This window comes from Sceloporus occidentalis, unplaced genomic scaffold (genome assembly GCF_023333645.1).
Source record: "Sceloporus occidentalis isolate IW3139 unplaced genomic scaffold, rSceOcc1.0.p SCAF_3, whole genome shotgun sequence".
Taxonomy (NCBI): Eukaryota; Metazoa; Chordata; class Lepidosauria; order Squamata; family Phrynosomatidae; genus Sceloporus; species Sceloporus occidentalis.
The window spans coordinates 12355562-12416509 of NW_028316983.1; the positions used below are offsets into that span (position 1 = coordinate 12355562).

The following is a 60948-nucleotide window of genomic DNA, read 5'->3' on the forward strand; positions in this document are numbered from 1 at the left end:
TGCAACTCCCTCCTGTGGAATCCCGGGATTTGTATTTTTACAAGGTTTTTAATCCTTCTGTCAGAGAGCTCTGGTGCCACAACACACTACAAATCCCAGGATTCCATAGCAATGAGCTGTGGCAGCTAAAGTAATGTCAAACTGCATTATTTCTACAGCTCAGATGCAGCCTTGGGTCCAATCCATGGTGCAGTGGTTTGAGTGTTAGACTATGGAGTTTATCACACAGGAGGGATTTCTCTTAATTTCGAATGAAGAGAAAGTGGGGCCAGAACGCATTCACGTGAATTTGCTAGTTCAGCGAATTTACGTGAATTCGAATTGCGTTTGAACTGACTTCCTATTGCCCAAAAATAGCTTGCTTTTGTCCGAAATTGCGTGTGGTAGTCTATCACGCAATAATGTTAAACCCCTTGATTGCATTCGAACTGGCTCCCCATTGCCTGAAAATAGCTTGCCATTGCCCGAAATTGCATGTGGTGTTCTATCATGCTATAACGCGAAACCCCATGATTGCGTTCGGATTGCCATTGGATTATACTTCCAATTTCCCTTGTCTGAGAAACTCCTATGACTCTGGAGACCAGGGTTTGGATCCTGGCTCAGTCATATAAACCCACTGGGTGACCCTGGGCACATCACACTTTCTCAGCTTTAGAGGATGGCAATGGCAAAACTCCTCTGAAGAAACTTGCCAAGAGAGTCATAGAATCATACAATCATACAATCATAGAATTGGAAGAGACCACAAGGGCCATCCAGTCCAAGCCCCTGCCATGCAGGAAATCTAAATCAAAGCATCATGATAGGGTTACCACAAGTCAGAAATGACTTGAAGGCACACAACAACATCTCCCTGTATGGGAAAGACCGGCCTCTGAGATCTTCAGGAGAAGCCCTTCTCTTCAAAAGCACAGTTGGTGGGGACACAAGAGAGGGCCTTCTTGGTGGCTGCCCCTACACCAAGGGTTTCCAAACCTTGGTCCTCCAGATGTTTTGGCCCTTGGCTCCCAGAACTCCTGACTGTTGGTCAAGCTAGCTGGGGCTAATGGGAGATGAAGTCCAAAACACTTGGAGACCCAAACTTTGGGAATCATTACTCTAGACCTGAAGGCACACACACACAAAAACAAATAATAATAATAATAATAAATATTGTCCTAATAATAAACATAATAATAATAATATTATAAATGTATAAATATTATAATAAATATTATTATTATAAATATATAAGTAGAAATGCATATATAAATATTATTATAAATGTATAGATATAAAGAAATATATAATTACATATATAGATATCATATAAACATTATTATAAATATATTGATATAAATAAATACATAAATATTATGACTATTATAAATATAAAGATATAAATATAAATAAATACTATATATAAATACTGTATATAAAACATTTTAACTGTTTTATTGGAAAATAGCTCTAGAAGTGTATATTTGTGAGCTGCGTTGGGTCCCCTCCAGGAAGAAAGATGAGATATAAATCAAACAAATAAATAAATATTACTATTATAAATATTAATATATAAATATAACTAAATATATTATTATTATTACATTTTTATTAATGTTATAATAACAATAAATATAATAATAATAGATAAATAAATAAATAGTATTATGAATATAAATATATAAATATAAATAAATATATTGTTATTATTTCATTGTTAGTAATGTTATAACAACAATAAATTTATTAATAATAGATAATAGATAAATAAATCAATAATATTAAATATTAATGCTAGAATAATGATAAATATAATAATAATAGATAAATAAATAAATAATATTACTATTATAAATATAAATATATAAATATATAAATATAACTAAACATATTATTTTGTTACATTCTTATTAATGTTATAATAACATTAATGTAGTAATAATAATAGTAATAATAATAGGCGTTTTCCTCCCTTTCTTTGTGTTTTCATTCCCTTTGTGTTCACCAGGGTGGTCTAATCCGGCAGCCATTAGGACCCAGCGGGCACCTTGCAGAGGGGGAGAGAAAAGAGGAAGAAAGGGAAGAAAAGGGCCCGAATACAAACCTGGAGGAGGAGGAGGAGGAGGCGGGGTTTAACACCCAAGCCTTGACAATAGCCTGGTCCGGGGAGCCAATGAACGTCGCCGCTGGGCGTTCCATCATTTACATACCGCCGCGACGCAACCAATGGCTCGCCGCCGCTTTTCCGGGAGGACATCCTCTCGCTGAGCAGCAGAGCGGGACAGAGAGGAGAGGAGGAAGAAGAGGAGGAGTCCCTGCGGGCGGCGGGTGCTGCCCAGCCGAGGATGGCTGCAGAGGCGGCAGCGGCGGCCAAGGAGCCCCAGTCGGAGCCTCCTCCGTCGGAGCCGGCGCTGGCTCCTCCGAGGAAGCGGGGCGGGGACCCTCGGCGGAGGCAGGCGGCCCTCTTCTTCCTCAACAACATCTCCCTGGACGGGCGGCCGCCCCAGCAGCAGCCTCCAGGCTCCGGAGAGGAGGACGCGCCCCGGAGGGTCAACGCCGAGGAGCCCGGGCGCCCCTCCGCCGCCGCCCTCCTGCCTCAGCTGCTCCTGGGGACTAGCCCCCTCTGCCCGGCCCCCGCCGCCGCCGCCGCCGCCGCCGCCTCCTCCGTTGCCGCCTCCGCCGCTCCCCCGGCGCCCCTGGGAGCCCCCTCGGCCCTGGCAGGGATGATGCTCCTGGGAGCCACCGCCGCCACCGGCCTGGCAGCCCCCGCCACCGCAGCCCTGCTCAGCCCCGGCCCCAACAGCGCAGCCCCGGCCCCCGGAGCAGCAGCGGCGGCGGCGGCGGCAGCAGCAGGGATCCCCTGCTTGGAGGGACAGAGGCCCAGGTCAGCAAGGGGGGCTCCAGGGAGACTATTGTTATTGTTATTGTTATTATTATTATTTGGTTTTCTTACCCGCCTCTCCCCTTGGATCAAGGCGGAGCACAATAAGACACTTTAAGCAGGCACAAACATGGATCAAGGCCCCTGAATTCAGACACAGTTTGAAAGGACAAATAGACACGTTTATTATTATTATTATTATTATTTAGCTTCTCCAATGGATTGAGATGAGGGACATCAACAAGGTAAAGACCTTAATTAAAGCACCTGAACTGAGACACGCCACGATTTGAAAGGACTAATAGACACTATTATTATTATTATTATCATCATTATTACTACTTTCTTACCCATTTCTTTCCTTGGATCAAGGAGGGGAACAATAACAGATCAACAAGGCATAAACAATGATCAAAGCACCTGAATTTTGAAAAGACAGATAGACACATTTACTATTACTATTATTGTTATTGTTATTTACCTATTCTTACCTGCCTCTCTTTATGGATCGAGGTGGGAAACACCAGAACATCAAGACACAACACCAACAAGGCACATTAAAAATGTACAATATCGATTAAAGCACATGACATGCTTCAGACATGCAACAATTTTAAAAGGACAAACAAGACAGGCCTCTCCTCTTGGATTAAGGCAGGAAAGAATCAGCATGGCACAACGTCAGTTCATTGAAGCGCATGAATTTGGGCATAAAATAGTTTGAAAGCACAAATAAGACGTACACATTTTGTTGTTGTTTCTTACCTGTCCCTCCCGCGGATGGAGGCAGGCATCAACAATGGCCAACATCACTTTAAAAAAGCACATGAATTCAGACATGCAACATTTTTAAAAGCATCAATAAGACAGACACATTTTATTGTTATTTCTTGCCCAGTTCTGCTCATGGATCGAGGCAGGAAATGACAACACACCAACAATGCTCACCAACAATAACAATGCACACCATCAATTAAAGCACATTAATTCAGACATGCAACAGTTGGAAAGGACAAATAAGACAGACACATGTTGTTATCACTTTCTTCCCCTTCCCTTGGATCAAGGCGGGGAAGAATCAGCAAGGCACAACATCAATAAAAGCTCAGGAATTCAGACATACAACAGTTTTAAAAGGAAGACAGACACTTTTAAAACAACCTACCTTTAAATACTGTCTCAGGGGGCAAGATGAGGTTGCTTTCTTACTTCCAGCATTCTTTGTTTTGTAGCCAATTGATTCCCTTTCTTCCTCCTCTTGAGTAGCTCTTCTGGGCCGCCTTCTCACACCCACCACCTGAGTCTATTATTATTATTTGATTGTTGGGCTAACAACTCATTCCTACCTTGCTTTCCTCAAAATCCTCTTTCTGTGTGTGTCTGGTTTATATATTGATATGTATTAAATGTTTGTTCTGCTTTATAGACCCAGGCTTTCAAAGTGGCTGTGGCAGATGGGGGGGGGGGGGGGAGAGTACCCTAAAGTTGTTGTGTCTTTCTGCATGGCGGGGGCTTGACTGGATGGTCCTTGGGGTCTCTTCCAACTCTAGGTTTCTATTCTGTGAAGTTTATTTTGGAGAAATGAAAGTTGTGCAAAACCTCACCCATTGCAGGTTGGCTGATCTGGAAGGAATGAGCCACTGGATCCAGCGGGGTAGTTTTCTAAGCAAACACTCCCAGGGTTGCATTGCAAAGGGATCTTGTAGCACCTTTGAGTCTAACTGGAAGAGAAAAGTTGGTTGCATGAGCTTTTGTAGACTTGCACCCACTTCCTCAGATGCATGTGGCCTCTTAAGATGCATGTTTTTCTCTTCCACTTAGGGCCTGAACAGACAAGCCAAAATAAAGCTGCTTCAGGTCACTTTGGAGCAGGGGTAGGCAACCTGCGGCCCAGCGAGGCCTTGGGACCAGCCCCAGCCCAGTCCTGCCACCGATTGCCACTGGGGCCTTTGGGGGGCAATTGTCTATAGAAGCCTCAGAAACATGCATTTATATTAACATTCTTTAAAAAATCAGCAAATTTTTTCGCGTGTCCTCCATTTTTTTTAAAAAGTGTCTTTCATTTGAAAATTTTGTCCTACATTTGTCCTGGTTTATTTATATATTTAATTTTTTTAAAAAATTATTTAATTATTTATTTTTTGGCTTCGGCCCCCCAGTTGTCTGAGGGACAGCAACCCAGCCCCCGGCTCAAAAAGATTGCCTACCCCTGCTTTCGAGGTATGCTGTTTAAATGACACATGCATCTTAAGAGGCCAGAAGCTACACCAAAGCAGTAGGACTGGAGTGTGGCTTTGGCGTGCCTTCTGGCCTCTTAGGAGGCATGCATCATTTAAACAGCATACCTCCAAAGTGACCCAAAACAGCTTTATTTTGGCCTATTTGTTCAGGCCCATAGTCTCAAAATTGCTGCAAGATCCCTTTATATACTGACTTTCCAGACTAGCATGCTTATGTCTTTGAATTGCAAAGGATGTTTGCTCTCAGTAAGTGTGCCTAGGATGGCCTCTTTAAGAAAGCAGTTAGAAAGCACCTGAAATAAGAAAGTATCTGGAATACTGTGTCCTGGGCAGCATGAGTCAAAGGGGATGTTGAGAAGGTGGAGCATGTCCAAAGGAGAGTGACTGAAATGGTGAAGGGCCTGGAAACCATGCCCTATGAGGAACAACTTAGGGAACTGGGGATGTTTAGCCTGGAGAAGAGAAGGTTAAGAGGTGATATGATAGCCCTGTTTAAATATTTGAAGGGATGTCATATTGAGGAGGGAGCAAGCTTGTTTTCTGCTGCTCCAGATACTAGGACCCGGAGCAGTGGATGCAAGCTCCAGGAAAAGAGATTCCACCTCAACATTAGGAGGAACGTCCTGACAGTAAGGGCTGTTCAACTGTGGAACACACTCCCTCAGAGTGTGGTGGCGTCTCCTCCTTTGGAGGTCTTTAAGCAGAGGCTGGATGGCCATCTGTCAGGGATGCTTTGATTTAGATTTCCTGCATGGCAGGGGGGTTGGACTGGATGATCCTTGCGGTCTCTTCCAACTCTATAATTCTGTAATTCCATAATGATTGTTGGTGGGCCCTCAACTTAGAAGAAATGTGATGGAGGAGAACATCTCCTCCTTCAGCTGGGATCTCTATTGTAGATCCCTGCTCTCATCAGAAAAGTGGGCAGCACCTGCTCATGTTGCCACAAAAGCCTTCTGAACTTACACTGTTCTTGTTGCTGTGTGCGTTCAAGTCATTTTTGACTTACAGCAACCATAAGGCGAACCTATCACGTGCTTTTCTTAGCAAGTTTCTTCAGAGAGGGGTTGCCGTTGCCATCCTTTAAGGCTGAGAGAGTGTGACTTACTCAAAGTCAGCCAGTGAGTTTTTATGCTCAAGCTGGGGATCAATTCCTGATCTCCAGAGTCGTCAACCAGTGCTCAAACCACGGTCGCTCTAGGAACTTAAACTGTGTCCCCTCTGGACATTCCTGTTACAAAATTGCAGGAGTTAAAAGTTTGAAGAAATGTAACTTAACCGAAGCTGCAGTGTATCACTCTTAGCTTTGCTTCTTTTAATTCTGGAAAGAGGACAGATTGTTTCATTCTTCTTCCCTTTTCCTATGGGGTTTTCTGTGCCCTCTATAGAAGATAAGTGTTGAGCTGCAGGCTGAATTCACACCCTCCTTTCTCGCATTATTCCTCCCAAATATTATGGGGAAATCTTGATGATGCCTATTTATTTTGGAAAATTCTTACTTAGCCGTGCTCTTCAAGTTGCAACTGAAGTCAATGGTAGAAATTCTGTTGTTATACTTGCAGTGCTTCACAGAAGTCAGGATGATGGGCCGTGTCATTTAGTCTAGATGAACTCATGTACTGTTATTGTTGTTTGTATTCAAGTCATTTCCATCTTATGGTGACTCTAAGGCAAACCTTAGTTTTCTTGACAAGATTTGTTCAGAAGAGGTTTGTCATTGTCTTTCCCTGAAGCTGAGAGAGTGTGGCATGGCCAAGCTGGGAATTGAACTCTAGAGTCGTAGCCCAACACTCAAACTACTACACCACTGTAGCTCTGGGGTTTTTTTGTCTTTTTCTTTTAAAAAAACTTAGGTGTTAGGAGAAAAGCAGAGTTCCTCAAAAGGCAATTTGTGTCATGTCTGACTGCAAGGAACATTGTGCACTTGTGAACTAAAAGTGCTTTTTTGTGTATAGAAACCTGCCAAGTTGTTGGAGTTGTGTCTGTTTTCTGGATGCTGTGTTAATAACAAGCTTGCACTCATGTTCATGGCAGGCTGGGACCCTTTGGGGAGGTTTGGATGGACTCCTTTCCAGAAGTCCAGGTGTCCTTTCACACTCCACAATTATAGTGCTGTTGAGCATCCTATAGGATCTTGGGATTTCCAGTTTATGAAGGGATAGTTACAATTCTCAGCCAGAGAGCTCTAGTGCCTCCTCTAACTACAAACCCCAGGATTCCATAGGATGTTGCCATGGTAGTTAATGTGGAATCGTGGCACTATAATTGTGGAGTGTGAAAATAGGAGCAGGCTTCCTTTGTGGTCCATTCTTACTTCAGATTTTCTCTTGTGTGTTTTCTAGGCCCCAAAATACCATACTAATCAACTGATTGTTTGTTCATAGCTACCTGTGGGATTCTCAGATGTGTTCAGACACCAAGCTGGCAGCTGCATTGTAGTTGGGAGGAGCAGATGAAGAGGGTAAAAGAAGGTAGCCCAGAGCATGAGAACTGGAGTATTTATTCACAGGAGAAAGCTTTTATTTGTAAAATAAAATGCAAAAATCCACCTTAGCATAGTACTGGCTTCTAAGTGTGGTTTTGACCTACAGAGCCCTGAATTGTTGGGCCAGGATAGCAGAATGGTTGTCTTCTCTTCAGTGGAAATTTGAAATCGTCAGCGGAGGTTCTTGTTGTGTTTCTGAACACTTGGAAAAGCTAGGTTCATGAGTGCCCAAGCCAGGATTTTTTGTGTTGTGGGTAGAATTCCCTCTCAAGGCAAGTGTGGTAGACTCCATCCTTCCTCAGCAGTCAATGGGGCAACCAAGACTGTGGCGGTATCCAGACCGGTGCAAAGCGCCGGCCTGGATACTTGCTAGGCTTGCCTCAGGGCATCCTTTACAGACGCCCCACAACCCTAGCACGTACCTGCGGCATTGTAATGGTGGCGCACTGTCTACATGGGTGCTGCTATTACGATGTCATGGCCATGCCACCTCCAACTTTGGTCCTTTATACCGGCTTTCGTCCTTTATACCAGTTATTACATGTTTGGAGCGCCTTTCGCCATTTGTGTCGCTGGCACAGCCTTTACACAGCTGCGCCAGTGACACAAAAGAGAAAGGGGCCGAATGGCCCCTTTCTCTGCTTCCCCGCCACTGTTGGGGTGTCTTTGGGGCATGAAGCCCCAAGGATATCCCTTTCCAGGCCGCGGGGAAGTGGCATTCTGCTGCTTCCCTGAGGCCAGGAAAAGCAGCGGATTGGAGTCTCTGGGGCTGCCGCTGTGGCTCAGGCCCCAATCCATCGGGGAAAGGGGCAGGTGCACCTGTATTGCTTCATGCACATTTTGGTCCTTTATACTGGCTTTGGTCCTTTATACCAGTTGTTACATGTCATGCAGGCTTCACCAGATGAAATTCCCTCTTCTACAAAACCAGAACTAGCATGGTAAAGTGGTTTGTGCATTGGACTGTGAATCTAGAGACCAGAGTTCAAATGCCAGCTCTGCCATGTAAGCCCATTGAGTGACCTTGGGCAAATCACACTGTCTCAGCCTCAGAGGATGGCAAGGGCAAACCCCTTCTAAACATATCTTGCCAAGAAAGCCTCATGAGAGCATCACCTTAGGGTCGCCATATGTCCAAAACAACTTGAAGGCAAACAACAACAACAAACGCAACCATTTTTTCCCCAGCAACCCTCCCATGAGGGCATGATGCTCCATAAAGCTGGATTAAGTCCATTCTCTGAAATCTTTTAGAATATCATTTCTGTGGTAGTTCTCATGGTTCTCTCATTCCTTCTGATTTATGAGTTCTTGCTAGAAATAATTAACTGGTCAGATGACGAGGTTTTTTTTGTTGTTGGGTTACTCTGTCAAATGCCAACCCTGGGAGAGTAGATAACTTTTTTATTTGGGCATAAAACATTGGCAGTAAATATGTGCTTGGTAGCACTGTAATTTAACCTGTCCAGGCAAAATTTATATCCCTTGTGTGTTTGTTTTTACTTTACTTGCTTTGTTCTGTTTGTTTGCCCTGGTTGCTCAAGAATCCCTAGGAGCAATAGGCACCTTGCATGTTATGATAGGACTTAGAATGTAAATGTCTAGTACCTTTTTCAGGGAAGAGATAAGACAGAGTGGGGCTTTTAAAAATAGTTTTATGATTTTCAAACCTTTGGAAATGGTTTCAGTTTGCCCTGCTTGTGCATAATTTTGAATCTGTTTCTGTATGGAAGTTTAGATTTTGGACGCATGTCCATAGAACTTAAAGTGCTAATGGCATAGTGGTTGAAGATAATGGTTTGGTTCTGTGTGATGTAGTAATTCACTGGTAGTACTATTGATGCAGTAGAACAAGAGTACATCCTTTACATGCCATGGACATTTTGCCATGCATTCTCAGTCCCCTTGCCATGTCATTTCAGTCCTGGCATCAATGGGGTTATAGTTCCACTCTTCCTGGACTGACCCTGTTTTAGGTTTTCTCTAAGTGTGATTGAGTGCAAAATCTCTGAGAGCCACCATTGGCTTGTCAAACTTAGTTATCCTTTTTCGCAGGTCTAAAACAGTGTTGCCCTCAAGGCGACAGGTTGTGACATATCCAAGCTGTGCTTGCGTCACACCATCTCACTTTCTTCTTGTGCCAAGATTCATTCAAAAGAAGCTGTCACAGTGTAGTTGTGACACAGTGTCCTCCTTGTGACCTCTTGAGTATGCAAGCTTCCTTCCTTTGACAGGTCTCTTTCTTCTTTGTCAGACCCAGTTAACTGGTATACCCTTAAAGCTGAGAGCTTGTTGTAATGCACTGTTGTTGTTTGCCATCAAGTTTCAGTTTTGATTTATGGCAACCCTATGAATGAGAGATCTCCAAGATCATCAGGTCATCACCTCCCCTGACTTGCAAACTCAGGGCCCTGGCTTTCCTGAATGAATGCATCCACTGCTTTACGAAGTATTATTGGCCAGAATCTTTTCAGAGCCCTGGTGGCGCAGTGGTTAAATGCCTGTACTGCAGCCATTCACTCAAAACCACAAGGTTGCGAGTTCAAGACCAGCAAAAGGGCCCAAGCTCGACTCAGGCTTGCATCCTTCCGAGGTCGCTAAAATGAGTACCCAGACTGTTGGGGGCAAATTAGCTTACTTGCTGTTCACCGCTATGATCTTTGAAATAGCGGTATATAAATAAAACAAATTATTATTATTATTAATATCTTTTTCAATTGATTTATGTCTTAGGAATTAGAATTGGGCGGTTCCATAATGTCCATATCCAGTAAAGGACTGCTGTTATGTTACTATGTAGGGGATTCAGAAAAATGACTGATGCACATTGGGATCGATGCTCATTGGGACTGATACAAATCAGGACTGCATTATGACACTCTTACTGGTTCCCCATTACACATTTTTGCAATTCACTAACAGGCTTTCTTATTCTGAAAGTCCTGCTACATGGCTAAGTATACATAAAATATGTGATTTGGCCTTAGTATTTTCTAGGGAGTCATGCTGTCCCATGATATGTGCAAAGTACAACAGGGTCAGTTTAGTAATCCTGGCTTCTAGTGAGAGTGCAGACTTGATTTGCCCTAGGACTCATTTATTAGTCTTTTTAGCAGTTCATAATATCCATAGAACTCTTCTCCAGCACTGCATTTCAAATGAGTTGATTTTCTTCCTGTCAGCTTTCTTAACTGTCCAGTTTTTGCAACCATATATAGAAATCAGAAATGCTATGACCTGGATTATCCTGTCTTTGGTATGGGTCTTGAAACTTGCCAGATCTTAGGGGCTCTTCAGGCCATCACTTTGGGGTGGCCTGGGGTGGGGTCAGGGCGTAGTGTCTCCAGGATGCCGTGCACCACCTCACATGGCATGCAGCATCATGGCACTCCTTCAGCTCTGCGTCCACATGATGCACTGCTGAAGGAGCACCGTATAGCTGTGATGCAATGGCTACCATGCCCTTTCCAGGGACCAAAAAGGAGTCACTTTTTGCAACTCCTTTTCACACCCTGGAAAGGACAGATCAGGGCTGCAGCATGCAATTGCTGCAGCACTGATCCGACGAAAATGGAGGTGCCTGGAGGCCGCCCCTTAGGGGTGGTCTGTAGATCCCCTTAATTGTCTTCTGAGTTCTTGACTACATTTTGAAACTGAGCCAAGGTATAGTTAATTTTTAACTTTTTCAACTTCTTCATTACTCACATTGCAACTGTGTAAATCATCTGAGATCATTACAACTGTTGTAATGCTGGCAAGTACCACCTGTGTATGTTCCGCTACATGGTTCTGTGACCTTGCTCAAATTTATTTAGTTATGAGATGTCGCAATAGGACTGGCCAATTATAATTCTCTCTTCACTGAGTGTTCTTGCTTTTCTAAAGACTAGGCTCCTTCCATTTGGGGGATACATTTTTCTGTGGAGTATATTCCTTTATATGGGTCGTGTTTTTCCAAACCAGAGGTATGCAAAGTGTTGGGCTCCAGGTAATATTGGAGTGCATCTCCTAGCATTCCTCACCACTGTCTGGGGCTGATGTGAGGTGTAGCTCATTTTTGTTTCTATTATATTTGGTACCTACATGGTTTTCCCGTAGTTTGTTAGGCATAGTTCTCTTTTTGAGACCCTCCTGTGTTTCTTAGTGTGTAGCTCAACAACATCTGGTCAACTGACCAACTGGTCATCCATAGTCTACTGCCAATGTCCCCCCCCTCCATCACCTGCCCTCTTCCATACTTTCTATGCCCAGTGGCTGACACAAGAAGGAACAGCTGTCACTGTAATCTTCAACATATATGCTTACCCTCAATGTTGGCCTGTTCTATGAGGAGAGCAAAGAGGAAAAATAGATTGTGGGTGCATCTACACTGTAGAAATAATGCAGTTTGATACAACTTTAACTTCCTTGTCTCCATCCTACAGAATGCTGGGATTTGTGGTTTTGTGAGGCACCAGCATTTTTTGGCAGAGAAGGCTAAAGACCTTGTAAAACTATGAATTCCAGAGGATGGAGCTACAACACTTCAAGTGGTGTCAAACTCCATTTTTTTCTACAGCATAGATGCACCCTGTCACTGATATGGTTTGTTGTCTCCTATCTCATGGGAGAGAACACTGGTAAGCAATCCATAGTTAAACTTCAATGAATTTTTTTCTTATTTTCCAAAGCTTTTGGAATTTTCCTTGGCCACTGTGTGGTCCAAGGATCCCGTCAGCTTTTCAACTTCTGTCAACTGGGTGGTGGTGGTGGAGACAAATCCTTCTCGGATCAGTGGTTTGACCTATATGGGGTACAGTGATGAGTGTGTATAGTGGTCAGAGCACTCGATGAGGATTTGAAAGATCCAGGTCCTAGTCCCCACTGAGTGACCCTGAGCCAAGTTACTCATTTTCCCCCTCCACCTGACCTACCTCACAGGGTAGGGGGAAATCGGGGAGATGAAGAGCCACATACTCTGACTTCAGCACATTGGAGGAAAGGGGGGATATTAATGTAACTAGTAAGTAATTGCTAGTAAACCATCCCATATGTTTTCCTGACCTCAATAATGAGAAGAGCGGAAGGAGAGACTATAAAAACGTTTCTCTCCTACACAGTCTAAATATCACCGGATGAAACATGGAAATGGGAACAACATGAGAAATGTGGAGGTAGAGGGAATTGTCTGCCAGCCCCTGTTTGTGATTCATTGCTAGAAGCCTAGCTTCTGATTTATTTTCCTATATGGTATCGCATAAGAAAATTGTCCCACCGCATTCAGTCTCAGTAATTGAAGTGTTTCAGATACCTGGCAGGCTTCAATGAGATAGACGAGAGGGGTTAATTTGTACCTCATCCATGAGATGCTGTTAGCAAGGATATTGGAGGTGATTTAATCCCAACCAGCTAAGCGTGCAAAGATGTAACTTTGCCCCTTTGGGCTTAATATAGATTGTAGGTTCTTTGGGGCAGGGGAAATTCTACAAGGTTGTTGCTGACTTTGTGATGCCGATGACGAATCTCTAGAATTGCAGAGCAGAAGCAAAGTGTGGCATGGGAAGCAACTTCAAAAAGAGTACATCATTCATATCTGAGTTCCTTTGGGAGAGATGAGCGCTTAGTAGTTATCTTTGCTCAGCATCAAATAAAGAAAAGCACGTTGAAATCTTGTCCCCACAGGGTTCAGAATTAATGACTTGCAAGGTTGACACGATACTGACTCAGGATGCTCTTGCATAAGAGGTCAGAGTAGATTTATTTAATGTGCAATGTTCTGAGTTTTTCTTTTCTCTTGAGAACAAACAGTCAGGCCTCCAACAGAATGTTGATATTTCCAAATGAATCAATTAGACAATTACAAAAAGGTTATGGCTAAGCAGTAACTAGGAACTACAATTTTCAAAAAAATAATAATTTAAGAACAGTTTCTAATGAACAATAGATTATTGGATTTCAGTGTTCATCAAGAAGTTATTGTCAACCATTTGTTGTTGTTTGCCCTAAAGTCAACTTTGACTTATGGTGAGCCTGCCTACACATGACAGATCTCCAAGATCCCTGGTCAGCAGCTGCCTTGCTCAGGTCTTGCAGATGAAGAGCTGTGGCTTCCTTGATTTACTCAATCCACTTGTAATGTGGTCTTCCTCTTTTCCTACTGACTTCCACTTTTCCCAGCATTTCATCTTTTCCAATGGATCATGTCATGATACGTCCAAAGTATGAAAGCCTCAGTCTTGGTTTCTAATTAAAGTTCAGGTTTGCTTTACTCTTAGATTCAGTTGGCTTTTTAGCAATCCATGGTGTCTGTAGAATTCTTCTCCCAAACTGGCAGTATCTTTTCCTGAGAGACTGGGATACCTTGATTTGACTACAAGAGATGAACTCCTACTTATTGCCAAAGGGGAACAGAAGAACTAGGAAATCAATAGATAGTTTGTAACATTGGGTAGATAGTTTGTAGCATTCTAAATACTGAAAATTTGGGTCATTTGTTTTACACTTATATTTCATGTATATCCAAATGTATGTTTTGTAAGCTTTCTGGGACAAAAACTGTGTCTCTGAAGTCTAACTTGGCTGTGTCTCTGAATTCTACTAACATGTCTTTTGCTAATGTATACATGTAGCCTATTCTGTATATATCACTAAAAAAAGGTCAAGAGTGAATGTGATATATGTAGGCTGCAGTCTTCTTAGTTAGTCTCCACTAGAGTAGAGCCATTGACTCAATTGTTGAATGTTGATTCAACCCATCAGTAAATGCCATTGATTCAGTGGGTCTACACTAGTCAGGAATAACAACAGAATTTAGGCCATAGTGTGTCGATGCTATCCATGCTAGAGAGGCTTAACAGTACGTGTGCTTGCAGTGGCTAGCATGTGTAAAATGACCTTCACAGAGGAATCCCACAGTGTTCCAACTAAAATAAGCATACACATATTCTTATTGTACTCTCCTTGGATGGAGGATGTTTAACTGCTGCCTGTACCCATGACCTCAAAACTGGAAACCTGAAATTGGAAAACATGTGGGACAGATATATTTGTTTCTATCATTTTACTGTGAAATTTTGTTGGAATGCATACTGCTTTTTCTGCGCTTTTCACCTGGGAAAAAATAGACTAGAAATCAACCAAGTTGAAAACATGGAATTCTGGCATGAATTATGGTTGTGTACAGTGATATCCACTTTAAGAGCAAAAGGTTTGCAGGGAGAGTTACTTTTTGGACTAAAACTCCTAGAATTTCCTAGCCAGCAAGTCTACTAAGAGAACTATTGAAGCGTGCCAGGAATGGTCACCTCCTTTCTTCAGAGCATGGGAAGCTCTGAACAGTGTTTCTCATCTCTCCATCTTGTTTCATTTATTTCAATGGAACTAAAGTGTGTCTAACTTCTTTTGGATCCCCTATTCATTTAAGATTGCTCTTTAAGTGTTTAGTTTCATAGGACTAGGACAGTCCTATAACTAAATGAGTAGTCTTCACATTTGGACTGTAGTAAGGGTGATCAGCCACTGGATTTTGGCTTAATTTCAAAAGCTGTCTGCAAGTAATAAATTCAAGATCTCTTGCAAGATCATCTTGCCCCCCCCCCCCTCAATTAGATCACTGGGCTGGCAGGGGGAGAAACAGGCAACCATTTCTAGCTTTGACACCACTCATCACTGGCTATTAACAACCTAGGATGTGTAGATGACACAGTACTACTAGCAGAAACAAAGACCTGGAGCAGTTATTGAAGAAGATCAAGGAAGAAAGTGCCAAGGTAGGCTTAATGTTGAACATTAAGAAAACAAAAACAATAACCACAACACATATACAAGTAATTACCACAAAATATATACAAGATTTTTTCATAGATAGAAAATTAAAATAATCAAAGAGTTTCTGTACTTGGATCAAATATCTATTAGAACAGAGACTGCTGTCAGGAATTCAGAAATAGACTAGGATTGGAAAAGGCAGTTGTGAAACAACTGGAGAAGATCATAAAGTGTAAAGACATAATTCTGAACACTAAAATGAAGATCATCCAAACCATTGTATCCCCTCTCACCATGTACGGTTGTGAGAGCTGGATAGTGAAGAAAGCCAATAGAAAAAAAAATCAACTCATTTGAGATGTGGTGCTGAAAAAGTGTACTGAAATGACTGTGGATGGCCAAGGAGACAAACCATTGGGTTGGTTCTAGAGTAGATTATGCCAGAACTCTCAGTGGAAGCCAAGATGACTAAATTTAGGCTGTCCTAATTTGGCCACATCATGAGAATAAATGAATAATTAGAAAATAGGGTTGCTAGGAAAGATGGAAGGCAGTGGAAAGAGAGAAGACCGCATGCCAGATGGTTAGATTTGATCAGAGAGGTCTTGGGGCTAAGCCTGCAGGACCTAAGCAGAGGGGTTGAGGATGGGGGGTCTTAGAGTTGTCTCATTCACAGGGTCACTATGGCTTGAGTCTGACTCGAGGGCAGTTAATAACAGCCACTGGCTATAAGTTTGACAGATTGCCACATGTAGAAATGCTGTCCCATGTCATGTAAATAGAACCTTTGAAAGGTACTGTTCAAAACACATTCCCATGGTCATGCTGGGGATTTATAGTAAAAAAAAGATAACTTTCCGCAAAGTTCTGCACTCAAACTGCAGTAAACAAATCTGTATCTTCAAAATTTTGCAATGAACAAGTGGCATTTAATAAAAATGTCCTAATAGAATGAACTCCTTTTATAAATCTTGTTAGATGCCTCATCCTAGCTATATAATAAATTCCACCATCTACTCAGACAATCTTCAATATGCAGGCCTTTTTCTTTTAATTGCCACATCTATCCAGGCTGCAGTAATTAGATTCCTGGATACTACACAGAATTACATTGTCAGTCTGTCTCAGGAGAAGTCCAGGACATATTGTAAGAGAGAGAAAATGACATAAGAAATAAGACACACAGCCTGGTCTCTAAAGATCCTCTGAGTATTCATATCCAGCACCACAGTCATTACTAGGTTACTTTGGCCTGTTACAGACAGGCCAAAATAAAGCTGCTTCGAGTCACTTTGGAGGTATGGTATTTCAATGATGCATGAGTCCTAAGAGTCCAAAAGCCACACCAAAGCTGCACTCCAGTCCTTAGGACTGGAGTGTGGCTTTGGTGTGGCTTTTGGACTCTTAGGGTGCATGCATCATTGAAATACCATACCTCCAAAGTGACTTGAAGCAGCTTTATTTTGGCCTGTCTGTAACAGGCCATGGTTCCTTACAAAAGATCTAATTTTGTGAAATGAAGGACTGATGAATTTCAAATTGCAGTTAACAACAACAACAACAAATGAATTGCACAGGTAGTTCAGATGTTGCCAAGGAGTACTGGTGACTCTGCTTAGTCATTATTGGCTCATTGAAGTCTTTGCATAGGATCTAATGAGAAAATAATAAGGAAAGCACAGGTAATTCAGGTGGTGGCAGGAGGAGAGGAGGAGGAGATTCCCCCCCCCCCCCCATAGCTGGAAGGCTCAAGACAAGTGGATGTGAACAAAAGGCAAGTGGAGAATGCCAGTTTTGGCTTGGCCCAATGAAACCATTTAGAAATAAACAATCCAGAGCTGTGAACCATGTCCCCTAATGTGATTTTCATCTGTAATCAAATGGTGCCCCAGTGAACATCAAAACTATGGGTTGGTTTTTCTGTGGATTCTCATAAGCAACGGATTGGATGAGAACTCTGCTCTTTTTGTTCCCTCCTCTCTTTTCCCCAGCTGATTTTTCTTTCCTCTTTCATCTCTTTGTGCTCTCAAAAGAATAAGGCGAACAAGAAGGAATGTACAGAGAGGTGGTGAACTGTGCTGGTGCTCCACAGTGTTGCCAGATTTTAATGAATGTCTGTGCCTGGGCCAAAAGGAGCTGGCAGGATTCACAGCGGTGGCCGTGAGACCTGAAAGCTTTGAAAATTGGCAGGTTATGAAAGCATGAAAAAAGGGAGAAGGCAAAAGTTTCTGTCTGCCTGGGAAGCTTTTGATTTGTATCGCTGTAAAGCCCTGGCAGAAGCCCCCAACAGGAGGGGAAATCTAGGAGACAGGTACCCCTGTGCTTGGAAAACAAATAATTGATGGATCTGGCCCTCTCCAATGCAGCTGACAATATTTATTTATTCAAAAATATTTGTAGCCCCATACCCTGTCATGCAGCCATGACAGTTAAAGTGTAATCCTAATGCTATACTTGGGTGGTGTGCCCAATTTTATTTTATTTTATTTGAAGCCCCATTGTATTAAAAGCCAACAAACAAAATCTCAACTTTAAAACTGGTTTTTGGGAAACAAGTGCCTCTTTGGAACAATATATCCTGGCCACCTGACAGAAGCTGAGTAAGGATGGAGAGAGACTAGCTCTCCTTAGGAGACAACTAAGGCCCTGCCTCACATTCTTGCCAAGGTAGCCACTTGGGATGGTTGGACGCTTGACAGGCCTCTCCATTGAGGATATCAAATTTGAAGCAGGTTGGTAAATTATTGTTCTTGTTGCGTGCTTTCAAGTTGTTTTCAACTCATAGCAACCCACAAGGATTTCTTGGCAAATTTCTTTAGAGAGGGGTTTGTCATTGCCATTCTCTGAGGCTGAGAGAGTGTGAGTTGCCCAAGGGTCACCCAGTGGGTTTCATGGCTCAGTGGGGATGCAAACCCTGGCATCCAGAGTCTTAGTCCTACACTCAAGCCATCAAGGCAACCTCTTAAACTATCCTCACCCCATAAGAGTTTTTCAGGTGAAAACAACCAAGAATCATATGATACCTAAAAGATTAATCAATTTTATTCAGCATAAGCTTCTGTGAACTCCAGCCCCTTTCACTAAACTGGCACAAGACTCTGTTATTGATTTGGTTCATCAGCCTAGCAGTTATATTCCTGGAATATTTCCACTGAAGATAATTTGTTTAAAAGGCATTATCTTTTCTTTGGCATATTTGAAATGGCTAGATTGGGTTGGGGCATTTCTGGGATACTACTTTATTCTTTAAGATAGAAAGGGTGGGGATGAGTTGTTGGAGCCAGGGCAGATGATGATGCAGAAGGCAGGTTGAAATCTATGTTTCCTGATAGATTTCTGGGTCATTTGCAAGGGTTTCTGACTCTTTAATGTTTAACAATAGAAGGGAGAAAAAACATTACCCCCAACCCAAATTTAAGCTACTAAAATGGAGAAAATTGAGGGGTAGGGGATATCAGATGTTCACATGAAAAGATTGTGAGTTAATTCTGATGCAGAAAAGAAAACGTACTCCAAAAGCTGAGTATGTACCATGCTAGGTGGGGGTGGGGGGGTTTCAAAATAGTAACTCTCCCAAGCTTTGGCTCAAAGGCATGGTATTCTTTAATGGTAAGTGTTTTCTCACTCCAGCCTTTGCATTGCACTGGACTCACCAGAAAAAGCCAAAGCCTGTGGTCTTTCCTTCCCTGTTCTACAGCATCCACCAAGGTTGTATCCAAGACTGGCATAACCATAGTGGAATTATTTTCTTCCCCTTGACTCCTGCTTGGGGAACAATTCAGCAGGAGATTTTCCTTTGTGATATCCTGTTGATTTCCATGGGGCATGTACAGGAGAATTTCCAAGCGGACTGCACACCATGGTTCAGATATTTCAGCCACCCACTCTTTGCTGTACTTTTAGCAGCACCTAGCATTTCCACTCACCTTACTGTGAAATAATAGGAATAAAATCCTAGTGGCTGCTATCATCTTCTGCATTTCTCTTATTTCAGTGCAGGAAACACCGGGAGGAGGCATCTGATAATCTGTTTAATCTGCACTGACTGCAGGTGCGCTCTCTCTCTTTTTCTCTCTCTCCTGTTGCCCTTTAAATTGTATATCTACTGTTACCACCTGCTATTCCTTGTAAAATTAAACAGGCTGTGGAAGCCAAAGTGGAGTGGAATTCAAGTTTTCATTGCATTTGCAACTTTAAAACAGATTTCCCCAATCTGATGTCTTCCAATTGTGCTTAGCTATGACTTCCATCATCCCCAGCTGGCATAGCCAGTTACTGTGCTGGCTGGGGATGATAAATGTTACACCCCAACACATGTAGAGGGCACCAGGTTGAGGTAAGATTCCCAGGGATCAGAATGTCAGTGCAACCATAAAGCATGAGCAAGAAACAGAAGATAACCTGTGTTCAGTAACAGGCCTTATCTGATAAGGGAAATACCCTTGTGGTTGTTACAATGAATACATGGTTGTAATTTGGAATACAGTAATTCTTGGGGCAGTAGGAAGCTCCCCTAGCTATGAAAGACGTAGGCTGTGAAGGAGTAACATTCCAGCCCATCTGGAGGTCATCACTTCTGGAAAGTTGCCCTAGAGGTCCAATAGAGTCCAAACTAGTATATTCTCCAGCAGAGTTGCAAAAGATTTGTCTCAGAGGTGGCATTAAATTGCAAGGATTCAGCCATGGATGTGGCTCTTCATTTAATTGGACAATTGTACACTCCTAACTAACTGATTATATGAATTTTATTTGGCTTGCATTTACATATGAATTCACCAATAGTAATGAAGCAAAAGACCTTGTTTTGGAAGATAAAAATGTGTGTTGCATTTTTTCTTTAGCAAGTGGTGGTATTTTTAAAAAAATAGGGCTGCTGCCAATTAATCAATGGCCATAGAGCCTTTATTACTGTGTAAATCCTGTGCCTTTGTGACCTACTCCTTAGTCCTGGGAATTTGGATGGGACCGAAATTGGAAACATTGAATAAATGTTTGTTTTGACCTTACTTAATGTTTTGACTGCCATTCTATGGATTTAAACTGACAGAGAACCAAGTTCTGTTACATGCCTTCTAATTTATGATTCTGCATCATCGAGAGCCAGTGTGGTGCAGTGGTTTGAGCATTTGACTAGGACTCTGGAGATCAGGGTTCAGATCCCCGCTCAGCCATGTAAACCCACTGGGTGACCTTGGGTGAGTCCCACAATCTCAGCCCCAGAAAAGCCCCATGATAGATTTGCCATACGGTCACTGTAAATCAGAAATGATTTGAAGGCACACAGCAAAAAAGAAATCTTTGTTTTACTGTATTTGAAATATACAGAACTTTTTCAAATATACAGATATAGCTCATTTAAAAAAGTAGATTTGTTCCTTGACATTACTTCTTTCATAGAAAATATAGAGAATACATACCAAAGGCAAAAATAACATGATCAGAACCTTTCATACACCACAAAAACAAAAGCAGTTCAATATGTTTCAGCAAACTTTTTATTCAAAACTAACAATATGCTCCTATGAAAAGAAACAACTAGTAAGTCAGAAAAGCCTTGCATAAGTAAACAAAAACACATTGGGCCTACTAGAGACTACTTGAAAGCTCCTTCCAAAATGCATCCAGGGATGATATTTTTTTTCCTTTATGCAATCTCCTCTTTCCTTACGACTTCTATTTTGGTGGCCAAGCTTACGTTGTTGTTATGTTGTTGTTCTTTGTAACATGTTGGGGGTAGGCTTATCTACTTTCCCCATTTCTTTCTGTTTTGCTGTTCACACATCCTCAGCAAGGGATTTGGTAACAGCTACAGTACTGTAGAATCAACTGTAGATTCTTTCCTAGTTCAAGCTGGATTGCATTATTTATTGCAGACACACTGCTGCAACATGATAGCCTGGGATTTGTTTTGTTTTGTGTTTGCAAACCTCTTTCCCCATCTTCCCCATGCCAATGCTGCTAAAAATTAATCTAGATAGAGGACTAGGAAGAAAAGGGTGGCTGTGCACAAATAATTTTTTTTTCATAAAAAGGAGTTTCTCAGGATCTTTGTTAATAACTGTGGTATGCCTGCATGTTTATTGTTATTATTTGATACCTTTCAATGAAGGGTGATTTATAAATATCCTGAGAAATAAATGGAATGGCCAATGATGGATGGGACAAACTCTGTCCAATTCAGAATTGCCTTTAATGAACAGAGTAGTAGTTTCCACACTAAAGTGCTGTGGTTACTTGGTTAGGTCACATACCAGTGGTACACCACATTTTGAACAACTGCAGTGTTATAAACTGATACATTTTTAGTATTTTTCTTCTAGTACCACAATTGGAATTTGCAGCCTCTTAAATTAGGGTAAAATAATGTTAATCCTTTGTATGTCACCTGTATGTTTTTGTCATTGAAGCTCAATGAATTCCCTCTTCTGAAACAGAGGGAGTTGGTAAGTCAATAAAGGTTAGCTGTGAAGTTGACTATATTTCTGAGATTTCAGATGGATAACAACCTTTCCCAAGAATGTTTGCAGCCCACATCTTATACTGTAGAAAGTATTGAAGATTGCAACTTCTTTGACATTTTGTGAGAAAATGAAATATTTTTAGCCGTCATGCTTTTTAAAGGAACACCTTAAGAACACAACAGCAGGATTCAAACCAGAAGGCTAATGAAAATCAACCCACTTTGTCACTTGCCAGATCCCAAGACTTATTTAGATCAGCTCACCCCTTTGGGATGATGTCTTTTCCACCACTGTTACTCCTTAAGAACTCCAAGAGTGAAATGTGATTGTTTTAAAGTATGTGTGTGTGAGCCTTCAACTCATCTAAATAGGATTTTGTTAGGCAAATAATACTCAAAGGTGATTTGCCGATGCCTTCCTCTAAAATACAGCCTGCAGCACCTGGCATTGCTTGATACCCCTTCCCATCTGTGCACATATACTAATAACTAAGGAAGGATATAAGGAGTGGTGGGTACCATTTGAACTTCCAGATGTTTGGATTACATCTCCCACAACTCCTTATCATTCTCCATGCTGGGTGGGGCAATGAAGGAGACTCCAGCACACTCCAAGGCAGCATATCCCACTGTTAAATAGCTCTTACTGTCAAGATGTTTTTCCTAATCTCTTTTCCTGTAACTTGAATCCATTGCTTCGGATACTATTCTCTGGAGCATCAGAAAACAAACTTGCTCCATCCTCAGTATGACATCCTTCCAAATATTTAAACAACACTATTATATCACCTCTTAACCTTTTCTTCTCCAGGCTAAACATGCCCAACTCCCTAAGCCAGTCCTCCTAGGGCAAGGTTTCCAAACCTTTCACCATTTTGGTCGCCCTCCTCTGGACACACTCCAGCTTCTCAACATCTTTTTTAATTGCAGTGCCCAGAACTGGACACAGTGTTCCAAGTGAGGTCTGACCAAAGTCTGATGTGATATTAGAAATAAAATCTTAATGGTAAGAGCTGTTCAACAGTAGAATGTGCTGCCTCAGAGTGTAGAAGATTCTCCTTCCCTGGAGGGTTTTAAAGAGGCTCGATGGCCATCTGTTGAGAATGCTTTAAGTATTCCGGTATGGCAAGGTCTCTTCCAACTCTATAATTCTATGATTCTAAGACTATTTTCTGTGTACTTCTGTGATTAACTCACTAGTTGGTCTCTACTACATCATCTCAGCCTTTTCATCTGCAATATAGTCCATTACATGGTGGCATAGGCACCCTGTGGTAGCAGGAGCCCCATTACAACCATGCTGGTGGACATCTTTATCAACAGTCTTTGCACATTTTCTATAGAAGGTGGTGATGATTGCCAGCTGATTAAAGGAAAGTCAGGAAGCATCTGTTGATCAGGTTCAAGTCCCTTGCATGAGCCTTGGCAGCTCTTTGGATTCCTGCTGTGCTGTCCAGTCTTAAATCACAGTCTTATGATCATATGGTTGAGAGGGGATGGGATTTTGCCAGTAATCTGTAATAAGGGAGGACTGAGATAAAAATAACTCCTGTTTAATTGAGTGGTGACATTGACAGAGTGACTGAGCTATCAAGGAAGTTTTGAGAAGGGGAGCAACGTACAAGTGCAGCTGTGTGTGTTTGCATCTATTGAGGCATAGTATCAAATTTCCAAAAAGAACCCATATGTTTCAGTGAATGTTCAATATAGGCACACCTCCATTAATAAAAGCTTTGCCAAAAAAACTCTTTTTCACAAAGCCTTCTTATACTTACCCATCCACCCTTTCCTCTTTGCCCTATGTCTACATGGACTTGTTTAGTAGTATTGGCATTGGAATGATGGCAAAGTAGGGCTGGGGAAACACAGACTTAATGGTGTCATTTGCAGCAGCCAGTCTGCAGTCACTAACTGGGCTGTCACCCAGTGCAGAGGATGTCACCCGGGAAGGATGTGCGTTCACTCCTCCTACTCTGGAGGGGGAGGAGGTCCCAACTGGATGTTACTCCTCCTCTGGGGTATCACCTGGTGCAGTCTGCACCTCCTGCATCCACCTAGTGATGCCACTGAGCAATTCAATAAATCTTAAGCTGGGAAAGAATGGCTGGTGCTACTGTGCTTTCCTACAACAGACAGGGTAAATAGCAGCTGCCTCCAGAATCCCTAACTGAGTGTACATGAACAACAAAACACAGAAAATGGGGGTTAAAGTGGTCTCATAGTAGACTGTGAGTAGATTGGCTTGCCTCAACAGCTATCTCCAGCATGTTAAAAAATAAGCATAGTTCTATATTAAGCTTGGGCACCAAAATGGAAGTCAGAAACGTGAAGATGAATGAAGGAAAAAAACATCCCTAGATACATATTGGGAGAAGACTTCAAGTGAGCTCTAGCAGGTTCAGTTTTTGTTTTACAGCTTCCCTGAACTGGTTGGGTCCCCCCCCCCCCCCCAGATGCGCTTATTGTTACTTGTAGACAAAATGTTTGCTGAAACATGTTGATTTGCTCTAGGGATAGAAACCTGTCCCTAGTCTTTCTATGTCATTCCTGCCACTAGTACCAAATTTTCAGTTAAAGAAGCAATGTCTAAGAACACATTTACTTCATGTGCATGTATTTTCCTTCTCTAGAGTTTGTATAACAGGAGTGGACAAAAGATCAACCATGGTGGACCAGTGCCTGTTGTTTGCTAACATTGTTGTAAAGAATGCAGAAGTAGGGAGTTTGTGGTCTGATCCTACAAAGCATTCCCCATATTCTCAAGCAAGAATGCATTGTCAGTAAGATTCAGTGTGAATTATTTATGCCTTAGCTGTTCAGTGTATATTTTTATTAACATGTTGGTGGGCTACAGGCCATGAAATCCCCCCTCCCAACACATCTGCTGTGTTATGGCATAATTGTTATATCTGTTAGCCATAGCAGAGGCCTTGCTGCTTAAATTTACCCCTACATCAATAACATACGGTATACTTGATTTTACTATTGGCACCACTAGAAAAGAAAAACAAACAGATAAAATGGTCGATAGTACAGATGCCTGCAAGATATTTTACTGGAAATATCCATTTTAGGAAAAGAAGACAGATGATGGAATGAAAAGGATTGTGTCCTCAGGAAAGAACTGCCCGTTCCAAGCTCTGAAGCCAAGGCCTTCTCTAACCTTCTGCGCTGTTTTATCCATATGACTGCCTCCTCCTCCTGCTAACAATATAGCCAGGAGGTTTCCATGACCCATTTGGGATCAGGCTTTGGCATTTCAGTCTCCTACATAAAATGTTGGAAATATCCTCTCTAGATGCATGCATGTGTTTTAATATCCCTATGTCACCCATCTCTTATGGTCTTTGGAAAATGGAGCTGAAGATGCAGTGTAGGGGAAATGCACCACAGAATAAATGAAGAGGTAGTTTAGGAATACCTGGTTAATCCAAATGAATTCAAGTCTCAAGGTTAAATGAATTTCGGTCTCAGGGTTAAAAACACCAGAGGAATTTAAGAATGAAGGATTACATTGTAATTGGTTTTTATACAGACAGTTACAAGAAAGATATATAATGGACAATAAGCAGAGTAGTATGCATTGGGGGAGACTTACAAACATAAAAGAGTGGTTTGATCCTCACCCCTGAGATCATGTTATGTGACTCCAGATGACCTTGGATTGCTGCATGTCCAGTATTGCCAGCATATCCATTGGCTGAGGAATGCTCAGAGTTACAATCCCTTAACATCTGGACATGATCCTATGCTTGCATCAACCATTGTTGTTATGGGCCCTGAAGTTGACTCCAGCTTATCACAGCCCTATCCTAGAGATTTCTTAGCAAGGTTTATTCAGAGGAGGTTTCCCGTTGCCTTCTCTGAGGCTGAGAGAGTGTGATTTGCCCAAGGTCACCCAGTGAATTTCCATGTCTGAGTAGGGGTTTGAATCCTGGTCTCCCAAAGTTCAAGCCCAGTACTCAAACCACTACAACAGGCTTGGTTCTATGTTTCCTAGATCATACTTAAATCCCATTGATTCCTGTGGCTTTATTCTAAGTATAACTAAATCTGGGTCCATTCGATGTATTACAGTATTTTAAAATCTACAAAAATAATCCTGCGTGGTTAGATCACTATTACATTTCATGCTGCAAAATAAATTGTCACATCCTGTTTCTAAAAGTGTATAACTTGGCAACTAATCTTAAATTTTCATTGTCTCCTGTGAGCTTTGACTCTTTAGCCATATAATTTTATTGCTGGGATTCTTGTAGCATTCTTGTCTCTCTTTCTTTGCTGCTCTTGTTCCCATTGATAAATTTTAAAGTGATAGACAGTTATGCTTCATCTTAGTCCAGTGGCTTGTGAAAACTTCTGGCACCATCCCCTAATTACAGGATCCAGTGAACCAACTAGCTTCTGCTGGTATTCATCTGCTCCTGAAGGCTTATTCTTCATGAAGCCTGACATTTATATCTCATGTACAATATGCCATTAAATTTGACGATCCAAGGCTTCATTTACAGATACGGCTTTCCGTGTATTGAAATAAAATCCCTGTTGCTTTTAATGCTTCACTTGCCTGAACTACAGAGCCATAACGGTGATATATTGGCACTATCACTTGGTATTTAATTAATATATGCCTCTCTCTATCGGCCCTTTTCTTCCCTCCTCATCCCTTTGCTATGTGATTGTACAGACTAGATGGGCTATAACAACATAACCAGATTTTTCTGGTTTCAAATTGACTTTTCTTATTCTTGCAATAAGACACATAGCCCTATTCTGCTTTCTCGAGTGAGGTGGGGAGGATGTTTTTGTAGTATATCTTAATTCTTACTTGATAGTAATGGATATCTTTGTTCCAGACACAGCAGTTCCTAAGTATTGACTGTTTTATAATGTCGTTCACAATGTTTTCCTCTTGGAAATTTCCTCCATTGGAAATCAATGCATCACCCGATCAAGAGGGGGCATAGGGTTTTGATGATCATTGCTTGTGGGCTACTCTAGATCGGTGCTTCTTGAACCTTAGCCTAATCCTTTTCACATCCATGTATCCATCGAGGCGCGCTACATGCCTTCCATTGGCCTCCAGGCATTACAGAGGATATTGGGCATTACAGTATCCCAAGTGTTACAGAGGATACTAGGCATTACAGTATTCCAGGCATTACAGAGGATATTTGGATGCATTCTGGGGTGCACACCATCTGTTTTTGTGACTCATGCCTCTCCTGGCTTGTTAGCCCTCTGGTAAATGTGATCTGGGTCCAAAATATACTGCAGAAATAATCCAGTGTGAGACCGCTTTAACTGCTCTGACTCAATACTAAGGAATTCTGGGAACTGTAGTTTTGTGAAACATTTACCCTTCTCTGGCAGAGACCTCTGGTGCCACAATAAACAAAAATTCCCAGGATTCCCTAGCACTGAGCTAGGGCAGTTAAAGCAGTCTCAAACTGGATTGTTTCTGCAGTGTGTTTTGGACCCTAGTTATGCAGACAAAAAATGTGGTCACAAGGACCTATTCTTGTGTGCCTTCAAGTCATTTCTGACATAAGGTGACCCTAAGGCAAACCTGTCAATGGATCTTCTTGACAGGATTTGTCAGAGGCAGGTTTGCCATTGCCTTTTCTGAGTATCACTTGTTCAACATTAGCCAGTGGATTTCCGTGGTCAGGTGAGGATTTGAACCCTGGTCTCCTGGAGTCCTCTCCCAAAGGGAAGGAATCATGTATCAATGACACCAGGGAAAATAAAAAATATATGTATAGAGTGAAGGGGAGAGTTGTACTGTGTGGTGTAGTGGTTTGAATGCTGGACCACGACTGTGGAGATCAGAGTTTGATTCCCTGCTCATCCATGATATCCACTGGGTGACCTTGGGCATGTCACAATCTCTCCACCTCAGGGAAGGGCAATGGCAAACTTCCCCTAACAAATTTGCCAAGAAAACCTCATGATAGGGTTGCCGTAGTTGGAAGGAACTTAAAGGCACACAACAACAGCAACAACTCCATAGAGTTGCATTGAGATGACAGGACAGCACAGCAGCAAGACTTATATTGTTTTCTAATAATTAATAATAATCAGGAATTTGTGATACTTGGAGAATAAGGCAAAAACTGGGAAACTTACAGAAAATGTGGCCGGGTTTGGAAGAGACTGATATATCACATCTCACCCTACTGGGCTCAGTTTCAATTTTGGGGCTTAGTTTTGTTTTATTTTATGGTTTTCTAAACCTCCTCATGCCACTTAGAGCTGTTAGGCCTGCAGATATTTTAAAAACCTGTTAAAAGTCAAGTAGGGAATGGGGATTTAGCATATGTTGAAAAGGGTTACACTCCTTCTGAAATCTCAGGTTCATAGTTTACAGCTACTTCTAGACTCAGATTTGAGTTTGGATTCCCAGGGTTCCAGCAGTGGCCAGGGGTGTATTGGCACAGCTAAACCTAGCGCACCAGCTGTACTTGTTTCTTGAAATGTCAGATCTGGGTATCGTGACTCATGCCTAGATTATGTCCTGTTTGGATTCATACTCTGTATGGGGCTGCCTTTGGAAACTATTTGGAAATTTTTGTGGGGCCTAAAGGTCAGGCTGCTGGTGAGGGCTGGTTGCAAGAAACATTACTCCTTCTGTTGAAACAGCTTCAATGGCTACCAGGCCATTTCTGGGCTGACTTCAGAGTGCTGGTCTTGACCTTTACATACTTGGTTGGATCCAAATTGTATGAAAGACATTATCTCCCTAAATAAGTGTACTTGACTTTTAAGATCTTCAGGGGAAGGGTTTTCTTTTGGTCTCACCACCATCATAGGCATGTTTGGTGAAGTTGGGAGAGAGCCAGTCTTTGTGGCTGCTCACAGATTATTAACTGTCATAATTTCATCCTGTGGAATCCTGGGATTTAAAGTCTGGTGAAGCACTAGAAATCTCTCGCTATGAATTCTAAATATCCTCCCCTAAACTTCAGATGCCCTAATTCCATAAGATGGAACCATTGATGATGGTGATGATGATGAATTTTATTTCTTTCCCACCTTTCCTCAAAGCACATTAAAATACAAAACACAACAAAGTTCATAAAACTGACTGTTAAAATACAGTACTCTAAAACTGTTAAAATACACACATAAAGAGCACAATCTATTAAATATGTGTGACATCATACTGCTATAACTGGGTGGTGCACATGAGCCTTTGGTTAATTTGAAAGTGGTTCTTTAGACCACTAAGCCACCCCCACCCCATTTGCTGCATTTGTGAATGCAGAATGAATATTAACATCTGGATACCTGGAACTTCATCTGCTGAACATGTAGTGTTCAAATCAAAAATGTTACCTGATTTCTTGTATATGCTGCAATTGGAGGAAATCTTGGGATTCATGTGGAAACAAGGAATGGTGTCTCTCAGATCTTCCTTTTGCAGGATACTGATGCTATCTTGCCCTAGCTAAACACAGTGGAATAGAAATGGGGACAGTTGATATAAGTAACATGTATAATGAAACCAAAGGCATAGCCGTGTTATTCTGGAAAAATCAGTAAGCCAGGGGATCTTGCAGCACTGTTGAGACTAACTAAAAGAAAGAAGCTAGAAGCATGAGAGTTTGTAGACTTGAACCTACTTCCTCAGATGCAAGTTTGGAAAAGTATGTTTATTGTTTGGTAATCCCAGTTCAGGGCAGTGTGGTGCTTTCTTCAACTATAGTGAGTGAAATGCATCTGTTAGTGTGGGCTGTAGCTTATTATTATCTATTTATTTATAGAGCACCATTGCTGTGCATTGCTTTTTACAAGTAAAAAGAGCAACAAAATAGCTCCCTTCCCTCAGGCTTACAATTAGGATATTTTAAGCCATAATAAAATCTGTTATTCTTTAAGAGGCCAGAAGGCTTTGCTATAATATAGTCACCAACCCTCTTATTAAGCCAAATATAAATACCCTTGGCTACTTCTTTTTTAAAAAATGTTTGCCTGATCCAACAGAGCAGCGTTCCTGGTTGCTTTTCTCCCAATTCCCAGCTTCTAGCTCATCCTTTCTCATAAAACGTTCTTATCTTCCTGAGCAGAAGTCTTCCTATTCCACTTCTCTTTCACCCCGACTGCCTTCCTCCTGTTCCTGCTAGACAGACTCTTGATTATTTCTCTGGCTGTGTTTCTAGATACGCCTGCCAGTATCTCAGAGTAACTTTATTCAGCAGCCTTCTCAATTGAAAGACTGTGAGAGGTATCCCATGTTTTATAATACTGAAGTGTTGGCGAATACATTCCTACACACTGCTGGGCACCTGAAATTTGGCATTCCTCTAGAACAGGAGTGGGCAATTTTTTCCTCTTAGCAGCATTCCCACCAGAGGTAATCTGAAATGGGGTTTACATGCCAGAAGTGGATCAGACTGAAATCAGTAGTGGATAGAGCTGGAACCAAAAATATAAAGGTCCTTATTGTCTGTTTCTCCCCTGCCTCTGTGTTTCTCTGTGTGTCTTCCATCCAGCTGCTGAGTGTAGGACAGAGTATCCTTGCTGAAACTCTGATCACTAGCAAAGAGATTTGGAAATTAGGCCAATGACCACATACAGTTTGGCTGAGGTTGCCAGGTTGCCCAATTTCGAATGGCCAACTCTTCTTTCTTTCTTACTTTAAATGTATATTTATCACAGAATGCAAACCTCAACCACAGTTATTGTCTTTATAACAGTCAGTCATATAAAATTGTATGCTTATTCACAAATCCATCCCCCCTCCCCACATTATAGGCAGTATAATACAACTCTCATTGGGTTCATCCTTATAATATGAACTACACTATTTCATTTATTTTAATATCATATTACATTTATAGTACATTCCACTTCTTTACAATAGATTTGAGTCCCTTTATACATGTTCAACTAAGTGGCATTTATGTGTTTGTAGTTCTTGGTCTTTCACTTCGTAGCAATCTAATCCTTCTACCACTTAGCTTTGAGCAACTATATGTCATTGTTCTCTAAGACCTTGATTCATATATTATGTCTTAAATTTCACTTTTTCATACTCAATTATTTCTCTGCTTTGAATCTTTTGGTTAATTAATTTCTATGTATAATAGTTACAGTATCACCCCATTTTTCTGCCCAAAATTTTAGCATACAACTCCAGTTTTCTTCAGATAGCTAGCTCTTCTAAAGAAATTATTCAACCTTTTGGGGTGTTGGAAAGTATTTGTTTTTTAAGGTGTCAAGCAAATAATGCTTTGCTTGATCTATTGCAATTTGCATGCTTTATTATTTTTTTGTCTGTATACTTACAGACAACACAGGAAACTAATTTTAGCCAGATGTATACATTTGGAGGTCTGTCTGGGTGTGAGTACTGTGGCACCCGTCCTCTGTAGTCAAAGTGAACTAGAAAACATCTCCTGTGGAAGCTATCAGTATTTTTTCTCTCTGTCTGTCTGAGAACATAATGATTGACAGCTGTGAAATTCTGGCCCCTGAATTATCTGTGTTGCATTGCAAAAGAGATCACCTTCCCACAGGCTGTTTACAACCTCCAGTGAGCTTGACAAAGCAAGCTCTTTGGTTTGCTGTCCACCGTTGATTGCATTCAAGCCTATATTTTATTACATGTAAAAACTGGCATGAAGTGAGATCCAGGCATTCTGAGATTCTAGATTTTCATTTATGACAATTTAAATGGCATGAAGATAGGGTTTCCAGGTCAGGATTATTGCAAACCATGAGACTTGGAGGGCCAAAACCTGAGACTTGGAGATCTCTAGGCAATGGGGGGCAGGAGGGGAGGCCCTGTGTATGTTACAGGAAGCAGCCTCTGATGATGATGATGATGATGATGATGATGATGATGATGATGATGATGATATTGTGAAACCTTAAGCACCAATTAAAGCTGGACCGAATATGGTATTGAAATAAAAATTGGCAGATCTAACAAATAAGATACACACACCTTTCAAGTCAATGCCCTCAGATTCCTTCCACTTGCAAAGGGGACTGAAGAAGAGGCCCCGAACCGTGAGACTCAGGCCCAGGCTATGAGATTTGGCAACTTTACTTGCAAATGTGGTGACCATGCCCAGTGAGGGAACAGGACTGAGAGAGACTATCCTATGACTTTCAGCTCCTAGTTTTTCCGTGATTACAAGAATGACAGGCTGAAGATCCATATCAATAATTTGCAAATCTGAGAGGTGACATATCATAGTGGTTTGAGTGTTGGACCATGACTCTGGAGACCAGAGTTTGATTCCCAGCTCAGCCATGAAACCCACCAGGTGACCTTAGGCAAATCTCATCCTCAGAGGGAGGCAATGGCAAATCTCATCTGAACAAATCTTGCCAAAGAAAACACCATGATACATTCATCTTAAAGTTGCCATATGTTGGAAACAACTTGTGAAGGCACACAATAATGACAACAATAATCATATTGGCGGGTTACAGACCGCCAAAAAGCGGCGGCCTGTACCCGCCCCTTTCCCCGGTGTATTGGGGCCTCAGCGGCCAGAGCGGCAGCTGCTGAGGTCCCGATCCGCCACTTTACGGACCGCGGGGAAGCGGCAAAAGGCCCCTTCTCCGCAGCCTGGAAAGGGGTGTCCTTGGGGCTTCAAGCCCCAAGGACACCCCACAGCGGCGGGGAGGAGGAGAAAGGGGCCGCTTGGCCCCTTTCTCCTCTGCGTCGCTGGCGCAGCCATCTGAAGGCTGCGCCCAGTGACACAAAGCCAAGAAGGAGCTCTGAAACGGAGCTCCTTCTTGCGCTGCGTAAAGGACGCTCTAAGCGCCCTCGTGCAGCACGATGGCGTCACGTCTGCGCCGCCTCATTTGGAGGCGGCATGTTCGTGACGCCATCATGGCAGCCCCCATGTAGATGGGGCACCGCCATCTTGTACGTCCTCAGGACGTATTAGGCTTGGGGGCGTCAAGAAGTGACGCCCCTTTTTAAAACTAGGACGTCCTGAGGACGTCCCTTATGGCCGTTTGTAACGCGCCATAGATTATCACTGGGGATGACATTTCATGGTGCAGAAGGTTTATCTAAGTGAAAAGTTCTTGAATACATTGTCAGTCCTAGGGGGATATTTCACACACACCCCAAAATGATTTCTTTTGTGTTGATAAGCATTGGGTTTGGCATTTGCTTCCAGCCAGCAGGTTTGCCCTTTATGGTAGGAATAGCATTGTGGTGATCTGTGCACATCCTTTCTCCAACAGTTAGCAACTGAGAACATCCTCGTTTCTGTTTTTTCCATTCTCATATGCACCATAGATAATAGAAAGCATGGAATATGTATGATGAGGTTCGTGTTGTAATTGCCTCCACCCTCACTCCCGGTCTCTTTGAAGGTATGTTTTCTGTTTAATGTACAAACAGAAAATCAAGAACAGCAAACAAAAGAAATTTGCTGAAATACTCTCATGTATTCAGAGTAGAAAGCTACCACCAGCTAGGTACTGTTCTGATCTTTGGCTTTGCAACTAGTATTGCAAGAGGACCTAGGAAATTTTTGTGGTAATAATAACTGTATGGAATGGCAAAACTTGTAAGAGCATTTGAACTACTTGGAAAACAAATATTGGGTATGCCCAAAGCTTGGAAATGCTACTTTGTTGGATCACAATTCCCAGAATTCCCCAGCCTTGAGAAGGTTTCTGGAACTTGTAGTCCAACAAGTAACTTTTGGGTTAGGCTTTGTGCATATCTATTTGTATGGGAACAAATGTCCAGTATCACTAAACTAGTCTTCTTGTCTTTCCTTTATGGGTATTTGGTCTCTGCTTTTTCTCTTTCAGCAGTTCTAGTGATGTAGGGGCAAAGTTTTATCTTCTCTTTGGTTTGTGTTATAAATCCATCGGATGTTGAAGAGAAATTGGCAGAAATAAGCCGACTTGATCTAATGAACTGTAAACCAAAAGCTAATCTCATGCCACTGACCTCCTGTGGCCTATTCTTGGGATAATTCCATTAGTCAATAAAGTGAGGATTATGATTACTTCCCAGGAAGCTGGAATGATGGCAGATAATACTGTGTGTCATAATATACTCTTTAAAAATAAATAGTTGGCTTAAGTAAGTCCTCCAATGCTGAACAAAACCAAGCACTTTTTAAAAATTCCTTTAAAATTTCCCAGCAATAAAGTGTTACAATTGCTTAAAAGCAGAGGGGATGGGTTGTTTTATTTTATTTTGCTTTGTTTTAAAATCCTATTGTGATATGGAGTTGTCATAGTACATGTGCTTAATCCTGACTACATCAACTAAAAATGTTTTAGTTGGTTTAATTGCCTTTTTACAATCATTTTTGGTGAACTGATAGGAGAGCTTCGCTTCATCCATCAATTAATTTTGAACATTGCACAGTGTGAGAGTCATGTAGCTTTTAGGATGTCAAGAAGAGAGGTTTTGTTTGATGGTTGCTTTCTTTTAGGGCACATGAAAAAAACCCACTATATATACTCGACTATAAGTTGACTATAAATCGAGGGCAGATTTTAGGGCCAAAATTATGGATTTTTATATGATCCATGGATAAGTCAAGGGTAAAACTTACAGGCATGTAACAAAGGATCTAAAGGATGGAACAAGGAAAACAATGCCAAAGAATTTACAAGATTCCAGCAACTTTAACTGTTTGTTCTCACACTAAAGCCTGAATGGATGAGAGAGCAGAGGAGGGCCAGTGCTTTCAAGACAGATTTCACTCTTGCCTTTCACCAGAGGATAGTTCATTTTTTAATAAGAGTTAAAGTGCAGTGTTTACATTGGCCCATAGATAGGTCAACTCAGGATTCATGGGTCAATTTTTTACTAAGATTTCTAGATTTATACATGAGTATATACAGTAAGCTTTTTTTTAAGTACAGCTCATTGATTTATAGTCTGTGATGCTTCAGGAGGCTGTCAAATGACAGTGGATGAAGAGCTGGTGATCTGGGAAACAGAATGGCTGAAAATATCTCCATCTATCCCTGAACTCCATCTACTTTTATTCTTCCAATGGAGATAAAAGACATCTTTGCCAGCGACCCATTCACACTACAGAATTATAGCTGTATTATTTCGCTAATTGCCATGGTTCTGTCCTATGGAATTCTGGGATTGGTACTTTAGGAAGAGGCATTTAGAATTTCCAGCTCTAGTACCTCTCCATACTACAGATCCCAGGATTCCATAGGACAGAGCCATGCCAGTTAAAGTGGAATAATAATAATAGTGTGAATGGGCTCCAGGATCGCAAGGCCTTAAAGAACTAGAGAGGGAATAGAACAATAAACAGCAGATATTATCGTCCAATTAGTCTGATATCAATACCAGGAAAGATTCTAGAGCAGATCATTAAACAAAGAGTCTGTGAACATCTAGAAGGCAATTCCATAATCACAAAAAATCAACACGGGTTTCAGAGAAAGAAGTCATGCCAGACAAATCTGATATCTTTCTTTGATAAAATTACCAGTTTGGTGGATGAAGGGAATGCTGTGGATATAGTATATCTTGATTTCAGTAAGGCCTTTGACAAGGTTCCCCATGACATTCTTGCAAACAAGCTTGTAAAATGTGGGTTAGACAAGGTAACTGTTACATGGATCTGTAATTGGTTGACTGGCAGAACCCAAAGGGTGCTCAACAATGGCTCCATTTCATCCTAGAAAGAAGTGACCAGTGTGGTCCCACAGGGTTCTGTCCTGGGCCTAGTGCTATTCAACATCTTTATCAATGACTTGGATGACAGAATTGGGAGCATACTTATCAAATTTGCAGATGACACCAAATTAGGAAGAGTAGCTAATACTCCAGAGGACAGGATTAAAATTCAAAATGATCTGAATAAACTAGAAAGCTGGGCCAAAGCTAACAAAATGAACTTCAACAGGGAGAAATGTAAGGTACTGCACTTAGGACAGAAAAATGAAATGCACAGACGTAGGATGAGGGACACCTGGCTGAATGAAACTACATGTGAAAGGGTTCTAGGAATCCAAGTAGACCACAAGTTGGACATGAGTCAACAGTGAATGCGGCAGCTAGCAAGGCCAATGCGATTTTATCCTGCATCAATAGAAGTATAGTGTATAGATCAAGAGAAGTAATAGTGCCACTCTATTCTGTTCTGGTCAGGCCCCACCTGATGTATTGTGTCCAGTTCTGGGCACCACAATTCAAAAAGGACATTGAGAAACTGGAGCGTGTCCAAAGGTGGGCGACTAAAATGGAGAAGGGTCTGGAAACCATGCCCTATGAGTAGGGTTGCCATAACCCGGCTGCAACCGGGTTTTTCCCGGTTTTGGCGGCACCTGCCCGCTCCCGTCACAGGTGCCACCAAAAACCGGGAAAAGCCCAGTTGCAGCGGGGTTGCTCCGCAACCCGCGGGGCCTCGCTGGCCTCCTCTTCCTCCACCTCGCATGGCCGCTCAGAGGAAGAGGAGGACAGCAAGGCCTGGGGCGGAGGAGGCGAAGGGGGAGGCGGCGCCTCCTGCGCGCAGCCGTGCCAACCTCCCTGCCTCCCTGCAGCCTCCTCCCTCCTTTCTGGTCTCCGCGGAGGCCAAGAAGGAGGAGAGGCCCCGGCGATCGCCGGCAGCCCCGCACCTTCCTTCCAGGCCTCCGAGGAGACTGAGGCCTCCGCAGAGGCCGGGAAGGAGGGCGCTGGGCCGCCAGCGATTTAATTCTGAAATGTAGGACACTTTTTAGTTTCCTACATTTCAGAATTTTGTTCTGCATTTTTACCGGTTTCGAGGTCCTCATTTAGGGCAACCCTACCTATGAGGAAAGACTTAAGGAGCTGGGGATGTTTAGTCCAGAGAAGAGAAGGTTAAGAGGTGATACAATAGCCCTGTTTAAATATTTGAAGGGATGTCATATTGAGGAGGGAGCAAGATTGTTTTCTGCTGCTCCAGAGACTAAGACCTGGAGCAATGGATGCAAGCTACAGGAAAAGAGATTCCACGTCAACATTAGGAGGAACTTCCTGACAGTAAGGGCTGTTCGACAGTGGAACACACTCCCTCGGAGAGTGGTGGAGTCTCTCTCCTTTGAGGTCTTTAAGCAGAGGCTGGATGGCCATCTGTCGGGGATGCTTTGATGTCGATTTCCTGAATGGCAGGGGGTTGGACTGGATGGCCCTTGTGGTCTCTTCCACCTCTATGATTCTATGAATGGGTCAGTTAGAAATAACCAATTGATGCTTTGCACAGCTAAGGTAAATTGATGTATTGAAGCAGTGTTTGATTGATGGAAGAGTATTCAGACTGTTGTATTATTGTTGTTAGGTGCCCTCAAGTTGCCTCCAACCCATTGTGACCCTGTGAATGAAACATCTCCAAGAACCCCTATCCTCCACTGCCTTGCCGAGATCTTGCAAGCCCTTGCCCATAACCCCCCTGATCAAGTCTATCCATCTGATTTGTGGTCTTCCTCTCTTTCTTCTACCCTCTACCTTTCCTAGCATTATTGTTTTTTCAAGTGATCCGTGCCTTCTCATTATGTGGCCAAAGTACAATAGCCTCAACTTGATCATCTTAGCTTCCAAGGAGAGCTGTGGTCTGATCTGTTCAAGAACCCATTTATTTGTCTTCTTGGCTGTCCATGGTATCCTAAGTACTCTTTTCCAGCACGACATTTCAAATGAGTTGATTTTCTTTCTGTCTGCTTCCTTTACTGTCCCAACTCTCGCATCCATACATGGTAATTTTGGATACAGAAGTCTGAACAATTCTGAATTTAGTGTTCAATTGTATGTCTTTGCTCTTCAGTATCTTTTCCAGTTCTTTCATAGCTGCCCTTCCCCTTCCTAGTCTGCAGTCTCCATTCTGGTCAATGTTTGGTCCTAGATATGGAAATTCTTCAACTATTTCAATTTCCTTGTTGTTTAGATTGAATTTGTGTATTTCTTCTGTGGTCATTATTTTTGTTTTCTTTACAGTATATTCAGCATCAGATCTGCCTTTGCACTTTCAACTTTGATCTTTGTTATTAACTGTTCCAATTCCTGTTGTATTATACAGAACCCCCATGCTTGTAATTTATTTTTATAGTGTTTTGTGCCTTAATAAAACTCTAGCTCTGTGCTTGGATTTCCTGGGAACAGAATTTTATTTGTTTAGCACAGTCGACATTCCTATACATCGTTGTCTTTTCTTTTGTGCACAGACTTTATGTTTGTCAAGAACATTTTTGGCAATAAATCTAAGGCAAGCTTTTGTGTACAAAAATGGCTCTCCTCCACCCTTGAAGGTTGTGGCTCACCATTGTTATGAGCAAATTTAAGTGGCAGCTTCTATAAGAACCTGTTCCTAACCGTGATGGTCATTAGTAATCCAAATTCACTGAAGTAATGGGCATATTTCAGTTGACATTAAAAATAGAATGAAGAGCTGAGAAACATCTTAGAGAAAACAGTGCTCCTTATCAATGGAAAGAGACTACTTTTAGACCTGTGATTTTCCAACTGTTTTTTGGGACAACCAGAAGGTACGCTAAGGAGGAGACAGGCAGCAGGAGAGATAAATCCTTGAAATATGTTTTTTAAAATTATTATTACTATTATTATAGATGTTTCCCTGACCTGGGTAGCTGCAAGAAAGTGATAAGGCTGTGTTAGGGTGCATTCTCAGTTCCAGTGAGGTGTCTGGAAGGCCCAACATGCCTGGCTAGCACTCGGGTAAATAATGTATACTGTAGAACATGGGTGGGCAGAGTGTGACTCTTGGGCCAATTTATGCCCAGGAGATACCTTTTTTGACTTCTGCTCACCTTCTGTTGTTAAGAAAAGGCCTCTCCTAGACCTAAAATGTCAAGGAAGGTCCCAAAACATGCTGAGAATGACTCTCATGTCATGTCTCCTAGAAGGCATTTTGGGGGGGGGGGGGGAATAATTGATTTTATTTTATGGGAGGAGGTGTAGGGTGGTGAGGTCCTCCAAGGGCAAGGGTTAGTGCACTCCCCTACCCTTCCACAGTTGCCCAACCCTGCTCTAGAACATATTTCAGAAAACTGTACTTTGCAATGAGCAAATTTTCCTTGAGTGACGCTTGGAAGTTTCTCCGTAGAAGCAAATTGTTATCAACAGTGTTCCTGCAGAAAGTTTGAGGAAGCTTGTGGGGGAAACAGACATAAGCGTATACGGATGCTGTTATATTGACAGCTTGTTCATCTCGGAGACCATGAACTAATATTGTTCGCTCTTCGTGGTGTTGTGCATTTTTGCAGAAGGCGTTTTATCTCCCAGCGCTGCTCTCTAGAGTTTTTAGAAGACATAGTGGAATGTGCCAGTGTCCGAAGGTACTTGTTCAAAAGCAGCATTAACCTTCTCTCGTTGCATGCTTGGCAAATCCTTTTTCTCCCTTTCACCCTCTTCCAAGCCAAATACCTAAGGCCCTGCATGCATGTTCATTCCGACTGTAACATCTGCATCCTTTTTATTCTACCTTTTTCTCCCTCATCCAGAATGCTTACCTCTGTCTTTCTTTCTGTAGAACCAAGCACATATCTGGATCTCCAAGACACAAGGGCTTGAAGAAGATGCATTTCATTAAGAACATGAGGCAGTATGACACAAGGAACAGCAGGTAAACTTTCCTTTGACTAGTTCCAGAAGGATTGTCATGTTAGCTTTCTACAGCAAAGCCAAGAGTCCTGTGGTACCTGAAAGAAATTGTGAGCCTTCATGACCTGTGTTCCATTATTAATACTGTCAGTTGACCAAGGAGTTTATCACATAAGGTTAGTATATCACAATTACAGTAGGAGAATAGCATCTTTGGCAGATCATTAAAAAGAGAGTCTGTGAACATCTAGAAGGCAATGCCATAATCACAAAAAGTCAGCATGGGCTTCAGAGAAAGAAGTCATGCCAGACAAATCTAATCCCTTTCTTTGATAAAATTACTAGCTTGGTAAATGAAGGGAATGCTATGGATATCATATATCTTGATTTCAGTAAGGCTTTTGACAGGGTTCCCCATGACATTCTTGTAAACAAGCTTATAAAATGTGGGATAGACAAGGCAACTGTTACATGGATTTGTAATTGGTTGACTTACCGAACGCAACGGGTGCTGAACAATGGCTCCTTTTCATCCTGGAGAGAAGTGACCAGTGTGGTCCCACAGGGCTCTGTCCTGGGCCCAGTGCTATTCAACATCTATATCAATGACTTGGATGACAGAATTGGAAGCATTCTTATCAAATTTGCAGATGACACCAAATTAGGAGGAATAGCTAATAACCCAGAGGACAAGATCAATATTCAAGATGACCTGAATAAACTAGAAAGTTGAGCCACAGCTAACAAAATGAACTTCAATAGGGAGAAATGCAAGGTACTGCACTTAGGGCGAAAAAATAAAATGCACAGATATAGGATGGGAGACACATGGCTGAATGAGACTATGTGTGAAAGGGATCTGGGAATCCAAGTAGACCACAAGCTGAACATGAGTGAACAGTGTGATGCGGCAGCTAAAAAGGCCAATGCAATTTTAGGCTGCATCAGTAAAAGTATCGTATCTAGATCAAGGGAAGTAATAGTGCCACTCTATTCTGCTTTGGTCAGGCCCCACCTGGAATATTGTGTCCAGTTCTGGGCACCACAATTCAAAAAGGATGTTGAAAAACTGGAACGTGTCCAAAGGAGGGCAAGTAAAATGGTGAAAGGTCTAGAAACGATGTCCTATGAGGAACGACTCAGGGAGCTGGGGATGTTTAGCCTGGAGAAGAGAAGATTAAGAGGTGATATGATAGCCCTGTTTAAATACTTGAAGGGATGCCATACTGAGGAGGGAGCTGACTTGTTTTCACTTGCTCCAAAGACTAAGACCCGGAGCAATGGATGCAAGCTACAAGAAAAGAGATTCCACGTCAACATTAGGAAGAACTTCCTGACAGTAAGGGCTGTCCGACAGTGGAACACACTCCCTCAGAGTGTAGTAGAGTCTCCTTCCTTGGAGGTCTTTAAACAGAGGCTAGATGGCCATCTGTCGGGGATGATTTGATTTGGATTTCCTGCATGGCAGGGGGTTGGACTAGATGGCCCTTGCGGTCTCTTCCAACTCTATTATGATTCTATGATTTATCACAACCTTTCATGCTTATCCTGTTGCTGCTTTGTATTTCAGTCGTTGGTAGAGAGCGCCTTTTCATTGACAGATTTTCCTCAGGTGTGATAAAGACCTGCCAAAAATTCTGTTATCCTATTGTAGTTGTGCTTTGCTAGCCTCCTGTGATAAACTCTCAAATTGTTGATGACAACACATAATCATCATCATGCCATTATCATCTATGTATGGTCAAATGCTAACATCCAGTGTTAATGCCATTATCACTACTTTCTTAGGGTGACCAGATGTCATAACCACAAAGGAGGACAGTGTTTTGGTCCATCTAGCTTAGTATTTTCTACCCCAGGATTGAGAAACCAGCTTCATGCTTTCCTGTGTTCTTGGACCCATTTCCTTAGGCAAAATCTATCAAAAGTCATGTTCCTGTGATGGGCAAGTCTGCATCACCCCTTCCCTTTTCCCTCCACCTCCTTTTCTCTCATCATCCCCATCTAGAAGACCTCTGGAACAAGGACAGGTTCTGTTGCTTAGAAAGGACTTTTGAAATTAGTCCATGGTCCACAGTTTGCATGTTACTTTTCTATTTTGAATTGTTATCTATGATTCCCTAAGGCCTCACACAAAGATCCTGTTTAGCTCTGCCCCCTAAGAGACCTTTAGGGCCTTTTATATGGAAGCTACAGCTTTGTTCCTGAAGTATTGGCCTTCCTAACTGAAAACAAGTTAACAGCAGTGGTTGGTGGGTTAATATCTTCCAGGCTCAGACTGGCGTGATGTAACTTATACTTACAAAGCAAGCACAAAATAGTGTAATTCTGTTAGTGAAAGGCTAGGTTCCCACTGCTTACAGAAAGCCCAAATGTTTATGCAGGAAGCTGAATATGGGTACAAAATGCTATTGATGACTCACGGTACTCTTCTCTCTTGTCTCCTTTCAGGATAGTATTAATTTGTGCTAAACGAACATTATGTGTGGCTTTTTCAATCTTGCCTTATGGGGAGAGTTTACGGATCAGGTGAGTATTTCTTATTTTTGTTAGACTAATTATTTTTAATTGATTTTACCTTTGAAAAATGACACTTCTTTCTTAGGAAATAGAATTGCAGTACTGGTAAGGTTTATTGTGTAAGCACTGACTCTGATCAGTGAGACACAACTGACATTCTGAGAGTCTTAAATGGGCAAATATTTGTCACCTTGAAGGCTCTAGTCCTACTGATTGCATAAGAAAACTCATTTATTTACTTTATACCCCACTTTTCTCTCAGCATGGAACCTAAAATGGAATTTAAAGCAGAAATTAGCAAGGGTCATAATAGAGGTGTGTCTGTGCTCCTGTGCCATTTACTCTTGTGCTGTTTGAGATCTTACTGTTCCATTATGTGCCATGTTGTCAGCATAGATTTTGTTTTAAAAATTATTATTGCAATTAAAACGTGTATCCCACTTAGAAAAGTACATGATATTGTCCCAATCTTTCTGTAAATATCTTTCTTTATAAGCATGGTGTGGGTGATCTTGAGCAAGTCACATTCTCTCAGCCTTTGTTTGTGTGTGCACACATGTATGCATGTCTTCATGGTGTTTTTTTCCCTGACTTATGGTGGCCCTAAAGTTGAATGCATCATGGGGTGTTCTCTTCTTTTTTTTCTCTGAGGCTGGGACTTACTCAAAGTCACCCAATGGGTTGTCATGGCTGAGCAGGGATTTGAACCCTGGTCTCTTGGAGTCCTAGCCCAGCACTTACACCACTGCTCCACACTGACTCTTCTCTCAGAGAAAGGCAATGACAAACCTCTGAATAAAACATGCCAAGAAAATCCCCCAGATAGGATTTCCTTAGGGTTGCCATAAGTTGGAAACTACTTGAAAGGCACACAACATACATGTTACAATACAACTACTAAAATGGCTTTAAGGTGCCTTCCTCACCCATGTTCTAACACATCAAACAGGGCTTAAACCTAAGTAAACACACACAGATTGCTGCCCAAAAGCCCTGTGGCCTGAGTGCTGGTAGAACATTAGCTCTACAGGTTAATGCAAATGTTAATGCAGTAGAACATTTTGAAATTTTAACATACACATATTTCTCAGTTAATGAAATAGATATGTTCCTAGGCATTATTTCTTTAACCAAAAATTTGATACTAGAAGCAGAAATAACATGGAAAGAATAGGAAAAGCTTCCTGCACTTAAAAAAGGAAGAGCATATTGCCATGTTTCACCAAACTTTTTATACAAAACTAACAATATGCACAGGTGAAATGAAAAAACCAGGTCAGGTAAGCCTTAAATAAGTAAACAAACCACTTGAAGGCTTCTTTCAAGATGCATCCAAAGGATGACTTTTTGTTTTGCCAGCATCCACTTTTCTTATGATTTCCATTGTGGTGGCCAAACGTACAGATGTATGATATTTTAATATGTTTGTGGTGGCTGGTGAATCAGGCATATCTTCTCTCACTTTTTCTCTTACTTTTTGGCTGAGTAAGGGATATTATAGGCAGCTTCTGTGTACCTTGTAAGCAGGCACACACAGGTACATTAGGATCAGCTAGAGAAGAATGCCATTCTTTCCCAGCACAGAGTTTATTTCATTGTTTACTGAAGACATGTTGCTGCAAACCAAGTCTGTGTTTCTCCTCTCCTTCACCATCCTCCCAGTATCCCCCAAAAAACTTTCGAAGGACAAGGTGAACAGGCATAAAAATACACTTTTTTGCTGGAGGCTTTGTTAACTGAGGTATGTTGTTGTTGTGTGCCTTTGAGTCATTTCCAGTTTATGGCCTAAGGCACAGGGTTTTCTGGGGATGAAAGTGTGTGACTTGCCCAAGGTGAACCAGTGGGTTTCCAGGGTTGAGTGAGGAATCAAACCCTGGTCTCCAGGGCTCTAGTCCAATGCTCAAACCACTAGATCAGTCTGGCAAAAAAGAAACAAAACTGTTATTGAGTGGTACTGAGAAGGAGAAAGTGAACAGCTGTACCTCAAATGTAAGGGCCCATTCACATTACAAAAAAAAATCGGTTCTGAAACCGATTCAATCACGTGAAGTTCCTACTCACCCCGAATCTCACACAAGCGAATCCGGGGCTTGCACACCCGTTCCGTGTTAAATGGCCCCTAGCGCGGTGTTTTTGAAATCGGCGCAAATACCGTTTCTTTTGGAAAACCCCGGGTCCTGGGAATGAGAACTTGGCCTCGATCACGATCGAGGCAAATTGAGGGAGGGATTTAGGTCAGAGGGTGGGCAAAGGGCAAGGCATTTCCTCCCCTCATCAGAGGGGAGGGGGAGGAGGAAAGAGTCCTGGGAAGAAGAGAGCAAGGGAAGGCATTCTTTAGGAGCCTCTTTTCCCTGCATCCCCTGCCCAAAGCCCTCTGTCGCTGGGCATTCCTTCCCTTGCAGGAGGAAAAAAATCAGGTCACGAACGGAGCTCATGTCAGGCAAACCCCCCCCCCCCCTTTTCAAATTAAAACAATTTTTTTTGAGCAAATATGCGCATTGAATACATTATGTTTGTATTCCAGAGGCAGATGGAGCTGGGCTTGCACTTTATATCCTTGGATCTCCTTGCCTTCTGCAGAGGGGGAAGCTACAAATGTTGCAAACAATCAATGTTACATTTTTAACAATTTTTTTGGAGCGAATATGCGCATGGTTTGTCTTCTTGAGCAGATACAGCAAGGGAAGCAAAGGGAAAGCTAATGTTGCTTTTAAAAGCATAAAAAAATGCATGGCAATCCCATCCTTTGCCTGGGACAGGGGCAGATCTGACCCAAAAGCCCACAGGTTTATAAAAAGAGAGAGAGAGAGAGGCATCTCTCTCCCTGCTTCAGCCGCTGAAACCCCTGTGCCTGGCTCTTTAAAAAGGGAGGACACTTTCCCCGATGCCCTGCAAACGTCACCATGACGATAGCTTGATTGGCAGCAGCCACCTCGCCAGCAGACACAGAATGCATTCGATTTCTAATTTGCAGGTCAAAATGCATTCGATTTCAAATTTGTAGTGGGCACTTGCTAACGGAGCGATTCGGGGGAGGGGCATCCGGATCAGCCCAGTTCCTTCCAGGTCTTTTAGACCAGTATGAATGGGGCCTAAGTAGTTATATATAAAGCCTTTTCTACTTAAGGACTCCGTGGGGTCCTAGAACGCAAGAAAACATGCTCTCTTCTTAACAGTTTAATAGTAAGAATGCATTCCACTAGGCTGTCTCTGGAAAAAATGCCCAAGGAGTCAAAACATGCTATTTAGAACAGAAGCTGAATTAGGACTGCATAAAGAGCACTCTGGGAGGAACGCAAGATAAAACGCTTTCTCCCCTTAGAAAAATAGAGGCAACTTAAGACAGTTGATCCTCCACCATGGTGCAGCAACAATAACAACAACAAATATCCCATCTAATATTAATAGAGAAACCACTGTGGTGTGGTGGTTGGATGTAGGTCTAGGTCTAGGACATGAGATCCAGGCACATAGCTGAGCCATAAAACTCAGTGCATGGGCTTGAGCCAATTAGCCTGACCTGCCTTGCAGGACTGTTGAGAGGGTAAAATGTAGAGGACAAAAGCCATATAAACCACATTGACCTCATTGAAGGAAAAGTGGGATATAAATGGAACAAATTTTAATAATGTTTTTAGCATCCTTTGTTCTTGTGTGCCATCAACTAGTTTTCCAACTTATGATAACCCTAAGGCTATCATGGGGTTTTCTAGGGCTGACAGGGTGATTTGCCCAAGGTGACCCAGTGGGTTTCAATCACTGAGTAGGAATTCAGACCCTGGTTTTCAGAGTTGTAGTCCCAACACTCAACCCACTACACCATATTGGCTCTCTTTGGACATTGTACTTGAGACATATCACAGCTAGAGTGGGGTCAAAATGTATGGAAATTCTCCCCAGTACAGATAATGCTAAGTGTAACACAGTGACTTATGCTAGTATTAAGTACATGGAGAGCAGCAGAAATTCACTTGTCAGGACCTCATGATACCTCACATCATTGAACACCTACTAGCTCATCTGTATGACACTTAAATCAGCCTTGCCAAAAGAAAAGAATTCTTTTTTTAAAAAAATCTCGTCACTCAATCTTCCTGCACATCGAATATTGAAGAAGGAAATGGATGTTTTCTAAGACAGAAATCCACATACAGATGTTCCTTCTATAAATAGAGTATGGGAAACTTCTTTCTGGCTTGATGGGAAAACTGCAAGGGGTCACCCAAAAGAGCTTGGCTTTGCTGAAAACGAAATAGATAATTAGAATTTAGGGGGTGGAGGGGTGGGTTTTGAAGCAGGGAGAGGTATCAGTGCTGTGAACAGTGACCTCTTGTTAGACATCCCAGATGACTGTGTAAATACAAATTCAGACCAGCTACTGATTAACCATTTGTGGAGGTGGATACATCTTGTATGTTTCATGTTTGGTTAGTTAAGATTTAGATCAGGTTGGGAAAGGGCTACATGTGGCCACAGGGCCATTTTGAGCCCCCATTCTTCTTGTTTTCAACTCATAATGTCCCCCACACCCTCTGGGGGCATGTGGCCAGTTTTGCAGCTGCTTTAGCCTATCTTCAAGCTGTCCCAGGAGAGAAATAGCTTGGTGTTTTTCAACTTTTCCATGAATGAACAGAATTAGAAGTGATTTGTGAAATTACAACGTTTGTTGATGTATTTATCAAAATATTTTCATCCCATCTTGTCTGATGATCTTAACATAGTGTTCTGTAGAATAAAATCAATTAAACTATAATATTTAAAAATTTAAAAAGTATATTGTGAGCATAAGTACAGTAACAAATAAATGAAATAAGAAGAAAAAGGGGGGGGGGGGGAGAAGGGAAAAAAACAGTAGTGGAAAAAAGTTCTACCCTAATAGCCTATATTCTATCCCCTACCTCCCCCCTACTTCCCATTAAAATGAGACTTTTTTCAATCCTCTAACCACCACTATATGTTCCAATTACACCTCCCTACAATGGATTATCCTCATTAATTTTTCATTATTTATATTTCATTATTTTTCTGTCCTGTAATACATAAAATCAATCTGAGACAATAAATAACAACAACCATTTAAAAGTCTAAAAATAGTCCATCACTTAAAACAAGGCAATTTAAAACCAGTTAAAACAATTTAAAATAATACTGGCCATAACAGTTGTGCAAATAGGATAAAATAATTATGCTGTGAAGGTTTTAATAAAAAGCCATATTTTGAATTAGTACTGGAACGACACTAATGTTAAGCACCAGTCAGGCCTTTGGTGGGGGGGGGGATATTCCGTAACAGGGGTACCACTGCAGAGCAGGACCTCTCCTATGTCCCTCCACAATGTATTGCCACCACTGGTGGGAGACAGCCGAGGCAATGGTTGGGTGGCTAGTACAAAAACAAATTACTAAGACCTCTAAAAGGATCACTTCAATCTGGGGGGAAAAGACAATAAGGGCAAATGAGATTCATAGAAATTGGAGTTGGAAGGGATCCCATGGACTATTAGCTCAATCCCCTGCCAGTGGAGGAATCTACTGTTAACTAAGGGTCCAAACAGACAGGCCAAAATAAAGCTGCTTCAGGTCACTTTGGAGGTATGTTGTTTAAATGACACACACTTCTTAAGAGGCCAGAAGCTGCACCAAAGCTGCGCTGCAGTCCTTAGGACTGGAGTGTGGCTTTCACATGCCTTCCGGCCTCCTAGGACGCATGCATCCTTTAAACAGCATACCTCCAAAGTGACCCAAAGCAGCTTTATTGTGGCTTGTCTGTTCAAGCCCTATATCTACTGTTAACTCATCCCTGAGAGAGGAAGCATTATATTCTCTATTTTAGAAAGTCAGCCTTAAGGTCACTGTAAGTCGGAAACAACAATAAAGTGGAAAAGACTCGACCACCTTTTGACAATAGTGCACTTCTTCCATCAGAAGATTTTTGATAATATTTAATGTAACCCACTGTAAAGTAATGCATGTTGTTGTTGTGTGCCTTCAAATTGTTTCTGGCTTACAGTGACACTAAGTCAAACCTATCATATTTTTTTAATGGGACCAAAAGTGTATGATATGCCCAAGGTAACCCAATGGGTTTCCATAGCCAACAGGGATTTGAACCTTGGTCTCCAGAGTTGTAGTCCAGTGCTCTAACCACTACACCATGCTGATTCTCTAATATGTGTGTATGCTGTCTGATTTAATATAAACAACTGGCATAAAAAATCCCAGCATCCAGTACACACTCATGGAATCTGAGCTGACAGTGATGGACCAAGAAAGGGATCAGGGGATTGTAGTGAATGGGTGGATGAAAATGTCAGCACAACATGCAGGGGCTGTTTAAAACACAAAAAAGAACATTCTGTGTTGGGCAGAATGATAGAATGAATAGAAAATAAATTTGCTGAGGTCATACTGCCCTTCGTCAAATTTGTGGTGTGGCTACACCTGAAATAGTCTGTTGGCTGTGGTCACTGCACTTTATTTATTTATTTATTTATTTATTTATTTATTTATTTATTATATAATATGCTAGCTTTCTCCTGGCATAGAACCCAAGATGGCCCGCAGCAGGTTAAAACAAAGTACAGCTAAAATGTTGTTGTACAAACATTAAAAACAATTGAACCCACAATTCTGTTAAAAGTACAAATTTAGAAACAGGTTAAAACACATGTTTAAAATTTTATTTAAATGATTAAAGCACAGTGTGCAGTCCATTAAAAGAACCTTCTGCCACATGGATTTAAGAGCTAAAGGACTGCCAGTAGAAAGAGGGCAAAGGTGGTGCCGACGGAATCTGTGGTGGGAGGGAGTTCCACAGCCTGAGAACAGACACTGAGAAGGCTCTCTTCTCACCAAACAGGCCTGTGATGAAAAGAGATATTGTAGAGCTGGAAAATGTATGGGAAAGGGGGCATTGTTGAGGTGTGCAGACCACACTGGGTGACACCTCAGGGAGCTATCAATGACAGTGTACCTTTATAAGAGATATAGCAATTGCTGGAGAATACAAACAAGCGTTGTGGCATGGACTTCCCACAGACAATTAGCTAGCTGTTTTGTGATCAAAATACAACTAGTTAGGTCTGTGGTCTAATCCAACATGGCTTTCTATGTCATTAAGAAACAGAAGGAAGTCACTTTCTTTTGTACATTTTCCCCCTTAAAGACCAAGAACAGAGTTCACAGATGTTTTTTCCTGCAAATGGATTCCCATTGCTCAATCCACATCTGTGTGTATTCTGCAGTGTTCATGCTTGCTGCTTTCTCCTTGGTCATCCCACTTCCACATTCAAAGTCTGTATTGTGCCCAGGTGACGTGCTCAAATGTTGTACCTTATCATGGGAATTGCTTATGGACTTGAGCATTGTGTGTGCAGATGTATGAATTATCTCTGAGTTACTTTTAAAAATAGGAAGAACTTTGGCTGTTGCTTACGTCTTCTCTGCTAGTTCACAGACCATTTTTGTTTTTTTAAATGGTCTTTTTAAAAAACTACACACAAAACTGTTTATGGGAGCAGAGAAGACATGGGAATTGCCCTTCTAATCTTGAAATGTGTATGGGTTTGTTTGTATTTAAAGGGGAAAAAAGACTGAGATGGTTTTGGCCAGGATTAGCAAAAACAGCTTTAATTTCAGTCTTGCCAATTCTGCCCTTAACAGTGAACTGAGGATAGAGGGGCAGAAACAAAGACATCCTTCTGGTGGTGTTTCAGTCTCTACTGAAATGGTGCTAGGAATGGAAGGTGTCGAGCTGGGAGCTGATGGCAAGGTAAGGACTTCCTAAATGTATCATAGTTCTCTACTAAGAATTTTGGAGACAGGATTTAATGTAGGTATATCATTCATAGTATTATTTGTCTTGCCATGATTATTGAGCAGATTATACTAATACTAATACCCTAAAGGCACCAGATCCTATTTTGGAACCTAAGCAGAGTCAGATCTAGTTAGCACTTGGATAGGAGACCGCCAACAAATACCAGGTACTGTAGGCTATATTTCAGAGGCTGAAACAGGCAAAAGCCTAACAAAACCCTGTGAAACTCATGGGGCAATAAATCAACAGGTGATTTGAAGGCACATAACACACAGTATCATGACCTTTGGGGAGGCTGGTGATTATTAACTTAAACAAAAAAGCCTAGTTCATAGAATCATAGAGTTGGAAGAAACCACAAGGGCCATCCAGTCCAATCCCCTGCCATGCAGAAAGGCACAATCACAGCACTCCCAGCAAATGGCCATCCAGCCTCTAGTTAAAAACTGCCAAAGAAGGTTATTCCACCACTCTCCAAGGCAGCATATCCCATTCTCTAACAGCTTTTACTATCAGGAAGTAATTTCTAATGTTGAAGTGGAATTTCTTTTCCATTTTGTTTTTACACTTTGTTTAGGTTGTAAATAGCAGTTGAGGTGGTTGCCTGTGGCAATGGCAGCAATACAACAGTTTCTTTCTTTGAAATGGTTCTGTTTCTCCCCAAACCACTGGCTTGGTTTTAAGACAAAGCAGTAAACCTTAGAAGTAGGATCTGTGCATATTTTTAAACTGTTGCTGTTCCATGAAGAACATAATTTTGAACATAAGAGGCTGGAGCATAGAAAACCATTTGCAAAAGCCATAAGAGAGACATTTTGGATAATGCTGATGGAACTGACTGTCTTGCAGGTTGTGTCTTATGCAAAGTTCTTGTATCCAACCAATGCTCTCGTTGGCCGCAAAAGTGAGGCCCATGGTGCTGTTTCTGTGTGCCGAGCTCCTGTTCCACGGGGGGCTGGCAGTTTGAGATACAAAACTCCAGTGGCCAAAACGATACCTTCCACAGCAGATATTGGTAAGCATTACATTTTGATATCTTACTGCCTTTCTGCATTATATTATTTTAAAGCAAAACAAATGCTGTTTGGTTGATACTTTAGTGGGGGCAGTGGCTTTGGCTAAAAATGCATAGATTAAATATAGGAATTCAAATTGTACCATTAAATAAGAATCAGTGAAGGCTGGTGACTCCCACATCAGTGGAGTGGTGAATCTGCTCTAGGATTTAGTCCAAACTTTAAATGTGTTATGCAGTTTAATGAACCCATTTGGGAGATAGAGTGGAATGTGTTGGATAATTCCTTTATAGTTCAGCCTGAAACCTAGAGCAAATTTACTGTGCTACCAACATTGGAGCCATCAGCCTCCAGTGATGTTTGCTTTAGACATCAGGAGTGTTCAGGAAGTTCACTCCTGGTGCCCCCCCCCCCCACCAACAACAAAATTCAATATACACAAAGAACTAAAAGTTTGATACTAAAATTACAGAAGGAAACCCAAGGAGACTAAATCAAAGTGGCAGCAGAGAAATACATGTTTTATCAGCACACTGATACACCAATAAAGGGGACCAATTGGGCCTCCCAGAGCAGGGTGTTCCACCGCCTGGGCACTGCAACCAAGAAGCCCCTGTTCATTGTTTCAGTCATTGGATCTCCAGCAACCATTGTAATGAGTGAGCAGGCTGATATGGAAGAAGTCAAATAGCCTGATCTCAACCCATTTAGGCTTTCATAGGCACTGACCAGCACTTTGTATCACTCTTGGAAACTGGTGGCTAATGCAGATTAAACAATATTGGAGCCATGTGCTCTGAAAAGCTGGCCCTAAACCCAACCATTTTCTGCTGCATTTTATTAGATAGGGTGACTGTAATGGCCCATGAATATTAGCCATAGTGCAGCGATAAGAGGGTTGCAGAGAACTGAAGGCACACAGCTGTGCCCTGACATAAACAATTTTTCATGCTCCATCTCCTCAAACTTTTACCAAGAACTAAGCACGTTTTTTTCATTTAATGAATTTCCCCCCACATTTTCACTGTCAAAGAATAGCTATAATGACATCCATTTTTATCCATCTATAAGGAATAGAAACATGCATGTTGTGTGTATACACCTATGCATATAGACACACACATACAAAGATGAGACTCAGAAGTATATCTCTTCCCAATTTCCAGTTTCAATAAATTAGACTGCATTCAGAATTATATTTATGCCTCTTTAATGCTGCCATTTTTTGTCAGATTTCTTTGTGGTTATGTGAGACATTGTGTCCTATAAAATGCTTAGATTCAATAACACTGTACACTGAAATGTCAGGACTGTCTAAATATAGAAAAGAACTCTTTCTTTAAGCTTTATAACTGTGACAAATCAAAGGATAAAGACAAGGCATTTTCTGAAAATCAAGACAGTGACTTAAAAAGCAAAAACTTGTAGGAATCTGGGCAAAGTTACTGAGTTGTTTACGGCTCACATTTAAGGACTCTTGTCCAACCAGAGTTGACCTTTTGCAAATTTTTAATGAGCTATTCTGTATTCTAATTCCTGAACACACACCCCTTTAAAAATTGAACCAGGAAGTTAGTTTCTCTTAAGATGCAGAGCCTATGTAAAAACAAGTGGGATCTGCGACAGACTGTTCCACTATGGGAGGGGTAGGCAACCTGCGGCCCGCGGGCCGGATGCGGCCCGACAAGGCCTTAGGACCGGCCCCAGCCCGGTCCTGCCGCCGATTGCCGCTGGAGCCTTTGGCCTCTCGCGTGAGGGCGGGGGCCTTTAGCCTATCAGGAGGAGGCGGGCAAGGGGGGGCAAGCAGCAGGCAAGGGGGGCAATTGTCTATAGAAGCCTCCAAAACATGCATTTATATTAACATTTTTTAAAAAATCAGCAAATTTTTTGCGTGTCCTCCATTTTTTTTTTAAAAAAAAAAGTGTCCTCCATTTGAAATGTTTGTCCTACATTTGTCCCGGTTTATTTATTTATTTTAAAAAATTATTTACTTATTTATTTTTTGGCTTCGGCCCCCCAGTTGTCTGAGGGACAGCAACCCGGCCCCCAGCTCAAAAAGGTTGCCTACTCCTGCACTATGGAGTGATCCTGCTTAAGGATCCAGTCAACTGTGCCTTCTTTCATGATACTACATTCCATCCTTACTTTGGTTTTCCTCCCTGTCCTTCACCAATTCTAGTAGACGATATTCTGTAACTACTAACAATCCTCATGGACCTGGAGGAAGGAAGTTTTCTACCCTGCTATGTTGTTTTCTAAATATTTTTTATTCTTATTCCAATCTTGGCATTTTCCTGAGTCAGCTGATACTTCCCTCTTGCACATGGATGTTTTGGCTTTACAGAGATCTGCCCTTAAAGAACAAATTTGCTATTCCTATGTTGTATAACACCAACATATTTAGTACACTTGCTGGCCTGAGGCTTACATTTTAATAATAATATCTATCATCCAGGGTTCTGTAAGGTCAGCTATGATGTTGGCATGCAAGAGTGCATTTTACTTATTTTTCTTTTGGGCATCAGAGAATCTAAATATAGAAAGTTTATTATTCCTCATAGAGGTGAAGCCAAATAGAAACCTCCTTCAATTCCAAATTAAGTTGTACAGCTGATGAGGTTTTGGTCTACAGCTTCTGTCACTGTTAGCCAGAGTAGACATTTGTGAGAGATAATAAATAAAAGAATTATCTAAGAGAACTGAATATTTTTAGCTTGAAGAAGAGAAGACAGAGGTGACATGATAGCTGTCTTTAAATATCTGAAGGGATGTCATGTAGAAGATCCAGCTTGTTTTCTGCCACTTCAGAGACTAGAATACAAACCAATGTATTCAAACTACAAGAAAAGAGATTTTACATTTTCTGTAGGAACTTTTCCACAATGGAATAGAATACCTCAAGATAGTGGTGGGTGGACTCGCCTACTTTGGAGATCATTAAACAGAGATTGGATGGACATATTTTATGCATTCTGCAGTTGCTTGTTCTTGCATGCCAGGGGGTTGGACTAGATTACTCTGTGGCTCCTTATCTTTTTATTTCAAAAATCTGCAATGCACTGTCTTTTTCAGTTAAGCATCACCCCTTGGGCATGTAGCTTGCAAGAACTTGCTCAACCTAAGAAGGGGGTCCTGACAGAAGTTATCCACCTCTATTCTGTAATACAAAGTTGACATTACACTGACTGCAAGCCCCATAGCTTGAACATCAGCTACCACCACCCTCTTTATATCAGTATAGTGAAGTATTCTGAGCATTGGACTACGACTGTGGAGACCAAGGTTCAAGTCCCTGCTCAGCCATGGAGACCCAGTGGTGAGCAAGTCATATTCTCTCAGCCTCAGGGGAAAGGCAAAGGCAAACCTTCTCTGAATAAATCTTGCCAAGAAACCCCATGATAGATTTGTCTTAGGGTTTCTATCATTTGGAAATGACTTGAAGGCACACAGCAACAATAAAAATAAGCAAATTTTCTGTTTAAGGAGTAATGCCCAGTAAACTACTTTATTAATTGGGGTATAGCTAAACATGTTGGACAATGTGGGACCTTCTATTGCCAGTCTCCCAGCTTTATCTTTATATTACATCCTGGAATTTAATCTATAAGTACTGGGGGGAGCAGTATCTTTTAAAAAACAAAAACCATTGCTATTGGAAACAACTTGAAGGTACACTGTGATTATTATTATACCTTGAGAAATTTCATGTTAAACAAAAGCTGATCTTACATTGCTGTCTTTATTTTGTTCTAATTGTAAGAACATCGGAAGCTGCTTAAAACCAAATTATGACACCTCTCTGTCTAGCTCAGCTTTGTTTCTCCTGAGTAGCATCACTACTGCAATGTTTCAGAAGAAAGTCTTTCCCTGCACTACTTAAAGATGCCAGACAGTGAACCCTTGACTTTGGGCTGCAGAGTTATACCACTGCTGAGCTACACATTCAAAACTTAAGTTTCTGAGATGTTTGATTGTTTGTTTCTTAAACTTTTCTTCAGTACACCATTAAGCTGCTATTTCTTTTTTCGGTTTCCAGGAAATGATGTTGGAGAGTTAATAGAATACAATCCCAATCTCCTTGATGATCCTCAGTGGCCCTGTGGGAAGCACAAGCGTGTCCTCATCTTTGCATCATACATGGTAAGGCACTGAAACACTGCAAATCTGTAGCAGCTATGGCCAGGTGTCCAAAGTAATTAACTAACATGCCACAAAAGGTCAATCTGTGGCAAGTAGGGTCAGTAGGAGATGGTTTGTCACATTTGTAGAGGACCTGGTAATTTTATTTATTTATTTATTTATTGTATTTATACCCCGCCCTTCAGCCCTAAAGGCTATCAGAGTGGCTTACAATTATTACTTTTAATTAGACGGTTCCCTGCCCTCAGGCTTACAATCTAAAAGAGTAATTAAAAGAGAGTGAATTTTTAGTGAAAACTCTGTGCCCCAGTGGTGGTACATGTACCTTGAATAAGAACCACTGCCTTACATGATGGTCATAAGGATGATTGATAATCTAATTTGACACAACTTTAACTGCCATGGCTCAGTGATTTGAAATTCTGGGAACTGTAGTTTGTTGTGGCCCCTGAGCTCTCAACAGATAAATGTCTCACAAAACTACAGTCCCCAGAATTCAATAACACTGAGCCATCATGGTTAAATTGCTGTCAAACTCAATTATTTCTGCAGTGTGGATGCAGCCATACTGAACTAAACACTCCTTTAGCCTTAGCCAGCAAGGAAGTCCTAGTGAACTCAGGTTCAAATCCTCAGTTCCAGTTAATCTGTTATACTGGCACCAAGCAAACTATTTCTTCACCACATCAGTATCTTGCAGGGTGGTGAAAGAAGTATATGCTTGTGTTGCCCAGGATTTACTTGGGGGAAAAGTCAGAGAACCTGCAAAAGATTATAGTCTTGTACAGTACTGAAGTGCCAACTATTACAGGATTAAGAGATTATGAAAGAGCTTTGAAAACCTTCTGTCCTCAAAGAGATTAAAGTTTTCTCATCTAGGATTCTACTGTGATGGCCTAGATACAGGAGCACTTGGCTGTAATCCTGTACAAGGGCAAATGATGGTTAATAGTGGAAACTTAGTATAACATGATACCAGCTAAGGCCATCATGCTCTCAAGTTGCCTTTAACCGGGGCATAAGAGAAACCCAGCTTTGAACTCAGCTGGGATCACTGCATTTCAGTCTAGTAATATATTCACCTCTAAAGTACCACCATGGTAGACAAAATTAATACTCATTGCCAAAACCAGGTATATAGATCCTTGCTCACAAAGTGATGGAATCAGAATTCTTAGAAGCCTTGGAAATGGTTAGCAAGGAGATGTGGGCTACTGTTATTGGCAACCATGTTTTACCTCCTTAGATCTGCTTTGATTCTTAATGTGGATTAGTTTCCCATGAAGATATGCAGACTGAGAATGGTATAGTGGATAGAGTGGGCCTGGAACCTGGAAAACCAAGGTTCAGGTTTCCAGTTAGCATAAATAAAAAACTCATTAGGTGATCTTGGGGCAACCTTTTCTCTCAGCCTGACCTATCTTATAGGAGTTGTTGTGGGAAGGAGGAGAGCCATACACACTGCCTTTAAACTCTCACAGGAGCAGAAACATGATAGAAATGAAGCAACCTACTCATCTTCTTCTTCTTCTGTTGTTATTATTATTGATCTGTTGGACTCTCAGTCAACTTTCTCTTTCTCCCAATAAAGTCAGTTTAAAGATCCATAAATAAATGTTGTTCTTTTTTATTTCAGACCACCGTAATAGAATATGTGAAACCCTCAGACCTTAAAAAGGATATGAATGAAACCTTTAAGGAGAAGTTTCCTCATATCAAGCTCACATTGAGCAAAATCAGAAGGTAAGAAAAGACTGAGCTGCTGAAGAGAAAAGGGAGGATGGATCATTGTTGTTGTTATTAGTAGTAGTATTAGTATTTTTGTATATCCTGCCTTTCTCCCAATATAAGCCACTCCAGAAGAGGTTTCTTTCCTCCTAAACTTATTCACAGTGCTTATATCACTAGGGGGAGAGGGTGGCAAGATTTGTTCAGAAGGAGTTTCCCTTTGCTTTCCTCTGAGGCTGAGAGAATGTGACTTGCCCGAGGTCACCCAGTGGGTTTCCATGGCCATGCAGGGATTTGAACCCTGGTCTCCAGAATCCTAATCCAGTGTTCAAACCACTACACCTCCTATACCCTGCTCATTTAAGGGCTGCATTCTTCATTCTTCAAACCCGGAGAAGTCATACATAAAGCAGAGCTATCTGTTGAGCCACCCAGTGCTTACAGACCACTAAGAACCCACACTCGCTCATTTAATTGCATTTTAATGTACACTTTTTGTATGTTTTTAGCTGTGTTGTGTGTTTTGTTTAACTCTAAGCCTCCTTGAGTCCCAGTTTTGTTGTTGCATATAAATATTTTGTTGTTGTTCCTTCAAGTCGTTTCCTTTTTATGACTGGGACAGAACTTCTGGGGCTGATAGTGTGCGACTCATTCAAGATCACCCAGTGGGTTTCCATGGCTGAGTAGAAAATTGAACCCTGATTGCCAGAGTCATCCAATGCTCAAACCACTACACCACACTGGCTCTATAAAAAATAAATGCTTGTTGATGATGATGTTGTTGATGATGATGATTAGGGACAGTTGGTTCCCCATGATAAAAGAGGAATAGGATGATTCTAAAAACACATCTTCTTGCTCCTCATCAAGTTCAAATGCCATCTCCTTGCAGGCATGCTAAAATCAGCCTATTCCAAAGAGAGTTTCTTTATTACCATCTGAAAAGGAACAAGAATGAGAGCACACAGGATTTAGGTGCATGTTTTCTGGACAAAAAACAATCTTCCTTTTAAAAATAAAAGGTTTCCTTTTCTCTTTCCTTCCCCTTGCAGTTTAAAGAGAGAGATGCGGAATCTGAGTATGGAATGCAACCTAGAGCCAGTAACTGTGTCCATGGCTTATGTTTACTTTGAGAAGCTTGTCCTCCAAGGCAAGCTCAACAAACAGAACCGAAAACTGTGTGCTGGTGCTTGTGTGCTGCTCGCAGCCAAGATTAGCAGTGATCTCAAGAAACATGAAGTCAAACATCTTATTGATGTAAGTAAAGCTAGGGTAACTTGCAAGAGTGTCCACACAGACCTCTGTAAAGGTTGAAGTACTCAGATATTTTCCTTGAAGCCTTTGCATAACATTTTCTGTAGATCTGCTTATAGTTTTGAATGGAAACATGTCCTAGATTGCTGACCAAAATACAGGAGGGCTCTTTACTTGGCCTAAAAGGGATGGATGGAAGGGGGAGTGGGGGGAGAGAGAGATGGCAGCACCTTGAAGACTAATTGATTTTTATTTTTGCATGAGCTTTTGTGGATGTAAACCCACTTCTTTGGATGCAGTACTGAGTGGTATTAAGGCCTCAGGCATACATTTGATTTAAACATGTTTCTGTCTTCTATATTTCAAAGGAAAGGAAGTGTCTTACCTCTTAGTTTCTCGCATCTACCAGTGTGAGGCAGAGTGCTTCCTTTCATTTGAACTACAGAAGACCAAAACATCTTTTAAAATGATCATTTGTTGTTGTGTGCCTTCAAGTTACTTATGGTGATTCTAACATTCATAGGTTTTTCTTTGCAAGATTTGTTCAGAGGAGGTTTGTCATTACCTTCCTCTGAGGCTGAGAGAGTGTGCCTTGCCCAAAGCCACCCAGAGATTCATGGCCAAGCAAAAATTCAAACCCTAGTCTCCTGGAGTCCTAGTCCAACACTAAGACTGATCAGTACACCACATTTTCTCTGATCAAATGACTATATATGACCACAAAGAACAGTCAAACAGAACTGTAACTTGGTGTCCTTGGTCATTACCAAAGCAACTCAAACACTCAGGGTATAGCTCCAGTAAATCTGTCCTTCAGCAGATCTTTTTATTTAAACACATCTGTTGTTATGTTGGCTAACCCTCCACTAGCGGCAAGCAGTTCCTTTTCTACTTTTTTTTTTTTTTTAATCTGGGAGGCATGGCTTTCTAGTGATTTTTATGCAACCGAATTTTGTGCAATTGCACCAAATTGCAATAGGGCCTATTTCCAAACAAATGTGTGTGTAGAACTGCAACCTCTTATTACTACTCTCCTTGAGTTCCAACGGCTTTGAGTGAGTTCTTATCTGCTCACCAAGTACTTGCTAAGCAGCCTTTGCTCTCTTTATCAGAACTGCACAGGACTCTTGTTGCTTAAGAATTTAGAGCAAGGATAGCATAAGGGATGCTGTTGTGTCCACATCATGCTGGGAAGCAGATAGTATGGCCAAACTCCTATTTGTCAAGCCATTCTAAACATGGATCATATGGTAACATGGTAACCAATTCTTCTCCTCTTTTTCCTACCCTTTGTAGAAATTAGAAGAGAGATTCAGATTCAACAGACGAGATCTCATTGCATTTGAATTTACTGTACTTGTGGCTTTGGAACTAGCCCTTTACCTTCCTGACAACCAAGTCTTACCTCACTTTCGACGTCTCACACAGCAATCCTAGCCAAAACTGCTTTCTAACAAAGTGCCAGTACTTGGATCCTGAACTTCATGGTTGGCGATCAGCATTCTCTGTGCCACAATATTGAACATTATTATTACACCTGGGATCCTTACGGAGCTAACAGGGTGGAGTGAGCAAAACAGATTCCAGGTGTCAGATATGAAATGCTGATTTGGACATTTAAGCACAAATGATCTGCAACTAATTGCCACTAGAAGCTGCTGGGTCTTACATTATGTACGTGGTGTTTTTTGAAAAACACAGAAATGGTCCGATCTCTCCAGGCATTGCTCTTTTGTCACTTCCATAAACTTATCATTCTCTTTTTCCACTTTCTTGAATGTAAAAGAGAATCGTCTCCATTCCAAAATGTGGTATGCTTCAAATCATATTGCTGAGAATAACATGTATTATAGGGGGGAAGATGTGCCTAATGCTGGGCTGGGCTGGGACCAGTTTATCTCTCTCTCTCTCTCTCTCTCTCTCTCTCTCTCTCTCTCTCCATCTCTTATTAAGTTATATGACGAATTCTGAATTTAAACAGCAGTGTATTATTTTGCCTTCCTTTACTTTGTGCTGTAAAGAAAACAGTTCAAGAGCAATATTCTGCTCAGTCCTGGGGGGCGGGGGGGGGGGTTTGCTTTCCTTTTTAAAACTGAAACATGTCTCTCAAATGTTGCACTTGTTGAACAAGGCAGCTATAACAAAAACAATTCTCATTTTAACACTGTCCTTCAGAGAATGACTGAAGGTTGTTTGATTTACATTGGTAATTTCGTTTTCTAGTTCCCAGAGCTGACGTCTTTCTGTCCTTGCTTATTGCACACTGAAACCAATAACTGCTTTATTTATAACAATGTTTTTCATGTATTGTCTTTCCTGTATGCTCTTGACATATAAATGTCTCTGCCAGTACAGTTGCTGTTATCTAAATTAAGCCAATGAAACTGAGCATGTGTGACTTACATAATACTCCTTTCTCCCCCTTATAATTTGGTTCTTCCAAGTTGATTTCCACTGTGATGATCCACATGAACCTGACTTCATTGCACATTAAATCGCCACCCTCGAAAGAGGTAATTGTCCAGCTGCGTGGTGGTATACAGAAGATTCAAGTTCTACCATAGTTAGCCAAATATTTTGGCCTAAGCATCCAGATGTTATGAACTGCATATCTTTTTGAACTTGTAGCAGAAGAATCAGTAGCTGGCGGGTTTCTTTTATGAGCAATATTGTGATACAAGTCAAAGTATTTATGTGTGTGAGTCTGTGTAATATTTATTAGTCAACAAGATTAATATTTGCGTGTTGTGGTTGAGAAATTAATACTCCTGACTTTTTTACTGTGACATTGGCCAGTTCTAAACATCATGCAGAATGAGATATTAGAGTAAGGCACAGGACTGTGGATTGCACCACTACAGATAAAAGAGGATAGTTTTTCATTTCGCCACTCCTTCACTCCATTGCATAGTGATCCAAGCACACTAGAAGGGCTTGGATGAACCAGTTTCCCTGATGTACTCTTTTACTGTATGCATGTGCTTTATATAAAATGCCATACAAAAAAAATACAAACCCCTGTGCAAGTCTAAAGTGGTGCAGTTCACAATTCCTGACTGTCTAAACCCTTATATTAGCTCTTAGAAACCAGGTCTCTTGCTAAAACAAAGAGGGCTATATGCTTTCCAGTACCTA

The 60948-nt window shown here is 41.5% G+C and overlaps 1 protein-coding gene across 2 annotated transcripts; it reads left to right on the top strand.

Moving 5' to 3' along the window:
- The first annotated feature begins 2280 nt into the window (after positions 1 to 2280).
- Positions 2281 to 59864, top strand: CABLES2 (Cdk5 and Abl enzyme substrate 2). 2 transcript variants are annotated; one of them, XM_089513655.1, is made up of 9 exons: positions 2281 to 2866; positions 39266 to 39358; positions 41788 to 41865; positions 49495 to 49627; positions 50525 to 50690; positions 54728 to 54831; positions 56468 to 56574; positions 57612 to 57816; positions 59110 to 59864. In XM_089513655.1, the coding sequence occupies exons 1-9, from the start codon at positions 2328 to 2330 to the stop codon at positions 59248 to 59250; spliced, it is 1566 nt and encodes a 521-aa protein (XP_089369781.1). In that variant the 5' UTR covers positions 2281 to 2327; the 3' UTR covers positions 59251 to 59864. The 2 variants fall into 2 exon arrangements, with proteins under 2 accessions (XP_089369781.1, XP_089369782.1); XM_089513656.1 differs by having other exon boundaries at positions 49519 to 49627.
- The last annotated feature ends 1084 nt before the right edge of the window (positions 59865 to 60948 follow it).

Bases quoted from the DNA above. Each gene is read 5' to 3' on its own strand.
- CABLES2 (XM_089513655.1), top strand. From the start codon at position 2,328: ATGGCTGCAGAGGCGGCAGCGGCGGCCAAGGAGCCCCAGTCGGAGCCT. The intron at 54,832-56,467 runs GTAAGGCACTGA...TTTTTATTTCAG, and splicing joins TCATCTTTGCATCATACATG to ACCACCGTAATAGAATATGT. The intron at 57,817-59,109 runs GTAAGTAAAGCT...TACCCTTTGTAG, and splicing joins AAGTCAAACATCTTATTGAT to AAATTAGAAGAGAGATTCAG.